The 60,948-nt window shown below is 38.2% G+C and overlaps 4 protein-coding genes across 9 annotated transcripts; 3 read left to right on the top strand and 1 right to left on the bottom strand.

The window, feature by feature from the left end:
* Positions 1–1,048: 1,048 nt before the first annotated feature.
* On the top strand, positions 1,049–6,436 carry LOC127449904 (28S ribosomal protein S7, mitochondrial). The gene is made up of 5 exons (XM_051713531.1): positions 1,049–1,156; positions 2,034–2,225; positions 4,474–4,537; positions 4,644–4,811; positions 5,950–6,436. Exons 1-5 carry the CDS (start codon positions 1,113–1,115, stop codon positions 6,169–6,171), a joined length of 690 nt encoding a protein of 229 aa, XP_051569491.1. The 5' UTR covers positions 1,049–1,112; the 3' UTR covers positions 6,172–6,436.
* A 101-nt stretch (positions 6,437–6,537) lies between these two features.
* On the bottom strand, positions 6,538–13,599 carry mif4gdb (MIF4G domain containing b). Its single transcript, XM_051713532.1, has 6 exons — positions 13,499–13,599; positions 11,597–11,679; positions 11,387–11,496; positions 10,940–11,095; positions 10,667–10,759; positions 6,538–8,822 (listed from the first exon to the last, which is right to left on the bottom strand). The coding sequence occupies exons 2-6, from the start codon at positions 11,676–11,678 to the stop codon at positions 8,595–8,597; spliced, it is 669 nt and encodes a 222-aa protein (XP_051569492.1). The 5' UTR covers position 11,679; positions 13,499–13,599; the 3' UTR covers positions 6,538–8,594.
* A 420-nt stretch (positions 13,600–14,019) lies between these two features.
* Positions 14,020–40,517, top strand: si:ch211-108d22.2 (uncharacterized). Of its 5 annotated transcripts, none has more exons than XM_051713410.1 (8): positions 14,020–14,577; positions 21,399–23,388; positions 23,586–25,620; positions 25,727–25,815; positions 28,976–29,024; positions 30,883–31,227; positions 31,328–32,987; positions 33,148–40,517. In XM_051713410.1, exons 6-8 carry the CDS (start codon positions 30,897–30,899, stop codon positions 33,560–33,562), a joined length of 2,406 nt encoding a protein of 801 aa, XP_051569370.1. In that variant the 5' UTR covers positions 14,020–14,577; positions 21,399–23,388; positions 23,586–25,620; positions 25,727–25,815; positions 28,976–29,024; positions 30,883–30,896; the 3' UTR covers positions 33,563–40,517. The 5 variants fall into 5 exon arrangements, with proteins under 5 accessions (XP_051569370.1, XP_051569369.1, XP_051569371.1 ...); XM_051713409.1 differs by having other exon boundaries at positions 21,057–23,388; XM_051713411.1 differs by lacking the exon at positions 14,020–14,577 and having other exon boundaries at positions 19,177–21,536; positions 21,639–23,388.
* A 5,152-nt stretch (positions 40,518–45,669) lies between these two features.
* LOC127450883 (somatostatin receptor type 5-like) lies at positions 45,670–53,665 on the top strand. Of its 2 annotated transcripts, XM_051715327.1 has the most exons (4): positions 45,670–46,054; positions 49,790–49,875; positions 50,013–50,935; positions 52,188–53,665. In XM_051715327.1, the coding sequence occupies exons 3-4, from the start codon at positions 50,054–50,056 to the stop codon at positions 52,266–52,268; spliced, it is 963 nt and encodes a 320-aa protein (XP_051571287.1). In that variant the 5' UTR covers positions 45,670–46,054; positions 49,790–49,875; positions 50,013–50,053; the 3' UTR covers positions 52,269–53,665. The 2 variants fall into 2 exon arrangements, with proteins under 2 accessions (XP_051571287.1, XP_051571286.1); XM_051715326.1 differs by having other exon boundaries at positions 49,790–50,935.
* The last annotated feature ends 7,283 nt before the right edge of the window (positions 53,666–60,948 follow it).

Raw genomic sequence — 60,948 nt, 5'->3', positions numbered from 1 at the left:
GTCAATTTTAAAAAGTTACACAGTGGTCCTTAGAGGACGAAAATGCCCGTGTCAAAAAACTGCCATAAAAATATTATATATTAATATTATTTTCCACTTTCACTGACTTAGATTTTCTAACCAACATCAGTCCTGATCATAACTACCAAATATTCTTTCATTTTCAGGATTTTAACCCTTTAAATTCCAGTTTGTTTATATAATGCCACTATTGTTTTTTAGACACACACACAAATTTCTCAGTACACACATACAAAACACACTCTGACATCTACACCAACACACCCATACAATTTTAGCTGCATCATTTATTCAATAGGCCTGCAGTGCTCTATAATACAGCAAACAGAATATAGGAGAAAAGCATGTATTTGCTCCATAGGCCAAACATGGGAAAAATGGCGCCATCTGGTGGAAAATATTAAAAATGTAAATTTTGAAGCCAGGGCTCCGGAATGAAAGCATAATATCATAGAATTCATGATTTTATGCTTTAATGGCACTGGGATCAAATATTGCAGTTTTAATGGGTTTCAATGGGGACATTTTTGTCCTGAAGGTCCTGAGTGTAACTATTTTGTGTACACAGTGAATTATAGATGTATTACAGGAACTGAGGTTGAAATATCAAAAATCCCCCAAAAATACACACCTTTGGCAAAATGTATGCCTTTGGCATTAACACAGTCAAAATGATCGAAAAAACTAAAATGAAAAAGACAAAAAATGCCCCTAAGGTCGCACAAGGGTTAATGTCGTGTGAAGTGACACTCGCAACCGCTAGAGGGCAGCACGACGTTTGAGAGAACTGGTAACCAACAACGCATACGTGATATTAAATCACTGACTGTCTACTTTTCAGTCTTTTGAGTTGATATATATTTGACATAAAAAAAATTGTTTATTTCCTTTTTTGTTAAAAATAATATATTAAATTACGTTATTTTACTCAGGCAGTAACGGAGCCTTCTTCAGATGAGGTCCTTTAACTGTCGCGTCAGAGTGTTTAAGCGCTGATCTGAGATCAGTGTTTCCTTTCTCCTCTAACAGAAAATGTAAGAAGTGCGTGTCACCTAAACTGATCTGAGACCAGACATTATCCCATTCTAAAGATGGCAGCCTCCATCAGATATTTATTGAAACCTTGGACACCGAGGTAAATGCTGTTTTTTTTTTTTTTTTGGTCGTTTTCTTTATTTGTTTGTGCGTCGTATCCAATCTGAGATCTAAATCATGCCATGTTTCCGATTGTTTCTGTATTTTTTTTATAAATGTGTGTTTAACTGGCGTTCTTCGCAATAGCAGGTCAAGACGTGAACCATGTGTTTAAAGGGATATTCCGGGTTTAATTAAGCTCAATCGACAACATTTGTGGCATAATGTGGATTAGCACAAAAAATTATTTCAATTCGTCCCAACCTTTCTTTAAAAAATAAAAATAAAAAAAATGCAAAAATCGAGGTTACAGTGAGGCACTTATAATGGAAGTGAATGGGGCCAATTTTTGGAGGGTTTAAAGTCAGAAATGTGAAGCTTATAATTTTATAAAAGCACTTACATTAATTCTTCTGTCAAAACTCGTATTATTTAAGCTGTAAAGTTGTTTAAATTGAAATTTTTACAGTCATTTTGAGGTTTTGGGGTTTATTGACATTACATTATCATGGCAACGAAGCTGTTAAATTGGCTATAACTTATTATTACTGGTTATTAAGTGACTGGTTATCACACTAAATTCATGTTTACACACATATTGTTTACATCTTGTGGCTATACTTTTAAAAAAGTGAGTATTTTAACTTTCAAAAATTCACCCCCATTCACTTCCATTGTAAGTGCCTCACTGTAAGCTCGATTTTTGCTTCATTTTAAAGAAAATGAGCGGCAAGTCTAAACAGATTTTTGTGGTAATCAACATTATGCCACACTTGTTGTTGATTGAGTTTAACTTGTATTGAACCAGAATATTCCTTTAATTTTGTACACATCTATTTGCTCTGTATTGTCTTCTCTTCTGTATCTTTTATTTTTAGTGTGTGTTTCGTGAGATGGAGTCGCTATAATCCGTACTATCTGGATCCTGATCCCAGTAAAGATGCTCTCACAGATTCAGAATCAGATCTCAGTCCTGAAGAGAAAGAGCTGAAAGAACTTAAAACAGTGAGACCAATAAAAGCAGCACTGTCAAGTGCCACAAGCTCCCCTTTCAATGACCCTGTGATAAGGTAAAAAAAAAACACAATTGTAGCATATTGTCACACTATAGTGGTCAAGCCATTAAACTGGTATATACTTTAAACATTAAAAACTATTTTAAAACAAAATTCATTAAACAGCACAAATGTAAATCATACAAAAATATATCAAACCATTCTTTTGTCCAACAAATATTCATATCAGTATTTTAAAATATGTGATAACCAGCCTCAAATGGAAATTTTATGAAAAATATTGACCTGAGAACACATTAAAAATGTTTAGTTAGGTAGTTTATTATAGCTGACCCTTGCCTGAATGTATGCCAATGTCATTTTATTGTATTCACTTGTTTACTGAACAACTAAAGCAAAAACACAATGATAGTGCCATTTTAATTAAAATATAATTTAAGAGAGTTTTGAACTAGGTGTTTGAAACCAACATACAAAACCACTGGTTTAGAAAATACACATTTGTGTACTGTTAATTGGACTTATGACTCAAAACTAGTGGTCAGGTCGACCAATATTGATTTTTTAATGGCCGATTCTGATACTGATATTTAGAGAGCAGTATGGCCGATATACACTGGTGGCCAAAAGTTTGAAATAATGTGCAGATTTTGCTCTTGTGGAAAGAAATTGGTACTTTTATTCACCAAAGTGGCATTCAACTGATCACAATGTATAGTCAGGACATTAATAACATGATAAATTACAATTACAATTTGAAATAAATGTTCAGAACTTCTTAAACGACTTCAAAGAGTTCTCATAAAAAAATCCTCCATGTGCAGCAATGACAGCTTTGCAGATCCTTGACATTCTAGCTGTCAGTTTGTCCAGATACTCAGGTGACATTTCACCCCACACTTCCTGTAGCACTTGCCATAGATGTGTCTGTCTTGTCGGGCACTTCTCACGCACCTTACAGTCTAGCTGATCCCACAAAAGCTCAATGGGGTTAAGATCCATAACACTCTTTTCCAATTATCTGTTGTCCAATGTCTGTGTTTCTTTGCCCACTCTAACCTTTTCTTTTTGTTTTTCTGTTTCAAAAGTGGCTTTTTCTTTGCAATTCTTCCCATAAGGCCTGCACCCCTGAGCCTTCTCTTTACTGTTGTACATGAAACTGGTGTTGAGCGGGTAGAATTCAATGAAGCTGTCAGCTGAGGACATGTGAGGCGTCTATTTCTCAAACTAGAGACTCTGATGTACTTATCCTCTTGTTTAGTTGTTCATCTGGCCTTCCACATCTCTTTCTACGAGTTTCTAGAGAAAGCTGTTTCTTTTTTGCCATTTCTGACCTAATATTGACCTTAAGACATGCCAGTCTATTGCATACTGTGGCAACTCAAAAACAAACACAAAGACAATGTTAAGCTTCATTTAACGAACCAAATAGCTTTCAACTGTGTTTGATATAATGGCAAGTGATTTTCTAGTAACAAATGATCAATTTAGCATGATTACTCAAGGATAAGGTGTTGGAGTGATGGCTGCTGTCTAGATTTGATCAAAAATGACTTTTTTCAAATAGTGATGGTGCTGTTTTTTTACATCAGTAATGTCCTGACTATACTTTGTGATCAGATGAATGCCACTTTGGTGAATAAAAGTACCAATTTCTTTCCAAAACAGCAAAATCTGTATATTATTCCAAACTTTTGGCCGCCAATGTAAATGTTTATAAACATAATAATAATATGTGGAGTGGTGGTGGCATAGTGGGCAAAAGCACATAACTGGCAAGGTTGCTGGTTCGATCCCCACAGCCACCACCATTGTGTCCTTGAACAAGTCACTTAACTCCAGGTTGCTCCGGGGGTATTGTACCTGTAATAACTGTACACTGTAAGTCGCTTTGGATAAAAGCGTCTGCCAAATGCATACATGTAAATGTAAATAATACAATTTCACAACACAGCAACATTTCTAAAGTGAATTGAACTTCTTTTATGCAAGATATACTCAAATGTGCATAAACCTGGAAAGAAAAAACCTTGGAAACAAAAAGTGTTGACTATCCATTGACAAGTCTATTGGTAGATTTTGGATTTGACACAAGGGAAAGTAAACACTTCTGTTAATCTGTCAAGCGAACGTGGTTATCGGCCAATGCAAGATCATCGCAAATTGGCCAAATATTGTCCGATATACTGGTTTATCACTACCCAAAACCTTATAGTTACTGAGATCTGGCCACAACTAGCCCCAGTGTCCTCGATGCATGGTCTTTTAATACGTGGAATATCTTTTTCTTTCCTCCCGACAGTAAGTTCATCAACACCATGATGCAAGATGGCAAAAAAATACTTGCTAGAGGAATCATGACACAGGTTTGAATGAAATCACAGTGCTTCATAGTGTACACTATCTGACATGACTCTTTTTAGTCTTGACATCATTTCTTGTATTCTGCCTTAATCTTTGGTGCCCGTTTAGACACTGGAGACCATTAAGAGAAAACAGGTGGAGAAATACCATAAATCTCCTCCAGCTAAAAGAGAAGAGATTGAGTGTAATCCGTACACCATCTTCCATCAGGCCCTGGAGAACTGCAAACCCATCATCGGCCTGGCCAGTATTCAGAAAGGAGGAAAATTTTACCAGGTCAGAGAAGAGCCCTGAATATTCATTGAGATGTTTTACAGATAAATTTGGATCCCTCAGCCCTTACTGAAACACAAATAGACAAAAGCCTTTGATGTACTCCTTATTGAGCTGCTCTGTCTATTTGTTGGGATGAAACTGCTTTATTTTTACAAATGGGTGCTTGAAAATGTTAATGTGAAATTTTTTTTACTGTATCCACAGGCGATTTAGGCCCGTCATTCCACATTCAAATGTAGAATTAGTGGTTGACTGATATAAGTACTGAAATGGCCGATGGTGATAGCAATATCTAGAAAGCAGTGGAGGTTCTAGCTTGTCTGGTGCCCTGGGCGAACCCCCCCCCGCCCCCCACCCACCCTTGAGGGGTGGGGCTGCTGAAGGGGGGGGGCTCCATGCCGTGCCGCCCCCGGCAAGATGCCGCCCTGTGCTACTGCCCATGTTGCCCATGCCTAAATCCGCCACTGCTAGAAAGCAAGACGGCCCGTTTAACACTGGTTTCTATATACAGTATAATGCAATTTAATAATGGCAAATGAGATATTCACAACATTTTGAGAATGAAATGCCTACTTTAGACAATATTAAAAAAGTTCACAAACATTCAGAAAAATTAGTGTACTATGCTGTCTGTAGAAATGAATCTGACAAAAGGAGATAACACTTCGGTTAATTGGACAAGTGTCAATAATCTCAAAATGACCAAGTTCAGCTAACATGTATTAGTTTGCCTAAATTCATCACGACACTAAAGCGGTATGCTGCTCAACCAATGAAGTTAATCGCTTGAGCATAAATGTCATTTTGCAGATGATTTTTAACCAAAGTAACTTGTGGTAAATATACTACATGTTCAGTCATGCTGGGGTTTAGTTTCTTGAAATCAAAAGGGTTTGTTGTCCTCACAGGCTGAGTCTTTAACTTTTTATGGAGCACGTTTATTTGGATGACATGAATACTTTTGAAGTAGTATTTCAACCAAAAACAAAATTAATTTACACACCCGTTCCATGTCATTCCAAACCTGTTGGACTTTCTTCTGTGGGACACAAAACAATTGGTTTAGCAGAATATCAGTAGTTCATATGACATCACAAAGTAAAACCTTAAAACACTAGGTCTTGGTTTGATCTGGCAGGTGCCTGTTCCTCTCACGGATAACCGCCGGCGTTTTCTGGCCATGAAATGGTTGATCACAGAATGCAGAGACAACAAACATCGTCGCACGCACATGTACGAAAAACTCTCCCAGGAGCTCCTGGCTGCCTTCGCCAACGAGGGAAACGTAGTGAAACGCAAACATGACCTACACAAGATGGCCGAAGCCAATAGGGCATATGCCCACTACCGCTGGTGGTAGAGAAAGGGGAGATCTGGACAATTCCTACATCAACGTGGGACCCTCTTGTTTAGACTGGCTGCATTAAGGGTCTTGGTGGACATTGCTTCAGACATAAAAAGGACATGGGTGTGTTTTTCCCGACTCATAAATAGAGATTGTCTTTGTATAAAAATAAAGAAAGATAATAAAGCTATAAATATTGTCACATTTCCAAACTTGAGTTAGAAAAGGTGTCACAACGTCATCTGTTGTACATTCAAATAAAAAGACAACTAATCTAAGACATTTCATTGCACGTGTTTTGGGGGACTAAAGTTGCTTCAAATGTTACTTTCTGTTCCAAATGGGGAAAACAAACAAATAAACAACACAACAACAAAAACCTTCTGTTTGTGTTCAGTTCTTTATTTAAAAAGGTTTAAGTGGCATCAAGATAATTACACAAGTCATTGTCTAATCCGGAGCCTGAGGAATAGACCATCTTATTTTACACTTTCAAATACAAAATCTGCACCACCAGTATCACTGTGAAGAAATGTTTGTTAGTATTAAAAAATATAAAAAATATCATCCCTGAAAGAAGTACTGTATGTAAATGTTGAACCACAAACAGGCCTGTTGTGCCTCTTAAAAACGAACTTTGGTTTCTAGTATTCACCTTGAAAAAAAAAAAAAAAAAAATCCAACAAATATTTTGCTTTTCATTTATTTAAAATCTTCATTATGTATTCAATATTTTATATTCTCTATACTTATTCTCAATTACTGTTTCTACACAATAAAAATAATTATTCCTCCTACTAAGGGAAATATCATTTATGTAAGAATTTAAGAATAACAGCTAAAGAAAAAGTAATATTTTGGGTTCAATACAAGTTAAGCTCAATCGACAGCATTTGTTGCATAATGATGATTACCATAAGAATTAATTTCAACCCGTCCCTCAATTTCTTTAAAAAAAGCAAAAATCAAGGTTACAGTGAGACACTTTCAATGGAAGTGAATGGGACCAATTTTTGGAGGGTTTAAAGGCAGAAATATGAAGCTTATACTTTTATAAAAGCACTTACATTAATTAATCTGTTTAAACTTATGTATTATTGGAGCTGTAAAGTTGTTTAAATCATCATTTTTACGGTCGTCATGGCAACAAAGTTGCAAAATTGGATATAAGTTTACACAGAAAAGGTTAATAAGCGATTTTATCACACTAAAATCATGTTTATGCATATATTGTTTACATCTTGTGGCTATATTTTTGAAACCGTGAGTATTTTAACATTCAAAAATTGGCCCCCATTCACTTCCATTGTAAGTGCCTCACTGATACCTCTATATTTGCTTTTTTTAAAGAAAATCTGGGACGAGTCGAATTTAATTTTTTGTGGTAATCACCTTATGCCACAAATGCTGTTGACTGAGCTCAACTTGTATTGAACCCAGATTCTTCCTTTAACAATAAGTATACATTCAAAACTTTATTTACCTGGCTTTTAAAAGCCCTTTGTGACAACATCTGTCACAAAAACAACTTCATTAAATACATGCCCATGGAACTCTTTAAGGTAATTGTTGTAAATCTGTATATTTCAATTATATTAACTTGATGTACTCCAGCACAGCATGTATAACTAGAAACCAATGTATTCACTTTCGTATTCAGGCCTCGACCAATCAAATTTTACATTTTAGGAGATTCATGAACACTAAAGGAATCATACTGACCACAAACTGCTGCATAACTTTGGCTAAAATAAATTTTTTTTTTCAGCCAGACATTGTATAGGAAGACATTATCCAACTGTCTTCATATGAATTGTGTTGCTTAACCATAAATGGACCGTTTAACTGCACACACACATAAGGAATGCTGGGATACAAAATGCCTCTGTAACATTTTAACATGGACAACGGGGATGTTTACACACAGGGTGTGCTCTCTTGCTCCTTATTGTAATGGTTTCAAAAGCCACCAGAAACACACCCCTAACAAAGTTCAATAACACACCCTTTGAAATCAAGCAAGCACTTCATCTAACCTTGATTAAATCATCTACTTCATATTAAATCTCATACCTAGTGAATCACAAAGGCTATGTTCAGAATAGCATACCTTTCTTACTATTACAGTATATAGTGTGCAGATTTTCTGGGGCATGGAATACCCAGAGACAAAGCACACTCAAAGACTTTTTAGCTCTGAACACTGCAATGTAGCGTGCTGTACCTCTGACGCATTCTGTTTCACATCCTATGATAATAAAAACAGAAGGGCAGGGAGTGCACATACTGCCCAGTATTTAGTAGTAACCTAGTATTCCAAACACAGCCAAAGCTTTTCTCTGAGGATAATTATAAAAATAAAGCCTCCACTATTGGTTCCGTTCACCTATTGCAATTTTTCCTGCCTTCATTTGTCTCTCTCCTGATTGGTGGATTCCTCAGTCCGTCACTTCACTGTAGTAGTACTTCTGAGCCGTGTCGCTGAGAGTCCAACCACCTGCGCGGAACTCGAGGATCTCGAGCAGAAGCAGGCGACCCATGGAGCTCAGATCCTCCTGCAGGAGAAAACCATCCCTCAGCAGATAAAACAGCTCATCCATCAACTGCATATTCATATTCTCCAGCTGATCTCCGATGCGATGTAACTGTAGCACCAGACAGTCCATCTGAGAGAGAGAGTGAGTGATCATAGGGTGTGATCATAACTAGTGAAATTAGTGATTAAATTCAGGGGTGTAAAACTATCTGAAAAGTTGCAGGGACATATTATATACTTCATCACGTTGACTCATGAATATTAATTAGGTGATGTAACAATCGTATGGTAGGTGCTTGCCCACTGACTGCATGCACATTCGTTCAGTCCACTGCTAATGCAATCTGTTTTTTGCTTGGTCTAAATGTTTTTGTATTATGCAACTGAATACAATTATTTCTTTGCACTGTGGCCAAGCACAGTACAACTCCTAAAATATGATTATGATGGTTGCAAAGCCCTTGAATGAATTCATGAAAATTCAAACTCTGCTAATTAATCACCATCAGATAAATGATGAAGAGCTGGGTAATTCAGTATGAAAAATGCATACATTAATTAATAAAACACACACACGTCTAACCCATCTTTTGAGTACCTTACGCAGCATTAATTTTCACACAGTATTTTTGTATTTTAATAATTTTTCTGAAAATGATCTTCAAATTGTCAATATTTCATCATATAATATGTCATTTAAATGGTTAGTTCACCCACAAATGAAAATTCTCTCATTATTTTCTCACCCTCATGCCATCCCAGATGTGTATGACTTTCTTTCTTCTGCAGAACACAAATGAAGATTTTTAGAAGAATATTTAAGCTCTGTAGGTCCATACAATGCAAGTGAATGGTGACCAGAAATCTGAAGCTCCAAAAATTACATAAAGGCAGCATAAAAATAATCCATAAGACTCCAGTGGTTTAATCCATGTCTTCAGAAGTGATATGATAGGTGTGGGTGAGAAACAGATCAATATTTAAGTCCTTTTTTACTCTAAATCTCCACTTTAACTATTACTTTCAGATGTGAAAGTGAAACTAAACAGGCACCACATGTGACTTTTAGATGTAAAAGTGAAAATGGAGATTTAGAGTAAAAAAAAGGACTTAAATATTGATCTGTTTCTCACCCACACCTATCATATCACTTCTGAAGATATGAATTTAACCACTGGAGTCTTATGGATTACTTTTATGTTGCCTTTATGTGCTTTTTGGAGCTTTAAATGTCTGACCATTCACTTGCATTATATGGACCAACAGAGCTGAACTATTCTTCTAAATACCTTAATTTGTGTTCATCAGATGAAAGAAAGTCACACACATCTGGGATGGCATGAGGGTGAGTAAATGATGAGAGAATTTACGTTTTTGTGTGAACTATCCCTTTAATTTTAGTCAATGTTTCATTTTATCATAGTAATTTGAGTCATTTTAGACTAAAATGGCATATAATTTTAGTCAACAAAAATAACATTGTGTTATAGATTGCGATATTTTGTGTTCACAACACAAGTTACGCATTCTGTCTAGTGCGTAACTTTGTTCAAGTTCACCTGTTCATTGGCTTCATTGCCTGTGCAGCTGTACAGTATGTTGTAATATTATGTTTATGTTGTGGATATAGCTGATTAATATGGGTTAGAGTGAGGCAATTAACCCGTTAGTAAAGTTCATGTTACAGGCGTTCAGCTCTTTCAGAGGGGAAATCCCCAACATACAGTGACCGGATTATTTCAATAAATTCTTTATAGATTTTTCTTTCTTTAAAATAAATAAACAGTGTCCATATATTTATGTTAATATTTTGCAGTATAATTTTTTTCTTCTCATATTCTTTCAACAATTTTTTCATAAGAAAAAAAATTTAAAAAAATGATTTACATGAGCTGAAATGAATGAGCAATCTCTCAAAACACCGCCTGCCCAGAATCTGCTAATGCTTAAAATGCTCTTAAGAAGAGAAATCACCTCCTCCTCGTTCTTCAGGGCATCAGGCTGTGCCAGTCTGAACAAACATTCGTACACAGGGTGCACCAGGGCCATCATGGGCATGTTGTTCACCTGTAGCCGACAGAATAAAGTTAAATGTTAGTTCACATTTCCAATGAAATCTTACATGCATTCCTTTGATTTCAATTATATCTATCCAAATACCCATTAACTTTTCAATTTCCAGCATGCTTTCCTAGTTATCCAATTCTGAAACACGAGAAGGCAACCGTTCCTGCGCCATCTGTTCACCTTGAGGTAGTCAAAGATGTTGCAGATGAAGGACACGACGCAAACCCACTCCTGAGTGGATCTCTTCCTCGTCTCTTCTCTGGCTTTAAACTCCTGCTGCAGTCGGTTCAGCAGGTTACGCCGAAACACACTCCCATTGGTCTGTTTGGCCTCTGCCTACATGGGGATTGAGCAGATAAGAGAGGTGTTATATTCCAATTAAAAGCATTTGTCCAAGCTTACTTTGTTGCGAGAGACTTTAATATCAGACAGAAGAATGGCTGGTAATACTTGCTGAGCAAGTTTATGTAACACAGTAAATGTTTTCTTAATTTTATGATAAAACTACAAGACAAAAGCTTGAATACACTGCAATTTAGTAAGTGCTGCATTCCTCTTTAGAATTCCTTACTCTTCTCAGCTTTAATCATGGCTTGCTATATTCGTGTATGTAGCGCATTATTTTACCTGGACTATAGTATAACAGATGCGTCCGGCCTCCCTGCTGAAGACCTGGTCCTTCAGAGACTGCTCCACTATAACATTGGACACTTTCTCCAGATCAACTGAACCTGGGTCTAATAAGGCAAAATTATTCTTTTAAAATAATTCACCAACATTTGTGAGCCTCACGTCGTCATTATCATGCAAAACTGCTGCGAATAAAAGAGAACTGACCTTTCAAGGCAGTTTTGAGGAGTTTCTGCGTCTCCACATCAAATGACTGGATCTTGTACTCCTCTTTGGATGAGTTCTCCATTCTGTCCATTAGAAGGGAAAGACGGAAAATCAAAACAGCGAATAAATATATTCAAAGCTCTTTGGTTCATTTGCACTGCGGAAGCCATGCCTGTCAACTGATGTCGCAATAATCAACATTTGGAGAAAATGTTTTCTTCAAAACTACAGACATTTACATCCAGACAATATTAGACAAGAGTGAATAATTAGGCCTATATTACACCCACTGATATGCTTTACAATAAGGTTCCATTTGTTAACATTAGTTAATGCATTAGGTATCATTAAATATCAATGAACAATATATATTCTTACAGCATTTATTCATCTTTGTTCATGTTAGTTTATGAACATACAATTGTTCATTGTTAGTTCATGGTGCATTAAAGGTATAGTTCACCCAAAAATGAAAATTATCTCATCATTTACTCAACCTCATGCCATCCCAGATGTGTATGACTTTCTTTCTTCAGCAGAACACAAATTAAGATTTTTAGAATAATTTCTCAGCTCTGTAGGTCCATAAAGTGCAAGTGAATGGGTGCCAACATTTTGAAGCTAAAAAAATCACATAAAGGCAGCATAAAAGTAATCCATAAGACTCCAGTGGTTTAATCTATGCCTTCTGAAGTTATATGATATGTGTGGGTGAGAAACAGATAAATATTTTTACTATAAATTATCCTCCCTACTCAGCTCTGTAGGTCCATAAAGTGCAAGTGAATGGGTGCCAACATTTTGAAGCTAAAAAAATCACATAAAGGCAGCATAAAAGTAATCCATAAGACTCCAGTGGTTTAATCTATGCCTTCTGAAGTGATATGATATGTGTGGGTGAAAAACAGATCAATATTTGTACCATAAATTCTCCTCCCTACTCAGTCAATCTCCACTTTCACATTCTTCTTCTTGTGTTTTTGGTGATTCACATTCTTCATGCATATCGCCCCCTACTGGACAGGGAAAATAATTTCTACCAAAAAAGGACTTAAATATTGATATTCTCACCCACACCTATCATATCACTTCAGAAGACATGGATTAAGATTTTATGCTGCCTTTGTGTGCTTTTTGGAGCTTCAAAGTTCTGGTCACCATTCACTTGCATTGTATGGACCTACAGAGCTGAAATATTCTTATAAAAATCTTCATTTGTGTTCAGCAGAAGATAGAAAGTCATACACATCTGGGATATCATGAGGGTGAATAAATGAGAGAATTTTCATTTTTGGGTGAACTATCCCTTTAAAAGCCACTAAGTCCAAATTTACTCTTTAAAACAAGATTACTCCGCTATTAAATGCACCATAAAGCAGTTCTAGCTGGCATTGAAATGTCATTACAAAAACACACACCAAGAACACATTATTGCCATAGTGGCATTCTGCTCTGTTGAAATATGTGCAGTCATCAGTCTGCCTATTCAAAGGGGACAGCAGCTCGTGTGTTAAAGGGATAAACGGATTAGACCAGCCAAACAACAGCGGGTCGATGCACAACTAGTTCATGATAAATAACTAATAACTACTGACAGTTAACTATCAAAAGAAGCTGGTAAAATCCCTCGCTACAGTCACTTTATAGTAAGGTCGGCTTTAATTTACACACTTGGACTTTCTTTCATTAGTAAACATACACAAACACAGATGGATTAGATATATACGTACCATTTAGCAATCAAGTAAATTCTGAACAACTCAAACTGATAAAAACAGCTCAATAAGACAGATAAAACTTCATTTAAAGACTGCAAGCAACAGCTAAAATCATTAAACAGCTTTTGTAACGCACATAACTTTTATTATTATTATTATAAGAATGCAAAAGAAAAACACTTACCTTAAAGTCAGGTGAACTGAACATAAGGAAGTATTCACATTTCTCACTCCTTCTCCTTTTCCTGCTGTCCGTCCCGTTTGGACAACTTCACAATCCTGCTGCGGCGAAGGGCTTATGAATATTAATCACATAACGTGACGTTCTCCCCATAGGCCTCACTCATTGGCTGTGAGACAGAAGCTGGGAGGCGGACTCTAGTCAACTGGCAAATTAGCGAACGGACGTCTATTGAATATTAATTACGTAAAGTGAATTGACTTGGCGTAATAAACTAATATTCATGAGCCATTTATATCATATTATTAATATTAAATGAGTTATTGACATAAATCGATATGCTTTGCTTTGTCATACGGTTGTGGACTTATAAAGTCATTCTACTGCTGTATTAATGTGAGAAGCTTAAAACAACTATGGGAATCAAATTTCCACACAACTACAGCAGCTGAGACCAACTGGTTTGGTTTCGTTTTGGTGAGCATGCGCAGTAGATCGACCAATTCCGGTGGGAAGTTGTTAAATAATATTGCTCCGTTCACGCCATGTCGTAATTATCGTAATTACGAGATTCCGACTTGTAAAAAGCGTTCATGTCCTCGTACAACTCGTACTTACAACTTCTAAACTCGTAATTTTCTGAGAGCTCCGACTTGTACCACCTGACCGCTGCAACATGCGGAAACACTCAAAATGGCGGCAGCTTCAGCAGTAGTTAAGTAGTAATCTTGTAATATTTCTGTGTAAAAATTCGTATAATTGACAATTATTAATGTCTTAATAATGCAAGATTAATCTGAAAATAAACGAAAGACATGCAATTCATTTTAATGTAGCTAGCACAGAGTTGGATAACCATAGAAGTCTAATGTCCCACTAAATAAACTATACGTTTATTAATAAAGCATTTGCATAAGGACAGTTCCTTGTTGTGTTGCCATAGAAACACATAATTCCGAGTTCCCAGGGTGTTAACAGTTCCGAATAGCATTTCCGAGTTGCCAACTCGTAATTACGACATGGCGTGAACGCAGCTATATTCCTCAGGAAAGGGTATTCTCTAATATGAGCCGGACGTCACGGTAAGTTTTGAATAAAAAAGCCTTAAAACATTTTTTTCCAGATGTTGGAGCAGTGCAAACGGAACAACTTCCTAACTGTCAGTATGAGCCAGTTTACAGTGCCAATCTGTTCCGAGTTCATTTTAAAACATGAATAAAAAGCTTCGCATTTTAATGGGGGTTTTCACAAAAAAGACCCTCTGACGAAAACTGTGCACATTTGAACGGGTAACCATAGCAGCAGATCGAGGATTTACATGAGGATCAGTATTTGAGGGTACATGATTGACAAGCCTGCTGCCATTTGTTTCTTTATTATATCCATTTATATATTACATACTTGTAATATTAACTTTTAAGAACTTTTGTGTGTGTGTGTGTGTGTGTGTGTGTGTGTGTGTGTGTTGTCTTTCAGATTTATTTAAAAACTTGACCTTTGCCAGGGGCACCAAAAGACAATTTAAGCCTAGAGTTGAACATCAACAGATCCTACAGACATTTCTTTTAAAAAATTTACCATACTGATGAAACCATGGTGATGAGGAAGTACTGATCATGGTTTTACCGATGTTTATTCTGCTACCCTGAGAGCACACATACATCACAATTTGATGTGTGTGTTTATCTGGAAGATGTATTTTTAAGGTTGTTTGTTCATCTGTAATATGTCTGATGTTTCCTCTCTGGTGTCAATAGGACATCTAAGATCACATCTGATCTTTTTAAGATGTTTAGCAGGTGTTAATTAGATTGTGATGCTTTCCAGATGAAGAAATCTAAAACAGACATAACGGAGACGTATGTGCGCTATCTGGGTATAGTCTTACTATAGGTTTGAGATATTGAGTAGCATTAGGTCATACCAGACCTGCACCATGGCCTGTGCACAGCGATCCGCTGTCGAGTACCTCAGAAACGCCAGGAAGAACTTAGTGACTCATCTGCAATGCTTTTCTGTGATCATTGATAATCTGTATCAGCAGAAGGTTTTCAATGAACATGATGTTGATGCTCTCAAAGCAGAGAGGACAGAGTTTGATAAAGCCAGATGTATTTTGGACTGGGTCACTAACAAAGGGGAAATGGCCAGTTATGAGTTACTCAAGATTATGGATGTCACTCGAAAGTGGAAGCTACATTCTGATTTACACTACTGGATCAGCTGTTTTTCCTTCAGGGAAGATGTAGACGCTAGTTACTTATTCTGTGAGTATTTAAATGAAAAACAAAGAAACAAAAAGTCAATAAATGAAGAAGTTCTACAATTGTTTTTGTAATTAACATTTTTATTGATTCATGTGCATATGACAGTGGAAAAAACTCAACATATATATAATGAATCAACATTTTACATTTAAACCCTACTAATACAATCCCACCCTGACCCCTAACGAACACCGCTGTGGTCCCACATAACACACACACAATCCAAAAAAATAATATATATATATATATATATATATATATATATATATATATATATATATATATATATACACACACACAAATAAAATAATAAACATACATGATTAAACTACATTCTCCACATCCCCTCCCCGAGATTCCCCCCCCCAAAAATAAATATTTGCCCCATTTCTTCAATGCAAATGCAAGTCCCTCAACCCCAGCCTTCTACTTCCCGCCTCTTCAAATGCAGCTACCCTCCCCATTTCCACACACCACTCCGAAAAAAAGGGTGCTCCATTTGACTTCCAACCCCTTAAAATTACTTGCCTGCCGATCATGAGACCGGTCATAACCCAATTTTTTATATGATTATCCCCTAAAAGCATGACTGCCCCATCACCCAAAATACAGTGTCTGGGACAAAGCAAAACCTGAGTGTTCAAAACGTCGCACAAATACCTCTGAACCCTCAACCAAAACTCCTGGATCTTAACACATGCCCAAAAGACATGGGTATTGTCTCCAGCTTCTGACTGGCATCGCCAGCAAGTGGGTGTGTCTTTAAGACAAAGTCTATATAATCTAGAGGGGGTCCAATAAAATCTATGTAAAACCTTAAATTGCATAAGGCAAACCCTTGCATCTCTAGATACAGACTTGACATTTTTAAGAATCTTTTTATATCACACTCCATCCTCCAATACCAAATTCAAATCTTGTTCCCATACTCTCTTGAGAGAAGTCAAGGCTCCATCCCCCAGACTCTGAATTACTAGGGAGTAATACATTGATGCTTCATGGCCTTTTCCAAAAGCAGCAATCACCTCTCCCAAAGCACCTGCAGCTTTAGGGGGGTGCGTGCCACTCCCAAAAATAGTGCAGAGTAGGTGGCGAAGCTGTAAATACTTATAAAACTGAGATCTGGGAATGCCAAAATGTTGAACCAAATTTTCAAAAGGTCTCAATACTCCACCCTCATATAGGTCACCAAGTGCATTAACCCCCCTCACAATCCAATATGACCAACAAAAAGGGGACTTATTAATACATAGTTTAGGGTTCTCTCATATGCTGGAGGCTGCGTTTAAATAAATATCAGAATTAAACACACTGGACACTTTTGTCCATATCGAGTGCAAATGCAAAATAACGGGGTGCGACTTAACCTCTCCGGCTAGTTTGATCGAAAGGCTTTGCACTGGCGAGATAGGGGCAAGAACTTCCTTTTCAATACAAAACCAGGGAGGGGCTCTCTCAGGTGGAAGCGACCAATGAGCCAAATGTCTAAGACCGAACGCATAATAATAAAACAAAATCTTGGGTAGGCCTTGCCCTCCTTTGTCAACTGGCATATGTAACTTATTGAAATTTAACCTGGGGCGCTTACCATTCCAAATAAAGGACTTCGCTATGCTATCAAATTGCTTGAAATAAGAGAGGGGGACATCTACAGGGAGAGACTGAAGCAGGTAGTTGAATTTTGGAATACAATTCATTTTAATAACATTAACCTTCCCAGTCATCGATAAATGTAATGAAGCCCACCTGTCCACATCGCTCGAAAACCTTTTAATTATAGGGTCAAAATTAACTAACTAAATCAGACAAATTTGCTGGGAATAAAATCCCCAAATACTTAACGCCCTGTTTGGGCCACTGGAAGGAGCCCGGCTGGAAAGCCGTTTCTGGGCAGTACGCTGTCAGCGCCAAAGCTTCGGATTTAGACCAATTGACTTTGTATCCTGAGAACTTGGAAAAGGAATTAATAATTCTGTGGAGGCAAGGCATAGATCTAGTAGGTTCAGAGACAAATAATAAAATATCATCTGTGTAAAGCAGAAGTTTATGCGCCACACCTCCTGCTGTCTCCCCTGGAAATTCATCCTCTTTTCTTATCGTGGCTGCTAATGGTTCCAGGGCAAGACAGAACAATAATGGGGAAAGTAGGCAACCCTGTCGAGTGCCCCTATCCAGAGTAAAATAATCTGAAATTAATCCATTTGTTTGTACCGCTGCTACAGTGTGTTTATAAAGTAACTTAATCCAACCAATAAATGTACTCCCGAAGCCATACATTTCCAAAATCTTAAAAAGATAATCCCATTCTACCATATCAAATGCCTTTTCGGCGTCAAGTGAGATGGCAGCGACCGAAGATTGTTCATTTGCCACTGACCACATGATATTGATGAGACTCCTGATGTTATTAGAAGAGCTACAGCCCCGAATAAATCCCACCTGATCTATATGTATAAGAGATGTCATAACCTTACTTAATCGGTTAGCCAAAATTTTGGACAATATTTTTACATCTAGTTGGATCAGGGAAATTGGATGGTAACTTTTACACTCGCTTGGATCATTGTCCTTTTTAAGAATCAGACTGATCCGGGCTTGTGTCATGGTTGGAGGAAGTTTTCCCTTCTTTAATGATTCAGTATAAACTTCTAACAAAAGTGGGGCCAGTTCTGTGGCATAGGATCTAAAAAATTCTGCGGCAAAACCATCTGGCCCCGGAGCCTTGCCAGTAGGTAGGGACTTAATTACCTTGTTAAGCTCCTCTAAGGTTATCTCAGAATCAAGTGAGTTTTTTTGCTCAGTCGTCAGTTTAGGAAGATCTAATGGTTCAATATAGAATTCTTTAAAGGCATTATTAATATCAATGACCGAGGTAAATATTTCACCACCAGCAGATTTCACTGAGGGAATAGTAGAAAAAAACTCTCTCTGCTTTATATATCTAGCCAAAAGCTAACCTGCTTTGTCACCCGACTCAAAGTAGGACTGTCTTGCCCTGAATAACCAAAACTCCACTTTCCACGACAAAATAGTATTATATCTATATTTCAGTTGGATCAATTCTCTGAGGCCATCAGCTGACATACGGTGCTTCAGCTCAGCCTCTGCACTTTTAATATTTCCTTCCAACTCCACAAGTTCTCGTGCTTTGGATTTTTTGATGAATGAGGCATACTGTATGATCCGGCCCCTAAGAACCACTTTAAGTGCCTCCCAAGCCATGCTCACAGAGGATACTGAGGACCAGTTGGTCTCCATATAAACATTGATTTCAGTCTTTAACATTTGTTGGAAATCAGGATTTTGCAAAAGGGATACATTAAGGCACCAACTATATGATTTCTTTTTCTCTATATGTGGCATCACCTCTAAACTCACCAGGGCATGATCCGAGACTAAAATGTTTCCAATTGAGCAATCAACAACAGATGAAATTAGGGATTTGGATATATAAAAAAAAAATCTATTCTAGAATAAATCTTATGGACTGATGAAAAAAATGTATAGTCCCTACCGGATGGGTTCAAAAGTCTCCAAATATCCGAAAGACCAAGATCTTTACACATCCTGTGAAGTGTCAGTGTTGCTCTAGGGGGTTTACACACTTTTGCTTCACTATGATCAAGGACTGAATCCATCAAAAGATTAAAGTCTCCTCCCAATATTATATCATGAGGGGTACCAGCAGTTTGCAACATCCCTTCAAGATCTATAAAAAAGCCTTGATCATCAACGTTAGGTGCGTAAATATTAGCCAAAATCAGACTTTGCCCTTGAATTTCAGCTAAAACAATAATTAATCTTCCTAATTTATCATTAATCTGTTTGAGAAATTTGAATTGTAAATGTTTATTAGTCAATATAATGACTCCCTTGCTCTTACTTGAGCCAACACTAAAGAAAACATGTCCACCCCATATCTTCCCAAATTTTTCAGCTTCCTGCGGGGAAAGATGTGTTTCTTGAAGAAACACTGTATCATATTTCTTATATTTAAGAAAAGTAATAACCTTCCTTCTTTTTATGGGGTGCCCCAACCCATTCACATTCCATGTGGAAAGAGATAGTACACTCATATTAACAACTGACATATTGATATAAAAAAAACAAAATTGTGTGTGAAAAAACAATTATGAAGACCACATTCCCCATTAGTGAAACAATCAACCCCCGAACATCACCCGGAACAAAACAAACAGAAAAAAGAAAAACGTGCACATTAACCCCGCGTATGACAGCGCCAACCGGCGACAATCCCTCTAAACTCAAAAGGTCCATGAATGCCCACGAGTCCCCACGACAACTTTGCCAACGGATTGCTCAATTTTGCCTCACAAATTTGTGAGGCAAAATTACATAACAGAAAATACTTTGTGAAATAAACCCAGTCAATAGGAAGAATGAACACAAAGAATGTGTAGATTCATTCACAGAACTGTCTCAAAGGTGTGATCTTCCACAAAACAAATTCCAGCTGATATAAAACAGTTCAGATTCCGTGGACAGACAAACGAATGTTCAGTGAGCCAGCTGTTATGAGTTCAGCGGATGACGTAATCCACAGCTGTTCCAAAGGAGTGTTATTCAACAGAACAAGCTCCAGCCGCTAGGCGGAACCAATACAAAAAGAAACAAAACCGGCATCCCGGTTCCCTGGATGGTCGAGTCAATTCACTCGGAGGCTGCATAAACGTATATACCATGACTTACACATTCCGTCAACTTTATAAAAGACATCCTTTGTGTGAGCATGTAGATATTTTGCGGTCATTCGTAGTGTCCACTCTCAAACTGGCCAGGAACTTCAATGCAAATGTAATCTTCCATCAATGCAAAAGTTTCTTTAAGGAAAAGTGTTATTCACAAAACAAGCTCCGGCCGCTCGGCGGAGCCAACGCAAAAAACCCAAAATGTCACCCAGCTTCCTCAAGAGTTAGGTACAGCGAGTCAGGCCCACTCACATGAGAAACATCCAATGGTTTACTCAGTGATTGATTCTATAAAAGACATTGCCAGATTTGGACATGTGAATACTTTGCGACCGTTTTTCGTTTCTATTCTCAGTTTGGCTGGAAACATCAGAGCGAACGAGATCTTTTTTTGATGTAAGAGTTTCTTACATTCCTTGAACCGATCGCGTTTCTCTCTTGTCGAACTCGCAAAGTCTGGTAACAAGAAAACATTATGGTTCTTCCAAGAAAGCTTCCCTTTGCTCCTCGCCTGGCGCAAAACAAGATCTTTATCGGATGATCTCAGAAATCTGGCCAGAATTGATCTGGGCTTATCTTCCTCAGCAGGTCTGTGAGCCGGCACTCTGTGAGCTCGCTCGATTTCCAGCTTGTGGCCTGTTATGTCGAGCAGACTCGGGAAGAGCTCGTCCAGGAATTTCACCATATCTCTGCCCTCCTCATGCTCAGGAATTCCAACAATTCGAACGTTATTCCTGCGGCTTCTATTTTCAAGATCTTCAAGCTTTTCAAGGAGATGTTCCAAACCAACTTTGGTCGCGGGCAGATTAGCGGTTAATTCCCTCTCCAAAGATTCCAGAAAATCGATTCGTTTTTCAACATCAGACACTCTTGTACCTAACTCAGAGAATTTTATTTCCATCGCCGTAATCGATTGATGTATTACAGCGAGATCCTCCAAGTCAGCAAGAATCTTCGTCAACATCACCGATATGTTGGACAACTGATGCTGGATCTCCTCTCCCACCGCGCCATCCAAATCAAGTCCCCGGTCTGTAGGCCTGTCGGGGCTTTCATCCTGAACACGTAAGTGTCTTTTAATATCTCCAGAGCCCGAGGATTTTTACTTCTTTGCCATGTTTTGCAACAAAGGACAAATGTGTAACTGGGTGTATCAAATTTCACCAGATTATAACATGAGAATAATCGAAAATTCAGCAAAGTGCGCAGAGCTCGTCGCTCACACGTTTGCTCCTTGCATGGCATCACCCCCGAAGTTCTACAATTGTTGATGTTATTGTTGCCATTTTAGGCACAAAGCCCTGTCAAGACTACCAGACACAGCTCAAGATTAAAGCAAAAAGCATCTTGAGGAAACAAAGGGAACAGACCAGTAAATATCTACAAAACAAGACACAAGCAAACTTCCATTTTATACCTCTTGTTTTAGAGTCAGAATCTGTGGTCCAAACTCCACAATGCAAGATGAAACTGAAAAGCAAAAAGTTGCGGCCCAAAAAGCTGAGAGCTTACATTCCAAATGAGGAACAGGCTCTATCACCAGCAGATCTCCTGAAATCGAAGGACAAGAACATCCTGCTGATCGGCAAACCTGGAATTGGGAAAACTACAGTTGTCCAGCAAATCTTGCATATGTTGACAGAGAAGGATGAGCGAGAACCGGACTACATGTTTTATTTTGATGAAAGTACTTTGTCCCATAGTTCCAATGTTGTGAATTTGGAATCTCTTTTGTTTGACATGTATTTAAAACCAAAGGAAAAAGACAGAAATGAGGTGTTTCAAGATATAGAAGAAAACTCTGAGAATGTTCTTATTGTATTTGATGGTGCCACTTGTGTGCAAGAACAATCTGTCATAAAGAAGATTATGGACCACGATCTTCTGCCTGAAGCGAAGGTCATAATGACATACAGATCAGAGGTGGAAGATGATCCCCTTTTCTCAGACTGGCCCACACAAAAAGTGTACGTTCAAGGTTTCAGTGAAGAGTCTATCCGAACTTACTACCAGAAGATGCTGGGTCATGATCCTGATCTTTTAGATGTTGTGTTGAACAATCAAGAGCTCTTCAGTCTTAGCCACGTACCAATGTATGCATTCATAGTTGTAGCTTCCTTCCATTTAAAAACGACACAGATCTCAACCATCCACACAAAGTCACGGAAATGTACATCCACATTTTTTGTCATGCTTTGAAGAAACATGGGAAGACAACAATTAGGCAATTAGATCAGTACCTGAGAAGGATCAAAGATCAGCTTTATCCCCTGATGAAAAATGCTTTCAATGCAACTCTTCAGAATACTCTCAACCTTCCAGATACAAACAGTGATGAAACTGACATATGTCCAGTTTTTCTGAAAAACATCACGATAAGAGACTCCCTAACATCTGCAAAGACTTATTGTGCATTTCTCCACAATGCAATGCAGGAATTCTTCTCAGCTTTGTGGCTTCTTGGCAATCCAGGCGAAATTGAGAAAGTCCTGCAACTCTGTCAGACTGAGGAGAATAAACACATAAAACATGTTCTTCCTTTTCTAAGCGGACTTCTGGGAGAACACAACATCAAACTCCTCAAGTGTCTCTTCCCCGAGGATCAGATAAAGAAGACATCTGATTGGTTCATTGAGAAGCTTGTTGACACATTCCTCCAATCTCAGAGCGAGAGTGACAAGGTTTTCTTTGAGTGTCAGTGCTTGTTTGATCTTCAGTCATCTAAAGCTTGCTTGATGTTCCTGGAGAAGATGGACCATCAGCTTGACCCTCAAGTGGATCTGGACCCTCATCAGTGTTGTGCTTTGACTTATGTGATCAGTCAATCCCAGTATAAAGAGGTTTATCTGAATTTGGAGGACTGTATCATGTCTGACTTGGGGATGAACATGATTCTCACCTGCTCATCACAGATTAGGTAGAATATGATGTACATTTATTATATTCATGATACATTATTGCATTTCTTTTCAACTGTATGGTAATGACTGGTGCTAATATTGCTTGCTAAATGTATGTGTTTTGGTTTGGGTTTTACAAATATAATCTAAAAATAATTTTGAAATGGAAAACTGTCAGTCGTAAGAAACTTTAATTAATACACGTTTGTTGCAGATTAAACCTTTGGTTTGATCCATTCAAGCAAATCAAAGTCTTAAAGGAATTTTTCCATGAAGCATCACAGTGCATGCAGAAGAAATGTGGAATTATGACATCAGAATGCTATTGCAACTCTTGTGAGCCAATATACAATAACACCATAGCTATGAGTGAATACCTGCTGGATCTTTACTCGCATGTGATGGATTATGAGACTCAAACAGGCAGGAGTTTCCTTCCAGCATTACAGCCAGTTTTCCAGTCAGCACCTGATGTCTGGATCATAGATCTCTCACACAGAAAGACCTCCCTCCTCCTAGAAGTTCTGAAACTCCAAACAGTGAAGAAACCAGTAGAGCTGAGAGGCTTTTCAGAGAAAGAGAGTAAAGTGATGAGCCCTACATCTCTAAACTGAGGTTTGGAATACACTGTAAAATGTCACTTTCAACTCAAAGGTCGACTCATGTGCTCTTCAGGACTCGTATCCCAGTTGAGCTACCACGCAATTTGATCACACTCGAACAAGCTTGTAAATGTAGTTGATAATGTAATGCAACCATTAAAATGTATTGCCTTTCAAGTCATGCACTATTATAAAAGTGTTTACATGTCATAAGAAGCATTGCGTAAAGAACAGGGCGAAACTAAGTGTTTATGAACTGATATATGCTGTTTTACTCGTGATTTGTTTGAAAGTGAATAAAAATCGTTGTTGTAGCGCCTGTAGTGTTAATTTCACCAGGAAACTGCCGCAATATGTACAACGAGCCGCAAAAAAATTATTTAGCAAAAATATAGGTTTAGTCATGTGATTCTGTGGGACCAGGTTGATTAAAAAATTGGTTAAATCCAAAGTTTTATGGTTTTGGAAAATCTACAACAACAAATTTTTATGACCAGGGACTAAAAACGAAATGTTTTTCATTTCGGTTCGTTCTGAGCAAAAACTGTATTTTTTCGTTTCGGTTCAGAAGTTCCGCAGACTCCTTTCCAAATGGTAACCAGTTAGAACAAAATAAAAGAACGGTTAATAACGTTCTTTTTAAAATGACAGTACTCTGTGCTATAGGGTGGGTAAAATACCAATTGCAGTATTGCCAGATATCAGAAGAGAAACAAGCAAGCATACAGTTAATTAACAGTTAAGTATAATTTTCATTACAGATCTGCTTCTCAGTCAAAACCTGGCAGCATCAAGTCTGTATTAATGCATCATACCTAACAGAAAAGTACTTTTTACCTCTAATAATGTTTTCCTTGTATCTGGATTAGCCATGCATGTATATGTACTGTAGTAATTATACTTAGTTGTTAAGAAGGTCTTCATTCACTGAATGTGACATCCACAGCGGGCGATTAGGCAAAGAAATGTATGATGCAGCAGTTTCTTTCAGGATATTTAATTTTTTTGGGGAACATCAAGTGGTGTAGTTCCAAAAATGTACTGTGATAAACCCTTTGGCCTTTGGTTTCATGAAAACAATTATCAGAATGAAATTAACCGGTTATAACCAATTACCAGCATTTAAAAATAACGTTTTCACTCCGGAACAATTGAAAATAACTTTGTTCCAGTTTTCGGTTACGTTCTGCAAAAATATTCCGTTCGTTTCCAGTTTCGTTCCTTCAACCGTTTTTAGTCCGTGATTATGATAAAAATTAATACGAAATATTTAGGATTCTGCACTGTTTCTAGGTCAATAAACAAAGAAGCAAATTAAAAAAGTAAAATGCACTAGTTCTCACTAGTGGTCTTAGACTTTTGGACCCCACTGTAACATATAACTCTGTCTTTTTCTCAGCTGTAATAAATCTACATTGCTTCAGTTTCTTACTCATCTGGAGCCCAACAAGCTGAATCTATTTCCCAGGCCCTAGGTGAAAAAGTGGATCTCAGTCAGACTCAGCTGGACCTGCAGGCTTGTAGAGGTCTGGCGCTGGTTCTGGAATATTCTGAAGGGTTGACAGAACTGAATCTCAGCCAGTGTTGACTCACCAATCAGTGCCTGGATGTACTGCTGCCACACCTCTACAAAACACAAAACACTGAGTGAGTGACAGAGAGACAGAAACAGAAAAATAGAGTTAGCATTCTTTTTTATTATTATTTGCATTCATTTTTGCTTTCTCTGTTTTTTTGTTTTTTGTTTTTGTAGTATAAGTAACAATGACATCACAATGATGAGGCTCTGAAAATGACAATACAGTGTTGTTTCCTCACAGCAGTAATATGATGACATATAAGGTGAGTGTGCAACATGGATTCACTGTGTTCTGGTGGATTTGGACCTTTTTTGTCTTTTTTGTTTTTGCAAAGTACACAACAAACCTTAGCTATGAAATTCAAACAGCAGCCTTTGTCTTGTCCATATGTGACGACTGGTGCTGAAATTATAGTGTTTTATATATACTCTGGTGGCCGAAAGTTTGGAATAATGTACAGATTTTGTTCTTATGGAAAGAAATTGGTACTTTTGTTCACCAAAGTGGCATTCAACTGATCACAATGTATAGTCAGGACATTAATAACGTGAAGAATCACTATTACAATTTGAACAAAATGTTCAGAACTTCTTAAACTACTTCAAAGAGTTCTCATCAAAAAATCCTCCACGTGCAGCAATGACAGCTTTGCAGATCCTTGGCATTCTAGCTGTCAGTTTGTCTAGATACTCAGGTGACATTTCACCCCACACTTCCTGTAGCACTTGCCATAGATGTGACTGTCTTGTCGGGCACTTCTCACGCACCTTACAGTCTAGCTGATCCCACAAAAGGTCAATGGGGTTAAGATCCATAACACTCTTTTTCAATTATCTGTTGTCCAATGTCTGTGTTTCTTTGCCCACTCTAACCTTTTCTTTTTGTTTTCTGTTTCAAAAGTGGCTTTTTCTTTGCAGTTCTTCCCATAGGGCCTGCACCCCTGAGTCTTCTCTTTACTGTTGTACATGAAACTGGTGTTGAGTGGGTAGAATTCAATGAAGCTGTCAGCTGAGGACATGTGAGGCGTCTATTTCTCAAACTAGAGACTCTGATGTACTTATCCTCTTGTTTAGTTGTTCATCTGGTCTTCCACATCTCTTTCTGTCCTTGTTAGAGCCAGTTGTCCTTTGTCTTTGAAGACTGTAGTGTACACCTTTGTATGAAATCTTCATTTTTTTTGCAATTTCAAGCATTGTATAGCCTTCATTCCTCAAAACAATGATTGACTGACGAGTTTCTAGAGAAAGCTGTTTCTTTTTTGCCATTTTTGGCCTAATATTGACCTTAAGACATGCCAGTCTATTGCATACTGTGGCAACTCACAAACGAACACAAAGACAATGTTAAGCTTCATTTAATGAACCAAATAGCTTTCAACTGTGTTTGATATAATGGTAAGTGATTTTCTAGTACCAAATTAGCAATTTAGCATGATTACTCAAGGATAAGGTGTTGGAGTGATGACTGCTGTCTAGATTTGATCAAAAATGACTTTTTTCAAATAGTGATGGTGCTGTTTTTTTACATCAGTAATGTCCTGACTATACTTTGTGATCAGTTGAATGCCACTTTGGTGAATTAAAGTACCAACTTCCTTCCGAAACAGCAAAATCTGTACATTATTCCAAACTTTTGGCCGCCAGTGTACATAAAGTTCTTGCAGATGTTGTCTGTACAGCTGTGATGTTATTGCATAATTTTAAATGGTATGTTATATAGATTAAAAACTGATGATGCTTTTGTTCATGATTGTAAGTGTGTTTGATTAAGCTGGGTTGTAATATCCGAGTCTCTGCACGCTCTTCAACAACAGAATCAGATACAAACAGTTCTACGTCACAGACCCACGTATTTGAGATCTGGTGATGCCTGTGAGTGGATTAAGAGAGAAAGGCTGTCAACCTGGAATTAACAAGAAATTGAAATAACAATGACTGATCTCAATAACTGATAAATATAAATGTCAGTACAAGAAATCAAAACTGAAATAAAAAAAAAAATAAAAAATAAAACAAATCAGTATTTCTGTAATTCTTTATGAGCTTATTCCGCTGTTTCCCCTCATTCTTACTGGAAGAATGCTACTGTGTTTACCTCTATGGATGAGAAACTACAGAAGAAAAGAGGTAAATAGGCTGGGTGAAATGTGAAAATCTCTTTTGATCTATGTAAAGAGATAAAAGACATTTTCCCTCTCTCAAATGAAATCCCCTCAAGCAATGTTTTATGTTCCAAAACAGCAAAATAGTTGAGAGATAATATATATTTCTTTGTCAACTTCTTAATATGCAAATTATTATCTGTATAAACCTATGAAAGATGATTTATACACTTATGTTTTCAACACTTTCAAATCAGCCAATTTGCTGGATCAATAAAACAAAACCCTTAAAAAATATTAACTCGGGGTTTAAATTGAAACAAACTAGTGCAGTAATTCTAATGTTTCAAATCATTTTTATCTGCCCAGTCCAATGCTACATAAAACTCATGAATCACGACAAAAATGGGTTTGCCTGTTTTGCACCCTCACTCTGTTTTTGGTTTGTAAGAAGGGGTTGCTATTGCTATTGTGGCTGGGTCATTTCCTGTAAAAAAGAAAAGGAAAAAAAAAGCCAGATGAACCGTGGGAAGTTGTGCCCAGTTTCTGAAGAATACACTGTTCACCAATGCAAAATGTGATGACAATCAACAAATACATCATTTGAAGTAAAAGACTGAACAGCAAACAACACAACAGAGCAAACTGTCAACCATGTGACTGATGAAACTGCACCGAAACACTGCAGAGTTTCTTTGAATGCACAGCCTAAGATATACAGTAGGAAGTGTTGCTATCCTACCTATGCGTGATGATATGGTTAGATTTATCAGTTCTATTTTATTATTTGCATTAAGCTTTGTTTTTCCTGCTTCCCGTGATGCGATTAGATCTATTTTTGGGTCAGAACCCACCAGCTACAAACCACTCTTTAGGAAACTGATTGAAGAAAAGTATATTTCATGTAATCAGTGAAAACTTGACTTTGTTTACCAAAGCAAGTTATTTTGTCATTGCAAATAGTTGTTTTCAACATGTAGAGCTAATGCTTGAGGTTATTTCCATTTCTGTGAACATGCAGAACATGTACACCTGTCAAACCCACACATCCTGACCTGGTTCACTGCAGCTGAAAAGAAAAAAATCTGTCAAGCTGATCAGCACACTGTTTGTGCTTGAATTAGTTTGAATTTGTCATTTAAGCAACAAGCAGCCTTCACTTTAATCCAGTCATGTGTTTGACTTTCAGGCATATCTGTGATGTTTTTTTTGTCTAAATCTTCAATTTAAAAAAGACTGGAGAAAAAGCTCAGTTTTTTAATTAAAAAAAGAGTTTTACCTCTCACCTCTGTCTCCATTTGTTGCATCGTATTCTCAACAGTTGCAATTATTCGGCTGGAATGAAGAAACCAGATGACGTGGATATATTGGTGAGTTTTAAATGGAAACTTTATTTATTTATTTATGGATTGAAATGCATATCGGCATATCTCAATAAGAAAACCATTCCACTTTTAGAAGACATATATTACAATACAATATATTATTGAACACAAGCCTAACCCTAACCTGTAATTTACAGCAATCCATTTTTCAAATAAGTTTGTCAATTATTTTTGTATCCTGTTTGCACTGTTTTTAATGATTAAATATTGAATGCTTCAGACGGATGCATTTGGACTGTCTATTGTCGAGTACTCTAAAAAAAATAAAAAATAAAAAACAAGCAATCAATTACTTGAAATCTAGAATTTAAGTTTAAACTTCATCCTTTGAACCTTTTTTAAAAAAGAGCACTATGCATAAACTACATCTAGATTAAAAAAAAAAAAACGTTTGTATTCACACATAGAAATATACATTCCAAGTCCTCTGAAGAAATACAATCACTTTAAATAATGACAGAATGTTCTTTTTGGGTGAACTACATCTTTAACTTCATATATAGTTTTTTTACTAATCGAATATTTAAAGCTGAACGACTACTCGATTAATTGATACTTGTGCACATCCCTAGTCATAAATAGCTATGTTTCCATCCAAGTTGCAAAATTCATCTATGTGAAAAATCAGAATATCGCAAAACCAATGTGCGGATAAAGCCGCGTTTCCATCCCTTGCGTTCAAAAGAACAAAATCGTCACTTCTGGGGAAATTGTAGTGACTGTGTGACTTTTTTATTAATAAAATACTTGTGGTTTAGGACGTGCAGACAAAATACTTTAATAACTTGTCTCATGATTGGAAATGACAGCGCGTCACACAGTTCTGGGAGCACTACGTGTGTGTGTGGTCCTCCATCATGACTTTGTGGTGTGGATCTATAAGATATTTTTCAAAACTATCAATAAACCTGCTTTTCGGGAAAAAGTGCAAGTTTTTTTTCAGCTTATTTGCTCTGCGAACTCTATGCAGGCTTTGGATTTTTAGGACATCTGTATGTCAGAATGACCAGGCCAACAATTCGGATGCAATGATTGGTCCACAGGTTCATCCAGTTATGAATGCATTATGAATCACCTGACTTTTTCGATGCACATCTTGTATTTCTATTAAATTCAATAGGAGTTTATTTGGTAATTGTGTTTCCATCATAGTTTATGTTCATTTCTTCTTATCGAATAAAAAAAACGTAACCACCTCAAGTGAACGTATAAGTATTCTATGCACTGGAGATTTTATTTGCATCTTAGTGTTTCCATCCAGTAGATTTTATGCAATATGCTAAAATGTGTATAAAAAAGTGTTGATGGAAACAGCTACAGTTGCATATTTAGGATGCTGTGTCAAGTTAAAAGTAGCAGAGACTTTGCAAATTGCAAATTGCTTGTATGGTGTTGTGCTTTAGTCCTGAGGTTGAAAACCCATCCTGTTTGACTGGCTTGTAATGCTAACCACAGAGAGCTTGTAAGGCCTAAGTATATTTAAGTTTTCCGCTTACAACTCAGTTTTTCTAGACTCGTCTGCACATGCGACTGCTGTTGACTGTACTAAAGAATAAGTATACTGCCCTCTGCTGACATGGCTCATAAGGCACATGTTCTTTCATTATAAATTGCTGTAGTGCTAGGGAGATACATACTTTTATCATACATTTTTCGTACAGGTCAGGGGGAATGATTAATTGTGTATTTTTTTTAACAAGTTATTTTTTGGTATAATAACTAGCACTAAAGTAATAGGTTAAACTGACGTTGGATAATTATTCCTGTTTTATTCCTTTTTTGAATGGTTAAATTTGTTTCCTAAATCACAGGTTTAATGTTCTGAATGGTGTTGTTCCCATAGTGTTGACAGGCAGCATGGCCTGTGCCCAAAAATCTGCTGTTGAGTATCTCAGAAATACCAGGAGGAAGCTGGTGGCTCAACTGCAAAACTTTCCTCTGATCATTGAGAATCTTTATCAGCAGAATGTTTTCAATGAACATGAGGTTGATGCTCTCAAAGCAGAGAGGACAGAGTTTGATAAAGCCAGATGTATACTGGACTGGGTCACTAACAAAGGGGAAATGGCCAGTTATGAGTTACTCAAGATTCTGGATGTTACTCGGAAGAGGACGCTACATTCTGATTTACACTACTGGATCAGCTGTTTTCCCTTTAGGGAAGATGCAAATTTTAACTATTTATTTGGTGAGCATATGAATGAAATAATAATAATAATAATAATAATAATAAAAGGATAGAAACTTCATTTTCAATGTAATGTGATTTTTTGCTGTTGTCATTTTAGGCACAAAGCCTTGTGGGAATTACAAAATACAGCTCAAGATGAAAGCAAAGAGTATCCTGAAGAGCCAAAGGGTACAGATAAATATCAGTAAATATCTACAAAATAGGCTCCAATGTAAAAAAGAGGAACATTTCCATTTCATTCCTCTTGTTTTAGAGACCGACTCTATGGTGGAAACTCCACAATGCAAGATGCAAATGAAAAGCAAAAAGTGCAAAAAGTTGCGGCCCAAAAAGCTGAGAGCTTACATTCCAAATGAGGAACAGGCACTATCACCAGCAGATCTCCTGAAATCACAGGACAAGAACATCCTGCTGATCGGCAAACCTGGAATAGGAAAGACTACAGTTGTCCAGCAAACCTTGCACCTGTGGACAGAGAAGGATGAGCGAGAACCGGACTACATGTTTTACTTTGATGAAAGTACTTTGTGCCATAGTTCCAATATTGTGAATTTGGAATCTCTTTTGTTTGACATGTATTTAAAACCAAAGGAAAAAGACAGAAATGAGGTGTTTCAAGATATAGAAGAAAACTCTGAGAATGTCGTCATAATATTTGATGGTATGAAGGATGTGGAGGAGAATTCAGTGTTGAAGAAGATTATGGACCACGGCGTTCTACCTGAGGCAAAAGTCATAATAACATGCAGATCAGAGGTGGAAGATGATCCCCTTTTCTCAGACTGGCCCACGTGGAAAGTGTGCGTTCTAGGGTTTAGCGAAGAGTCTATCCGGAATTACTACCAGAAGATGTTGGGTGATGATGCTGATCTTCTAGATGTTGTGTTGAACAATCAAGAGCTCTTCAGTCTTAGCCACGTACCAATGTATGCATTCATGGTTGTAATATCGATTGCTTCAACAAAAGACAAAGCTCTCAGCCATTCAAATACAATCACAGAAATGTACATCCACATTTTTCGTCATGCTTTGAGGAAACATGGGAAGAAAACAATTAGGCAATTAGATAAGTACCTGAAAAGTATAAAAAATCAGCTTTATTCCCTGATGAAAAACGCTTTCAATGCAACAGTACAAAAAACTCTCAGCCTTCCAGATACAAACAATGATGAATCTGACATATTTTCAGTTTTTCTGAAAAACATCACGATAAGAGACTCCCTAACATCTGCAAAGACTTACTGTGCATTTCTCCACAACACAATGCAGGAATTCTTCTCAGCTTTGTGGCTTCTTGGCAATCCAGGCGAAATTGAGAAAGTCCTGCAACTCTGTCAGACTGAGGAGAATAAACACATAAAACATGTTCTTCCTTTTCTAAGCGGACTTCTGGGAGAACACAACATCAGACTCCTCAAGTGTCTCTTCCCCGAGGATCAGATAAAGAAGACGTCTGATTGGTTCATTGAGAAGCTTGTAGACACATTCCTCCAATCTCAGAACGAGAGTGACGAGGTTGATGTTCTCTTTGTGTGTCAGTGCTTGTTTGAACTTCAGTCATCTAAAGCTTGCTTGATGTTCTTGGAGAAGATTAACCATCAGCTTGACCCTCAAGTGGATCTGGAACCTCATCAGTGTTGTGCTTTGGCTTATGTGATCAGTCAATCCCAATATAAAGAGGTTTATTTGAATTTGGAGGACTGTACTATCTCTGACTTCGGGATCAACATGATTCTCACCTGCTCACCACTGATTAGGTAAAATACTGTGGAAAAATATTGCTTGTTCATAATAAACATGTATAGGTTACCTGTCTTGAGCATTGTATTCTTGGTAATTAATTTGTCTGAGACACAGGAGTTAAATTATTTTTTGGCAGATAAAATATATTTTTCTAATTTGATTTCTGTGTTACAGATTACAGCTTTGGATTGAGCCTTTAAAGCAAATCACATTCTTACTGGAATTCTCCCATAAAGCATCACAGTGCAGGCAGCAGAATGATGGGATTCTGACATCACAATGCTGTAGCACCTATTTTACTCCTAGTTGCAGTAACAAACTAGATCTGACTGATGCACTGCTGAATCTTTACTCACATGTGAAGGACTTTGAGACTCAAACAGGCAGGAGTTTCCTTCCAGCATTACAGGCAGTTTTCCAGTCAGCACCTGATGCACCTTTCTCACAGAGAAAGAACTCTGTCCTTCTGGAAATGCTAAAACTCCACACAGAGAAGAAAGCAGTAGAGTTGACTGAGGATGGGTCTGAATGGTTGCCTAGTTGCCCAGCAACTAGTCGATTTGTGAGGTCTCCCTTAGAGTTTATCTAGATTTTTTCTTTGTTATTTTTAGGTTTCATGTTTTTAGTGGCGTTGCTTTAAAGGGGATGAATGTAGAGATGCAACTTCTCTGAGAGGGTTTTAGTTTTCCGACCGCTAAAATACATAAAAGCTAAAAACAGCTTTAAAAAAATCTAGATAAACTCATTCAGGCAACACACCAACAAGTCGATTTTTTAAATTTGTTTTATTATCTGTCACTTGAGAGGCTGTTCCAAGAGTCAGAAATGATCTAAACGATCAACTATGTTTAAAAACATACAAGTGCCCCACCAAAGATCACATCCTAGTACCGTCCCTACAGAGAGTGAAGTGATGAGTTGAGCCTGATCTCATTAAAATGATGTGACTGTGGCAACATTTTTGCTAAATATTATATTACGTGGTTCACTACACATATCACGGAGGTTCCGAGGTGAAATGTACACTGTGTGCTGATAGTGAGTTAATTTAAGTTAATGCTCTGTTGAGTTTTTAATAAACAAAACCAACCTCCCTACCCTATAGTGATGGGAAGATCAGATCATTTTACTGACTTGGATCTTTGAGTCTTGTTCAGCAAAATGATCGAATCTTTATTCAAGTCATTTCATTCATTTGAGCAGAATTAAATAAAAAAATTACATTTTTAAATAGCCAAATCACCCCCCCCCCAACATGTCTACTTAAGCAAACTTTGATTATAGTCCCAATAAGGAAAAAATTATAATGCAGCCAAGGACAAATTATGAGAAACTGAAAGATTAGTTCACCTCTGGAATCTTCTTGTCCGAGTCGTTTGTTCTTTTGTCATGTGACAGCCGAACGAACGACTCGGACCAGATGACTCAGGAGGTGAACTAATCATTTATGTTTCTTGTGTGTGTGCATAGCATATACGACTGTCACGTGACAAAAGAACGGATGACTCGGACCACAAGAGTTGAAAGGTGAACTAATCATTTCTGTTTCCTGTACAGCGCCTATGCGGTTTTCACGTAACAAACGAACGGAGGTTGCGCAATGCACATGCGCGGCCAACACAAAATAAACGAATCACTCTCTGAGACTACTCGTTTTTCTGAGTCACATAAAAGATTCGTTCAAAATGAAAGAATCGATCATGAACGACCTATCACTATTATCCTAAACTTTAAACCTAAACCTAACTGATAGTGTCAGAAAAAGCCAATATACAGGAAAAACTTCATTTTGTGGTACTTCTACAACACGGCTCACGTCTCGACTCGCATGCTCTTCAGGACTCGTATTCCAGTCCTATGCATCACAAGTACAACGCTCTATAAGTTGAGCTACCGTGCAATTTGAACACACATAAACAAGCTTGTAAATGTAGTTGGTTATAATGAAAATGTTAAAATGTATGTTTCGCCTTATAAGTCATGCGCTATAGTAAAAGTGTTTAGATGTCATAAGATAGCCTATTTGGCAGGATTGGCATTCCAGCAGCGGTCTTCCACCCCTGAGCGCCCAGCTGTGGCACAAACCCACCCCCGATGTGACAGTCTCCACGGGTCACGAGGACAGGCCTCTTCCTCCCTCGTCCCAGGGGTGGTCACAAGGAGCCAGTTAAGTACTTCGATGTCCCTGAACTCAGCACGGCCACGACATGGTGTGGCACCTCGAGCTCCGCCCTGCCGTGAGGCCCCACCCGCCGGAACGTCCGACGAGACTGTCCCTTTGGTCACCCTCGCGCGGAGCTTGGATGCATGGCTTGCACTTTCCAATCCATCATGGCTGGTCCGGATTGTCCGACTCGGTTACGCGATTCAGTTCGCTAGGCATCCCCCCAGGTTCAGTGGTATCCACTTCACCTTGGTGAAGGACGAAAACACTGCTGCCTCGCGTGCGGAGATCGCCACCCTCCTACGGAAGGATGCGATAGAGCCTGTCCCTCCGGCTGAGATGAAGAAGGGGTTTTACAGCCCCTACTTCATCGTACCAAAAAAAGGCGGTGGGTTGCGGCCAATATTGAACCTGTGAGTACTGAACCGGGCTTTACTCAGACTCCCGTTCAAGATGCTGACGCAAAAATGCATTCTGGCGAGCGTCCGGCATCAAGATTGATTTGCGGCGGTAGACCTGAAGGACGCGTATTTTCACGTCTCGATTCTACCTCGACACAGACCTTTCCTGCTGTTTGCATTCGAGGGTCAGGCGTATCAGTACAAGGTCCTCCCTTTCGGCCTGTCCTTGTTTCCTTGCGTCTTTCATGAAGGTCGCAGAGGCAGCCTTTGCCCCGTTAAGGGAAGTGGGCATACGCATTCTCAACTATCTCGACGACTGGCTAATCCTAGCTCACTCTTGGGGCATGTTGTGTGCACAATGGGACTTGGTGCTCTCACAGCTCAGCCGACTAGGGCTTTGGGTCAACTGGGAAAAGAGCAAGCTCCTCCTGATTCAGAGCATCTCTTTCCTCGGTTTGGAGTTGGACTCAGTCTCTTTGACAGTGCACCTCACAAACGAGTGCGCCCAGTTTGAAGGTGTTCAAACAGAAAACAGCGGTTCCGTTGAAACTCTTTCAGAGGCTCCCGGGGCATATGGCAACCTCAGCGGTGGCCACCCCGCTCGGGTTAATGCATATGAGACCACTTCAGCACTGGCTGAGATGGGCATGGTGCCGCGGGACACATCGCGTGGTCATCACGCCGGTCTGTCACCGTCTTTTTAGCCCTTGGACCGACCGGTTTTGGCCGTTGATCCAGGGCTGCTTGCCTGCTTGTGTTTTAGTTCGGACAGACAACACGGCAACGGTAGCATATGTCAACCGCCAAGGTGGTCTGCACTCTCGTTGTATGTCACAACTCGCCCACCGTCTCCTCCTCTGGAGTCAGCAGCACCTCAAGTCGCTGCGAGCCACTCACATCCCGGGCAACCTCAACACTACAGCGGACGCGCTTTCACGGCAGGTTACCTTCAGGGGAGAGTGGAGACTCCACCCTCAGGTGGTCCAGCTGATTTGGAGTCAATTCGGACAGGCACAGGTGCACCTGTTCACCTCCCAAGAATCCTCCCACTGCCCCTCTGGTATGCCCACACCGAGGCCCCCCTCAGCATAGACACACTGGCACACAGCTGGCCCCCTGGCCTGCGCAAATATGCATTTCCCCCAGTGAGCCTACTTGTACAGACCCTGTGCAAGGTCAGGGAGGACGAGGAGCAGGTCGTCCTGGTAGCACCCTACTGGCCCACCCAGACGTGTTTCTCAGACCTTACACTCCCCTGAGGAAGGACCTTCTTTCTCAGGGACAGGGCACCATCTGGCACCCACGATCAGACCTCTGGAATCTCCATGTCTGGCCCCTGGACGGGATGCGGAAGACCTAAGCGGTCTACCACCCACGGTGGTAGACACGATCACTCAGGCTAGAGCCCCCTCTATGAGGCGCCTGTATGCCTTTAAGTGGCGTCTGTTCACAAAGTGGTGTTCTTCCTGACGGGAAGACCCCCAGAGATGCGTAGTCGGATCAGTGCTTTTCTTCCTGCAGGAGAGGTTGGAAAGGAGGCTGTCCCCTTCCACCTTGAAGGTGTACGTTGCCGCCATAGCAGTACACCACGACACAGTCGATGGTAAGCACGACCTGATCATCAGTTTCCTGAGAGGCGCCATGAGGCTGAATCCCTCCAGACCACACCTCGTCCCCTCATGGGACCTCTCTGTAGTTCTTCAGGGTCTACAGAGAGTCCCCTTTGAGCCTTTGCAGTCAGCTGAGCTTAAGGCACTCTCCTTGAAGACCGCCCTCCTAAATGCACTCACTTCCATCAAGAGGGTAGGAGACCTGCAAGCGTTTTCTGTCAGCGAAACGTGCCTGGATTTCGGTCCGGGCTACTCTCAAGTGATCCTGAGACCCCAACCGGGCTATATGCCCAAGGCTCCCGCGACCCCTTTTAGGGATCAGGTGGTGAGCCTGCGAGCGCTGCCCCAGGAGGAGGCAGACCCAGCTCTATCGTTGCTGTGTCCGGTGCGCGCTTTATGCATCTATTTGGATCGCACGCAGAGCTTTAGAATCTCTGAGCAGCTCTTTGTCTGATTTGGTACACAGCGGAAAGGAAGCGCTGTCTCCAAACAGAGGATCACTCACTGGCTCATTGACGCCATAGCTATGACATATCACACCCAGGACATGCTACCCCCGGTAGGGCTATGAGCCCATTCTACCAGGGGTGCAGCGGCCTCCTGGGTCCTGGCCAGGGGTGCCTCTCTAACAGACATTTGCAGAGCAGTGGGCTGGGCAACACCCAACACATTTGCAAAGTTCTACAACCTCTGGGTGGAACCGGTTTCATAAACTTTGTTCCCTGGTTGACTTCCTCCGAGCCCTGTGGCAGTCGAGTTTTTGGAGAGAATCGCTGCTGGCCCAGTACACGTGCTAACTAAGAGTCCTGTTCTGGGGTAGGTGCTCCGCATGTGGCGGTTCCCTGTAAGGCTAACCCCATGCGATGTATATCTTCTGCTAATTCGTTTCCCTGTTGGCAAACTGCATCTTCCTTGGGCAGAGCCCCTCTGCCCCAGTCTCCATGTTTGTAGTAACTCCTCCCCCGTTGGGTAGGATCTACCTTGAAGACTCTCCACATGGTCGGAAAGACCATGTGATGTATTTTTCCACTTAAATATCACCCCCTCACTTTGGATGAGGTGTGGTCTCCACGGTGTCCTCCCCTTGGGAGGGACACCCCCTGACTAGACCTGGAGGCCCAGTCGGATAATTCCCATTCTTTTTTAAGGAGTGGAAAAAAGGGGAAAAGAGGCCACGACTGGGTTAGCCTGTCTCTCTATCTTTTGGGAGTCGACACTCATAACTATGTTGGGGGAGGTAACGTGTCGACCTGGTGTGCTGGCTACGAGGCACACAGTGGTCTGCCCGCCACACACTGCCAGTTCACGTAACACAGTTCAGCCAGTTGTGGCGTTTCGTATAGGGACCCCTAGTGTCACTACATCGACACAACGTTGAGTGAGTGACAGATAGGGAATGTCATGGTTACTTGTGTAACCTCCATTCCCTGATGGAGGGAACGAGACGTTGTGTCCCTCCTGCCACAACGCTGAACTACCCGCTGAAATGGCCGGACCTTGTCTTGGCTCCTCAGCATAAAACCTGAATGAGTGGTTGCATACCAGCTCCTTTTATACCTGTATGTCCAGTGGAGTGGCATGCAAATACCACTCGCCAATTTTCATTGGCCTTTTATCAAAGACCAGAGGTGTCTCGGGCTCCCAAGAGTGACCCCTAGTGTCACTACATTGACACAATGTCTCGTTCCCTCCATCAGGGAACGGAGGTTACACAAGTAACCATGACGGTTCTTCTGGAATAAATTTGGAAAAAATTGTACAGTGAACAAAGATGTGAATATTAAACTGATATTCTCTGTCCATGTGCTCTTTTCATTGTAAACAATAAACCTTGTTATTTAAACCTTTTATATAATCTGAAAATGTGTATCCATTTATATCTCCCATTTTCTCCTTGAAATGGGTTTGATCATAGGCATAATTTATGGGTGGGACATGTCCCCACCACTTTTTACCATGGCCAATTATGTCCCCACCACTTTTTGAAATAGCTTTTGTCAGGTATAAACTCCTTTCCAGTGTAAACAACAACAAAAAATGCAAACAAACGTGTCCCCGCTAATGAAGTACATACACTAACGTGCAGATGCAATCTTGGTTTATTCAAATAAAAAAATATATTAGGTATATAAGATACCTAACAATGAACAATATAAGATATTGTTTGCAGAACAAAAAAATTACCTCCAGACCACTTCAAACCAATTCAAAATCTGTGTTGATCTATAAATGTATCTACCAGGAGTGGCAAATGTAGGAATGACATTTTCAAATTAAATAGTAAAATGTTCATTTGAACACTTGATTTGGTCAGCAAAAAGTTTAAATGTTTTTTTTCTTCTTACATTTCTAATTGTAATGTCATTGTTTACAGTTCAGTTTTGACTTTTTGAAAAATTAGCAAATTATCTCCTACAGAAATAATCTGTAGATCAGCGTTTCCCAACCGGGGTGCTGTGGCTGTCTAGCGAGATCAGGGTTGCTGTGTGAAAAATCCTTCAAGCATTCCTAAAATCCAAAAATGCATGTACATTTTTTTTTTCAAAACAGAATATCATACATTACTCAATAGTAACAAATAATAATAATAATAATGTTTCTCTCTCTTTATCTCTCACTCATGCGAAGAATTCCACAGCCCATTGGATGCTCAACGAGTGCGCAGTGAGGCAAGGAAACGCAAGTGAGCGACGTGATATAACAATAGCTCCTGTTTATAATAAATTAAGCTGTCTACATTGCAAGCACACAACAGCGAAGTGATCTAGTTTTGCCTCGTCACATCGTGGCACTCACTCATATTACAGCAACTTTGACAAGACAGACAGAAATAGCAAAATTATTTGTGTTGTGCTATCGGAGCAGCTGCAGGGTGAAGAGAAACATTTAAAACAATCTGATTATCGTGTTAAACACCTGATACATCTCTCATCTCCATCTGACATATACAAGTATTTCCTTTGCCTTGTGAATCAGTCATTTAATAATAAGTAGTCACCCTTTACATAATTTAAATACTATATTAATAATATAATATTCAAAATATCATGTTATAATCTATCTTTAATATACATATTATAATCTATTTTCAGTAAACATCATAACTAATGTAGCAGCAAGGTCTCCTCTTTCAGGATTTCATCTGTTAATTTCCAGTACATTTTGTCATCTTTAAACTGAAGAGCATTGACTAATTAAAGGGATACCATTGAACTTTTTAAGGGATAGTTTGAATGAAAAATGAAAATTCTGTCATCACTTATTACTCACCTTCATGTTTTTGCGAACCCATATGACTTTCTTTTATCCGTGGAGTTAAAAAAGGAGATGTTAGGCAAAATGTTAGTCTCAGTCACTATTTACTTTCATTGTATGGGAAAAAAAAAAAAAAAGAAAGAAAGAAAGAAAGATGAATGAAAGTGAATGGTGACTGAGACTAACATTCAGCCTAACTTCTTTTGTGTTCCACAGAAGAGAGAAATACCTATAGGCTTGGAATAACATATGGTTGGGTAATCATGACATGTTTTTACGATTTTTGGGTGAAATAACTTTTTAACTACTCTTAAAATATTTATACATATTTTAATACATGCATGCACATAAATATACAGCACAACTGTATGTTTAAGCTGAGCATTTTTAAACCACAAGAAATTACGTTCTCTCTAAGCAATGATTGCATATGCAAAAAAATATGCTCTTTTTGAAGGATGTTTTATTTGTGTTTTTAACTGATTTCAAGCATTTGACTGGTCCCTGTTTCATATCAAGCAAGTAGACTAATGACTCCAGATAGCTCAAATAAAACAGGAGATGCCGTGATTAAAGATGAGATAACAACTTTAACTGAAGTACTTTATTAGACGCATACAAAGAACACTCTCACATCTGTAACAGCTTGTAACAGAACCCATAATTTTAATGGGTTTTTTTGTAGGTTTTTTCAGACAAGTAGTCTGCATTTTTACACTAGTTACACTTACTAAACATGAATACCAAGCATCATCTCTTATCAGTGGAAGTAAAAGAGTAACCTAAGTGTGACCATGATGTCCTCTCCTTCCTGCCATTCTGATGTTACTTCAACCAGAAGGTTTGCTGTGGTGGGACTTCTGTAGCCCATCTGTAGGCCAGAGTCCAGAGTTTGTAATGAGCTCATACGACAAAAGCAGTCCAGTAGCCAATGGGGATTGGGAATAAGGTTATAAAGACTGATAAGCACAGAACAGCTCTAATGATGATGGTTTTTATGCTTGTGTCAACATGGTCAAAAAACTTGTTTGCTGTCACATTTGAAAGAACCAGAGACACCTTAGAGAGAAGAACTGTGTGTTGGACATTAGTTGCATCATCAATGAGTAATTTTCATTATACGTTAGGTGGATGCTTTTTTCCGAAGCAGCTTACAATGTACTCGAGGTGTAGGTCTACATTTTATCTCGCATAGTGTGTTCCCCAGGAATCAAATGACCTTGGTTTTTGTTAGCGCCATGATCTACCAGTTCAGAAATGGCAGTAAATACCAGTTGAGCTGCAGGTATGTGTCCTTTTCTGTTGAGTTGGAATACAAAAACAGAGTAAGTGATGGGAGAATTTAGAGACAGACTGTCAACACTGCAGAAGAGCTCAGAAGAATGTAATGCTGAGACCAGAAGAAGTCAAAAGAGTTGAAAAAGTCTTGAGATTCAAATTCAAACAGGATGTTCTGCAAGTTCTACTGACCCTCATCTTCCTCATTCAGTGCCAAGGTGCCCATTTTCATGGAAAAACCTCCCCACCACCACCACCACCATACTGGCAACAACCTCAATGATCTGCCTAACCATCTCTTGGCATCTAAGTCTTGCTCTTGGCAGACTGGGGCCTCAGTGGTGTCCTAGCTTTGATTTGGATAGTTTGCTCGTTTTTTAACTATTTCAATGTGCAGTTCATGTGTTTTGAATCTGAAACCCCAAGAAATTATTTAATATTTTCAAGATGTTTTTGTATGTTCTTCTGCCTTTTTGCACACTTACTAAAAAGGGGTAACATAGTTGTAAAATAGGGCTAATAAGGTAGTGTGACAGGATTGTTTCTATAAAATATTCACCTTTTTACCCCATTGAGATAACGTATGGCTAGATATTTCAAAATAAGTATTCACCAACTACAAGAGGCCTTAAAGTATTAAGACCCTTTTTGTGCTCAATAACTGATGTTGTCACACAATATTACTGGAAATGTTTCAATGGAATGATCCATTTGTGAATCTGTCAGGAATGCTTCATTGTTTACTTAAATCTGGAATCGATTTCTGCCTCTTAGAAAGACATATCAAAAACCCTCTGCAGTGGCTTTTTTGCATCAGCTTAATTTAATCTGAGACAGTTCCAAAATGTATAGGCTGAAATATATATATGTATGCTATATTTTTATATGATTTTATTTAACATAGTTTATGAATTATTACATAAAAAATACACAAATAAATAAATAAATCTGTATTGTGTATAGCAGGGATTTTTAAACTGGGGCTGCAAGCGGATGATAGGAGGTATGCAGACAAATTCAGAGAAGTGCCTTTATATTTTAGGATGGGGGTCCCTCACGAGGGGATCATCATACTTGGGGCAAGGACCCAGCATCAGCATCAGAAAGTTCAAAAACCCCTGGTGTTAAGCACAACAGGACTAAATGCCCCCTCTGTATAATGGGTTACATCTCTATGACAGAAGACATTCAATTCTACTGTATATACTGTACATTCTGAAATAAATGTATAATGTGAGAAAGTGTATAATACTGTAAGTGAAGTGGTCTGAGTACACTCTCTGGGCTAAAGATAAATGGATGACAGAATGTATAAAGTTTGTCTTAAATTGTCTATTTTACATCGCATGTGAAGTCACCAGCATTGCAGAGCCATAAGGATTTAGGAATGAAGGATTCTGTTGCTGAATGTTCCTTTTCAATGTTTCAAGCTAAGTGGGAAGGTCCAGGAAGCTGCTCTTCCTCTTCCTGTGTCTGTATCCCTTTTTCCTCCCCTTATCATACTGTTCATATTTTACTGTCTTGTATACTTCCCTGTAAATCCACAGATGCCTTTGTCTGTAATTTCTCATAAACAAAGCATGCATAATGATCGAAGAACATCTATAGATCTCCTGTCCAAGACCGTAACAGATGGGCCATTTTAATTATGATAAGTGACAGTGCTTCTACTAACCAAGTTCCCCAAGTCATGCACTGACTGATTAAAAACCACAGTGTCATATTTCCTCCAGAACAGCCAAACTCGCCCAAATTTTCTGTTTCTTTCACTTTGCCTGAGGGAGCTGCCTTTCTCAAAGTCAAAATAGGCAGGTATTAAAAAGTGAAAAAAATCTTGCACTTAGACAAATAAGCATGTGTTTAACAGGTTGTCAAAGAAAGAATAGTAGCTAAATGTCTGAAAATGCATTCTCAAAAAATGAGCACTTTACTGAATCAGCAGACTCTGACATATCATCATTATGCTGTAAAATGTTCTCTGCCTCATGGGTGCTTCTTGTCTTCTGAGGTTTAAGCTCAGAATGTGACTTTTATTACTAGCTACCTGCCCTAATAGCTGTTTCTTATGTAATTTGTGCACTTTTGTATAAGTCCCTTTGATAAGAAAGCATCTGGACCACGGATGTAACTGTACTTTTATAATCTCAAATCCATTTGTATAGAGAGACCATGGAGTTCTTGAATAAAAGTTTTCAATGAAAGTTTTCCACATTAGAACACAAAAGAACTCAATTAAAAACAGTTTTAAAGCTTAATGCAAGTCTAGAAAAACACAACACGTATGAAAGGCCAAATTATCTTTTAATGTTCCCAGCTTTACTCGTCATTGTAGTAATTGCATTTTTACTAGTAAGATTTCCAATTAAAGAGCTTTATAATGGAATTTCTACTAGTGAAAATTCCTATTACACAGCTCTACAATTGAATATGTTTGATTACTAGTAAAAAATCAATTGTAGAGCTCTCTAATCTGAATTCTAACAAGTAATAATTCAACCGTAGAGCTCTGTAATTAAACTTAATGGGAGTCAATGGAAACATATCACAAGTAAATATTCAGTTGTAGAGCTCTGTAACTGGAAGTTTTACTAGTAAAAATGCAATGGTAGAGCTCTCTAATTGGAATTCTTACAAGTAAAAATTAAATTGTAGAGCTCTGTAATTTAAAAATAATGGGAGTCAATGTAAACATATGACAAGTAAATGTCCAATGAGCTCTCTAATTGGAATTCTTCAATAAAAAATAAAGGAGAGACCCCTGTAACTGATTTTTACTGGTAAGAATAGAATTGCAGAATTCTTAATTGGAATTTGGAACTTTTATTGGAATTTTTACTAGTAAAAAAAATGCAATTGGAGAGCTCTATAGTTCAACTGTAGAGCTCTGCAATTGCATTTTTACTAGTAAAAATGCAAATGAAGAGCTCTGTAATTGGAATTCTTACTTGTAGAAAATCTGTTGTAGAGTAAATTACCAGTAAAATTTCCAGTAAATTACAATTATTAACGCTGGGAGCATTAAAAGCTAAATCGGCTTGCCATGAACACAGTCATGGGTACTGATCTTAACTTACATTAGTGCTTTGCAAAACACTGAAAAACATAAGACCCAATCAACTTTAATGAACTGCAGAGATCTTACAAACTGAGCACTGATTGTTTCGCTGTAGAGTAAAATTCACAGACCTTAGATTTATTAGAGAACTGCAGGTCTATATTGTAAAAACTGGAATGCAGGCAAACATGAAGAGACAAACATACACACCCTTGTCATTTCATTACACCAGTAAAACATGCCTTTTAAATACTTTCAGAATGGAGATTTCCACCATTTTTGCACACTGGGCCATTCATTATGACAGGAATTATATACTGTTGAGGCATTTACCAATACTGGCAATTAACATAAAATGTTTTTAATGGAGTATTTCCAGTGCATTTCAAGAGGACATGCGTTTTTCAGCATTACAAATAGTGATCATGTCTGAGGCACAAACGTATACTACAAAAAGATGCATTTAACAGAATGTTACAAAAGCATGTTTTTTTTTTTTTTTTTTTTTTGTGGAAGTCAGTTTTAGGGTCAGTCACATATCATCATTTATTTTAAATGAGTAAATTCACAACAAGGATCTCATGAAATAGAGGAAAAAATAGTTGCATAATAGTTTTTGCATTCATTTTGAACATTATATCTGTTGTTTTATTATTTCGAATGTAACGAAATTCTTGTAAAGAAATGTTTTGCTTGAAAAGTGCGCTGTCTCTCTTTAAAATACATGGAACTTTGTGTGATCCTATTTCTAATGCAATGCCATACATACATTGTGCGTGAATTAGGCGTCCAAGTACTTTCCTGGGCTATTGTAGGTCTATCAATGTAGCAAAATATAAACGTGTATGTGCAGCCTGTGACGTATGAAGGGATCTGCGTTGCTCCTGTTGCGCGCTGATCAGTCAAACCCATCACATCGCGCGCGCATGGAGAGAGCAGCACCTCTCCACCAGAGCACAGCTGGATAATTCTTCCTTTTTCGAGAGGAAAACACGAAAAATATATTTGCATATTTCTTGCATGCTTTGCATGAAAACATACATCTAAGTTTAAATGGTTGGCTAATTGCAGATGTTTTAAACACAATCAAAAATCAAGTTTTTTATCCAAAGGATAATGTGCGCAAAGATAACGCCTCACTAGGGCACTCGTTTAAGACCGGGGATGAAGGTAAAGTGTTGGCTCTTGAAGTTGGATTTCAGACAACGAGACATCGGATCTAATCAATATTGATTTAGGTGTCCATTGCTGAAACCGAGGAGATTTTGATCAATCACTGGAAGCGCTCCTGGCCAAAGGACGATGCACTGCGCTTGAGGTAGGGTTGTGCAAACTGCAAATCAACTTAAACCATTTGAATAGCTTAAAAGTGCTGTAAGTTAATAATAATAAATATTCCACAGTCCAAATAAACAATGTTCTTCATTGGTATCTAAATTACTTAATGTGATTGAATCAACCTAGCTGGGCTACACCTACAAAAGTACTTTTAATGGGTCAGGTTTTATAGTAAAAAAGTAAAACAATACAGTAAAAATGTAAATAACTTTACAGAACAACCTGTATATTTTACAGTTTAAAACTGTAGCTGTTTTTACAGTATATTTTATGGTGCAGTACCATTGTTTATATTATTAAATGATAAACTTAATACATTAACCTTCTGAAATTGTATAAATCTGCATTTCACTACTGCAGTAATTACAGAAGAGCACATGATGACATGAAATTCATCAATAGAGGCTCTTCCTGGAGCAATGACCAATAAACATAGAGACAGTGCTCAGTGTGACACACACAAACAATAAACACCAACAGGGTAACATTGTGAAATTAAAATAATGCAGTAAACATTAACTAAACTACGTCAAATATAACACAGAACACCCCAATGTACATGACTGATATTAAAAATAAGAAACATAACTATTCCCATAAAATATAATGCAGTGTAATGGGTCACGCAGGGAATTCTGGGAATGCCCGATTACTGTTTTTTACCATAACTTTAACAATAATTTACTGTAAAAAGTACATGTACTCTTGTCAAACATAATGTAACTTTTTACCATTAATTATATGGGGAAATCATATTTTTTTACATCTAAAACTACAGTATTGTCTTTTTAAATATATTTAAAAATGTTAACGTATATTTTACTCGCTCACCAATTTAAGTTTTATTTTACTGTAACATTTTTACAGTCTTTTAACATTAAAATTACAGACATTTTTACAGTGTATACATTGCTCTTTCTATAATTTATTTATTTGTATTTTATTTGTATTTTTTTACATTTTATTGCAAATAACTGGTTTTAGTAACAAATGAGTACTTTTAGTCTAAAAGTGTCAATTCTGCTCACTTTATAGCCTACAAAGGGAGAGCAAAGGGTTATTAAATAAACTGTCCCTACTACCCTATATGTTACAGCTGACGGTCATTTGAGCAATGGAAATAAACAATGGAAAATTGAATTGAATGTGTCGCAACATCAACACGGTCTTTTGTCACGGTCACGCACTCCCTAAACGAGAGCTCGTGGCACCGGAGTGAAGTTAAATATTCACTGGTACAGTGAAAACGCAGTCGGTTCATATAAATAGTGTCCACTGGACTGTTTGCACTCATAACAGTGGCATCGTTACCCTTTGTTTCTAGTTATGGTTCAGCGCATTTCTGAGGCTGTGCTTGTATTTGTGCAACACACTTTGTCGCTCTGTTTTCTTTGCACGCCTCATATCCAGTGAGAGTGCCACTTATGTCAATGTCATTCAAGACCATGCGCAGTTTGCATGCAGAGTTTCACGTGACAGAATTTAAACAACTAAAATAATCTTTTACAACATTGAACTGTTCATATGCTTTATGCAATATGAATAGTAATGTTTTTTTTTTGACAAAATAATAATAATGCAAAAAAATAATAATATTGGGAAACCAACAGCATGTGAATTTTACAATACAGGGTGCTAAAATAAAGGCTTCAAATGGAGTACTGCAAAATGCAACTTTTTTAAACAATGAAAACAGTGTTTTGCCATTGTGAACAGTTTAAATGCATCAGTGTGAATATGAATATGAATATGAATGTTTTTGAAATAATCAAGTACAAAATTACACTATATGGCCAAAAGTTTGTGGACACCATATGTGCTTGATGAACATTTGATTTCAAAACCTTAGGCATCAATTTCCCCCTTTGCTGTAATAACAGCTTCCACTCTTTTGAGAAGGCTTCCACTATACTGTATGTAGTAACATGGCTGCAGGGATTTGCTCTCATTCAGACACAAGGCTATCATTGATGCTGGTCGATGGGGCCTGACTTACAGTTGCTGTTCCAGTTCACCCCAAAAGTGATCAGTGGGGGTTCAGGTCTGGGCTTTGTGCAGGCCAGTCAATTTCTTCCATGCCAGACACAGTAAACCATTTCTTTATGGACCTCACTTTGTTCACAGGGGCATTGTCATGCTGGAACAGAAAAGGGCTATCCCCAAACAGTTGCCACATATTTGGAAGCACACAAAGCCCAAGCCATTACATAAAGAAACATTAAGATTTTTCTTTACTGGATTTAATGGAGTAACCAAATTCATTAATTAGAAGGGGGTGTCCACAATCTTTTGGCCATATAGTGTAAATGCCTTTTAAATTACAGCTCATTTGGAAATTAATAGGTTGCTTATTCAAAGGTAATCCACTCCTAGAATATAGGCAACTTAAAACTGACTACACCAGCTACTTTGGCCATGGTGAAAATGCTTTAAAGAAATGTTCCAAAAGTTAAGCTCAGTTAACAGTATTTGTGCAATAATACAGTTTCAAAAGGATAGCCACAAGAAGTAAACATTATACATGTTAACGTGATTTTAGTTCGATAAAATCATGTTAAAATCATGTTAACATGTATATGTCTTGAGACTATACACTTGAAACGGTGGGTATTTTAATGTTTTTGGACTGGCCCCATTCACTTCCATTGTAAATTACACTTATGAACAAGGGACAAGTCAAAATTATTATTGTTGTTTTTTTCATAATTAACATTATGCCACAAATGCTGTCAATTGAACTTAATTTTTATTTTTTTTAACCTGGAATATTTATTTAAAGAATCCAACATGCAACATCAAGAACTTTATTAAAGAACTGATTAAGTGGAAAAATGGTTCTTGATAAGAATTGAGTTCTTTTTTTGAACCCGAGGAGCTGTAATGAGGAGCGTTTCTTGTTAAGACTGTAAAGGGACCTATAAAGGGAAAGTACACCCCAAAATGAACTATCATTGTTTACTCACCCCTGTGTTGTTATAACCACATATGACTTTCTTTTTCTTAACACAAAGGGAGAAACTGTGAAAAATGTTGTGCTCAGTGATCAGTTTATGGTGACCACCTCTTCAAGTTTAAAAAAGATGCAAAAGTATAATTCAGAAGTCTAATAAATTATTCCATTTGGCTCATGTCTTGTTCTGAAGGCATATGATAAGGTTTAGTGAGAAACAAACTGCAATCTAATATCTTATTTAGTGAAAAATATGCTGACCATTGTTGTCCTGTGCATATTCAAGAGAGTGCACGAGATGGGGGGAGATGGGGCGTTCAAGCAAGAAAGCGATTTGTTTCGCAACAACAGAAAACTCAGAAGACTTCTGAATTATACTTTTGCATTTAATGTATGACATCACAGAGCACAACATTTTTCACAATTTCTCCCTTTGTGTTAAGAAAAAGTCATATGGGGTTATAACAACACAGGGGTGAGTAAACAACTAAACAACTCCCTTTAAGTCTGCATCCTATGCTTTGGAGATATTAGCTATTCTGTATTCTCCCTTGGCTGGGTACTTTCAAGCCTAATGTATTTAGTTCATGCAGTACTATCAGAATTGTTCTGTTCAGTTTGTCATGCCAATAATGTTTTTAAATACCTGCTTTTTTTGTGCATAATATGCAAGGTTCAGTTCACATTTAAAATGCAATGAAACTGCCGGTGATTATTTTGCACTGCTGAGAAAACCCTTTTGCATTCTTATTCTGTTGTTTCTAGCCTCTTTGTGACTCAGAAGTCAGACATTCCTTGTCGAAGCTGTGCCCGTGTCCAAAGATGGCAACCCAGGTGGCCATGTGGAACAGGTCATCCTCAGACTACTACAACCAATCCAATGAAACAAGCAATACATCACTTAGCTTTAATGAAATCTTGTCTGATGGAGACAGCACAAAAGTCATGGCTGTAATATACCTTGTCGTGTTTGTCCTCGGTTTGACAGGGAACTCTCTGGCCATTTTCGTGGTTCTGCGCTACACCAAAATGAAGACCGTCACAAACATGTACATTTTAAACTTGGCCATAGCCGATGAGTTGTACATTCTGGGACTGCCATTTCTCACCACCCATAATGTGCTCTCCTACTGGCCGTTTGGCAACTTCCTGTGTCGAATTGTGATGTGGGCAGACTCCATCAGTCAATTTACGAGCACATTCTGTCTGACAGTAATGAGCATTGATCGCTATATGGCTGTGGTACATCCGATCCGGAGTGCGAGGTTGCGGCGACCCAGAGTTGCCAAGGTGATAAATAGCATGGTATGGGCACTATCCTTTGTGCTGACACTGCCAGTCATCATTTACTCTGACGTCCAGCCAGATCTGAACACCTGCAACATGAGCTGGCCTGAACCACGTGATGTGTGGTCCACTGCCTTCATCCTCTACACTGCTATACTAGGTTTCTTCTGTCCCTTGCTGGTCATCTGCCTTTGTTACCTACTCATTGTGATCAAAGTGAAGTCCGCCGGGGCGCGGGCAGGACTCTCCAAGCGACGCAGGTCTGAGAAGAAGGTGACAAGAATGGTGGTGATCATCGTGGTGGTGTTTGTCCTGTGCTGGCTGCCATTCTTCATCCTCAACATCATCAACCTGATCGACACCCTTCCGGAGAACAGCCTTGTTACCGGCGTGTACTTTCTCTCAGTCATCTTGACCTACGTCAACAGCTGCGCCAATCCGCTCCTCTACGGCTTCCTGTCGGAAAACTTTAAGCAGAGCTTCCAGAAAGTGCTCTGCATCCACCGGGTCAACGGGATCAGCGCCGGTCACCCTGGTCGGCCGCGGCTCAGCAGGACCCAACAGAATAACGCCTTCCCTTCTCCAAGGAGCTTTGATGTCAACGACCATGTCCAGAGCTATCAGGTAAATAAAAGCATAGTGAATTTTTTGTAACTTGTTCGTGCAGCCTGATGTATATGTGGCTACAATTTTGCAAAATGATATTATGTGGTTACTTACACATACAGTATTGCAGCAGTTCTGAGGATGAAATGTCCAATATGTGGTGCTAAAATAAACAGAAATTTTGTTCCAAACAGATTTTTTAATCAACAAATCCGACCACCCTGTCCTAAACCTTAAACCTCAACCTAACTGATAGTGTCGTGCAAAGCCTATTTGACATGAAAAACGCAATTCCTGAAGCAACCACGTCACTATTCTGGTGCTTCTATGTCACTTTAGGCTTGCGTGTCGACTCGCGTGCTCTTCTGGACACATACCCCGGTCCTTTACATTGCAAGTGCAATGCTCTATCAGTTGAGTTAGTGCACAATATGATTACATTTGATCAAGCTTGTAAATGTAGTTGGTTATGTAACACTAAAATGTATTGCTTTACATGTCATGCACTATAGCAAATGTCTTTAGATGTCATAATAGATAGCATTATATGAGAAACAGGTAAAAAGTATGGTTTACAAATGAATAATCTGCCGTTTTACTTGTGATTTGTAAGAATGGGAATAAAAGTCATTGTTTTAGCGCCTCTAGTGTTCGTTTCACCAGGAAACTGCCACAATACATACAACAAGCAAAAAATTTAGGTATACCAATGTCATTCTATGAGACCAGGTTGTGTTTGTAATGACTGCCAAAGCCAGCATTCAATTGCTGCAATTATTCACCTAAATTGTTTCCGTAAGACTTTCATTTAATTAGTGATGGCATTATGACTAAAGAGGGAAGGATGCTCATTGATTACAGTCATAAACGTCAAGCTTATCAGAGCAAAGAAAAGAACATAAAAAGAACATCACTAAATCTTCCCAAATCAGCCAGGTTAGCTCACCTCAGTCATCTATAAATGCAAAAAACAACCTGGTTCTATCAACAAACCTTCAAAATTTCACTTTGGACCCTGCATCCCTACTGAAGGCATTAAGCACATTTTTAATTCCTGTATGCTTACACAAAGTAGGTTTTACCTGGTTGTAGTGTATGTAAATCCCCTTTAGGAGTAGATCTGAAACAAAGAAAATACTCAGATTACATCTGAAATTACTTAAAGAATAGAATTCATAGAATTGAGTTGCCATGTAAAAACTCAAGCTGGAGCCAAACACTTGATCTGTTTTTGCTACCTGAAATACTACACCTACCTTTTTATTTTCAGTCCATTGGTTTGGAGACCGGACACTGTGCAAAAATGGAAATCCACCGACCTGGACCACAAGTGAGCAGCCAGTCCATATAAGAGCTGCCCCAATCTACGGTACAATCTGCAGAATTAAATTGAGGGATGTATGTTTTTTATTTCTATTTATTTGTTCATTTTATTTTTTGTTTGAGCCTACATCATTGCTGTGGTAAGCTGTCCAATTGGACATTCCTCCATGCAAACAATTTTGCATATATGGCATTTAACAAATGTATTGCTGCCTTTACGTAGATCAAACATTCTCTGTACTTACAGATGGTGCAAATAGACATTTTCATATGGAGATCAATCTTCCATGAGAATGTTAGTAATATTACTGTATGTATTATTATGGTATATGGCCCATCATGTTCTTCGGCATGACTGAATGAAACCAGGAAACTGCTGAAGTTCATTCACAACCTTTGGACCCATTGAGACTGTAAAAAGAGGAAGTGCCTTTTGCTGTTACATAATACATTTTGATGGATTATTGACAATTGGGTGTGGTTCTGAAAGATTTCTGACTCTCAAAAACACTTGAGTGTCTTGATGGATTTCTGAACTTCCCCCCGAATCAGAGGGATATGCACAGAGACAATGCGCAGACTTGTGTTATTTGGCATTGGAAGAAATGCCAAATAACGTATTTTTTAAAGGCAGAATGTCTGTACACATAAATTTATTTAAAAGTATGTTGGTTATGTGGAAGGAAGCTCCCAGAACTTTGCTGGTTTGGGTCAGAAGTGACTTCACACCTAAAACATTCTCAGGAGCCGGCAGGAACTGCACAGGTAGCACATGTATTTATTGAGTTACGGTGGACAATTGTATACCTGCATTTTGCCAACTTGCTTTTGATATTGTTAGTTTCATTCCTATAACAAACCTGAGCTATAATATAACAGTCGGTTCCAAATCCAATCATGGGTATCTCTTAAAATATTTGTAATAACAACAATACTGATTGTAGCCCTATGATGTTATTTCATTATGATGTGCTGTATTTTGTAACTCTGCACACTTGTATATGGTACACAATGTTGTGAAGTGCTTTAAAGAGAAGTCCAAGCAAAGGGTGGGAGAGGCCTATTTTTGTAATCCTGCCAATCACAATGCTCACAGTTTTAATGGTACATAAACAGCTGCTTACCTTACAAGGAGTATAAATAAGTGTTCTTCCATTCTAGTTATGTCTCTTTTTTTTTTTTTTTTTTTTTTTTTTGAGCTATATAATTATTCTTTATTGACAGCTGGTCATTTCTATGTTTTTTACATCCTGTGATGCATTATGCAATTCACTCGTAAATATGTGAGTTTTGAACAGCTGCTATAGCACCCCAACTGTTTTAGTATTTTGGCTTGACAAAGCCAACATATTGTTATTCTACAGACATGTTATATTTTTTTTTCTTCAATATCCCTAAACCAAGACTAAAATAAAATCTGACTTGTGTTGCTATGACTTTTCTAACTGATCGGACTTGGAGATCTCACACATCGAGCGATCAAAAAAAAAAAAAAAAAAAAAAAAAAAAAATTCCAGAGACTTACATTGACGGAATGTTCAAACAGGCCAAGACTATTAAAACCCCAACTGTCAAAAAATACATAAATAAAATAAATAAATTGTAAAGGTGAACAAGGCCTTTAATCTTTAATCTACCCATCTGTAACCTGCAAACTTATTTTTAAAACCTTTTAAAATTAATTAAAAGTTTATTGTTTTAAACTTTCAGACATGGCATTTTGTCAAGTCTTGATAAACTTTACCTATCAAGTTTTATTTTACTACCCATGTTTGTGATTTGCTTCTATAGGGCCCACTAGTCAGCAGACTTTACCCAACTTCATTCGCTTTAGATTTACAGGGACAGTACACATTAACAGACATTACTGTAAATGTGGCAGTTTAGCCAGTTTGGCTAATATTCAACTATAGCCCCTAGGCAGGTAAAACTAAAAACAGAAGCACACAGAGATTAGAATACTTAAAACAAGGCATGTATCATACAAACAAAGTTACATGGACGACACAGTCAACAAGGGTCTGCATTTCGTACTACAACACCTCAACAGCCTAATGCCAAAGTCTTTCTAGCAAGTCAGTCCACTGTCAACCATCTTTGGAATGCTCTTGGAAGGCTATTTCAAGTCATGCTAGTGCAGCTCCTATCTACTTGAATGGGGAAAGACCAAAATCTCAAAAAAAGTTGGTCAAGATTACAATCAAAGAACATATTTCAGATCATCAATAAAATTTGACAATACTGGAATCATAAACTGTGCTTCTTTGCCTCATATTATGCTAAAAAAAAAAAACTTTTCCCGGCTTGTATAGCTAACGCGCATGCGCATTCTCGAGTTTATTGACAGGCGATGTCTGTATCTAAAAAGTAATTGGCTCTTTTACCTGTAAGGTGGGACTTTCTTTCTATATCCGTTGACCGTTGGACACTAGAGCTTCTTGGCTGGGCATTCTGATTTCTCTCATTCATTTTAATAGAAGTGGCCCGTCTCTGCTAAATAATTTTTACTTACGCAGGAGTGCTGCGGTTTGAAGACACTGTGTCAAGTTAAAAATCACTCCAGCTGTTCTTCAACCTAAATACCAGTGTTGTGTACTGTTCGTTGCGCTGCTTCTAGCACAGTAAACTTTGGAATGTTCATGTGCAGCCTTGTTTTCCTAGACAAGTTTTTGCGCATCGCCAGTGGCAGTGCTCGAAGTGAGCCGTGCACAGAGGTACTGCCTACCGGCAATGATGCGAAAATGCCCTAGCCTTTAGACGGCAGCTGTTTATGTAGACAGTAGACAGCAAGGTAGCTCACTAGGCTTCTTAACAGGCCCACTTGTACCATACCTGAAACGATTTTCCTGTGGATAACAGACTACCTAACTAACAGAAAGCACTACGCAGTGCTAAGACTGTGGGCTTTAGTAGGGCCTTCCAAACCAAAGCCTTGCTTAACATGATTAAGAAAGGCTCAAAAGGGAGTGTAGTTTCTTCAACAACTAAATAAACTGTGTGTGCTGCAAGGTGTTCTGGTCACTGCATCATCCAATCAGCAGAAAGATGTACTGTATACCGCTAGAAGGCAGCCAAACAGGATTCCTTTCATGTGCTTTCTGAAACACTACCCTCAAGTGATTCAAGACCATAAATACAAAAACAACCCTGTCAGAGGGTTCAACAAATTAACAACATTTCAACGACATTTAAATGCCCAGTGTTGCAAATTCTTGCATGTGATCAGTTTACAGTCTTTTTAAGAACACATTGTATTCTTTCATATTCTATCTCTCTACTTCTTAAAATGTTTTAGTATGCTAAATTAAACGATGAATATTTTAAGTACACTTTCCCTTTACGGTGTATTTCACCATCAGATTCTGACCATTAATGCCTCTGGTCAAATTCAGATACATTCTAATATTTGTTTGGAGTCCTGTCACATATTTCCAGATGGAACTACTAGCTTTGGTGAACTTGTCAATGTTAGGCATTTTTTACAGTCACAGCATTGACAAACCAGTTTGTACGGGTCAACAGTGTCATTCCACTCTCTGCATTTTCCACTATCTTTTTGTCAACATGGCCTCTTTCTCTCTCCCTCGATTTTGCCTTCTTTACCCCTATGTTCAGGTTGTTTACTGACAACCTCTCTCTCTGGGTGCAGGAGGTTGCAGGTGTCTTGTTAAAAACATCACCTGGCTTTTTCAGCAAGTCCAAGCCAAGTGTATACAAAATTTTAATGTCAAATTAGAGGGCAATACGCAACATGCACTGAAATCTATTGGTGCAAAATGTTAATGCTGCCATCATGTGCAAACATAATCATCCTACTTCCTACTTCTGAAGTGGTAAATATGAGTATGTCGCATTCAAGTGCTTTGCTGTCGGAAAGAACTGGAAACATGGACGGTGGCAGATTTGTTCTTGCACATTTCTTGGGGAACTCTTATTTTGGCACTGTAAAATATGTTCCTCAGCTTGTTGACGGTAATGTAATTTTGGTCAAATGCATTTCTCAGTGTAAAAATGCACAAAATGAAAAAAAGGTTGCTGATATATATAAATGTATATGAACGAAATGGCTAGCGGCTAGAGCACAATTAGCTGTATTTAGAAAAATTAATAAATCCTTTCATGCACTACAGAGACCATACTCTCCTCCACAATGTTGAAAGTTTATATCTCCTCCCAACACAAGTTTTCCAGTCATAATTACTACTTAAGGGCAATGTTCTCTCTAAGCTGAGCGTGTGCGCGGCTGCGATCTTTTGATATTTCTGCCGCGTAGACATAAAACTCCTGCGCATTGCGTGAAGAATCAAAGGTGAGCGTGAAAACCTGGGGTGTTTCTCAATGCTAAGAATGCATTCTTGTTATTGCATTCTTGTGAAAATCAGTCTTGCCTAACTACACTGAAAGAGCGAACTCATACATAAAACACATCTATGAGAGTTTTGAGATGTGCTGTGATATGTAGATTCAGGGTGATGACATCAAACAAGTCCACAAGAACGCAAGAGCATAAAGAACGGACATTGAGAAACAGCCCTAGAGATTTCATCTATTAAAGCTAAATGCATGCTCAGTGTTTCAACTGTCCATATGAAAGTTCATTTTTTTTTCCAGTATGGAGCTGAAGCTTTGAGTGAAATCTTGTGTGAAAACAAGGTGGAGCACTACTGGTGAAAGCTTGCATAAGAGTTTGCAGGGTAAATGCACTAATGCAGCCTAATAGATCTGCTGCTGTCTCTATTGTTAATATTAATCAAACAACGGGGGCCTGGGTAGCTCAGCAAGTAAAGACGCTGTCTACCACCCCTGGAGTCACGAGTTCGAATCCAGGGCGTGCTGAGTGACTCCAGCCAGGTCTCCTAAGCAACCAAATTGGCCCGGTTGCTAGGGAGGGTAGAGTCACATGGGGTAACCTTCTCATGGCCGCTATAATGTGGTTCTCGCTCTCGGTGGGGCACGTGGTGAGTTGTGCGTGACTGCATTCTACCGAATGCAGTCCCACAGTAAAAATAAATATTAAAAGAAAAATTAAGATTTCATATATTGGATATTTCATAAGAATATGTTATTAAGATCCATAACACTCTTTTCCAATTATCTGTTGTCCAATGTCTGTGTTTCTTTGCCCACTCGAACCATTTATTTTATTTTTTCTGTCTCAAAAGTGGCTTTTTCTTTGCAATTCTTCCCATAAGGCCTGCACCCCTGAGTCTTCTCTTTACTGTTGTACATGAAACTGGTGTTGAGCGGGTAGAATTCAATGAAGCTGTCAGCTGAGGACATGTGAGGCGTCTATTTCTCAAACTAGAGACTCTCATGTACTTATCCTCTTGTTTAGTTGTACATCTGGTCTTCCACATCTCTTTCTGTCCTTGTTAGAGCCAGTTGTCCTTTGTCTTTGAAGACTGTAGTGTACACCTTTGTATGAAATTTTCAGTTTTTTGGCAATTTCAAGCAATTTCAAGCATTGTATAGCCTTCATTCCTCAAAACAATGATTGACTGACGAGTTTCTAGAGAAAGCTGTTTCTTTTTTTTAATATTTTTGACCTAATATTGACCTTAAGACATGCCAGTCTATTGCATAGAGTGGCAACTCATAAACAAACACAAACACAATGTTAAGATTCATTTAACGATCCAAATATCTTTCAACTGTTTGATATAATGGCAAGTGATTTTCTAGTACCAAATGTGCAATTTAGCATGATTACTCAAGGATAAGGTGTTGGAGTGATGGCTGCTGGATATGGGGCCTGTCTAGATTTGATCAAAAATGACTTTTTTCAAATAGTGATGGTGCTGTTTTTTTACATCGGTAATGTCCTGACTATACTTTGTGATCAGTTGAATGCCACTTTGGTGAATTAAAGTACCAATTTCCTTCCGAAACAGCAAAATCTGTACATTATTCCAAACTTTTGGCCACCAGTGTATGTAGAATTGTTCAAAGCTACATTTGCCAGCCATGTGCTTGCTAGCATTTTTGAATTATGCTAACAATTAATTAAAATTGTCACTACCGAAACGTGACTAACTGTTATGTTCAACCATTAATTTTAAGGAAATAAACATAATTAATGGATATGACCACCAAAAGTCAGTATGACAGTCTGAAATGTGTTTCCATGTTCTCTGAACACTAACCTAAATATAAAGACACATGTCATTCTTGAGCTCAAACAGTAGAGCATCACGCTAGCTAGCTCAGTTCCGAGGGAAAGCTTGAACTGATGAAATGTATACTTTGAATGCAGTGTAAGTCACTTTGGATAAAAGCATCTGCCAAATTCATTTAAAAAAAAAAAATTAAAGAAGAAGAAAAAAAACACAAAAGACAGTCTGCAATTTGAATCTAATTATATAACTTTGTACACTTTTGACTAGTTCTGTTTATTCCACTGTTTTTATAATTATGGTTATTTACTTCCATGTGCCTGTAGAGTTATGCAAGGAGAAAGACACATAAAACCAAAATGAAAAGAAATAAATTGGAGCAGAGAGGTTGAGAGAATACAGACAAAGACTGAGAAATGACCCAGTGAAGTATCAAGAACATTTATGAAAGGAAAGAGAAAGAGAAACGTAAATGGAATAAAAAAACGTAGGGAAGAAGGAAAGTTGAAATGTATCAGCGGACTATCTGACAGGGAGCAAAGGTCAGAAAAGCATGGAGGAAAAGACACAGGGAGTTAGTGAAAAAACAGAAAGAGATGGAGACATTTTGCAAGACTGCCACACCACCTAGCAGTTCTAGCGATGTTGATCAAACACCAGAGCATAGGGCTTCAGGACAAAAAAGGATGAAAAGTGCACAAATGGGCAACTACAGAAAACTACAGAGGCTTGAGCAAAAGAGTACCAAAATGAAGAGGGAAACAAATTATAGGAAGAGATGTCAGAGGTTAAAGTTGAAGTTGTCAGACCTATCAAAAGGTTTCCCAAAAACAAAGACTCGGATGGAAGTACGGAAGCACAGATTCCCTGCTCATATCAAAAAGACCCTTCTTTCACACACTTATTCATCATTTGTAGGAAAAGTACAAGTCTGCCAGCTATAAAGAGAAACGTATTCAGAAGAGTTCTCAAAGTCAGGAAAGTTCTGTTTCTCTGGTCAGGAAAGCAGTTGGTATAACCCACAAAGAGTTCAACAAGACTGCAGACAACTCACATCCTGGGTTCACCTATCGGAGAACTGGTTATCAAAAGACCATGGACATAGTCAAAGCATTCTTAAGTCAAGATGACAATAGTCATGCATCAGCAGGGAAGAACGAAACAATTACAAGAGGTTCCTCTCTGACACGATGCTGAATTTGCATTAAAAATGTATGCTTGAGATGCCTCATCTGAAGTTGTCCTATTCGCTTTTCGCTTTTTGGATTGTTGCCCCAAATATCAGAAATAGGAGACATCTGTCTGCAAAGTCCATGACAATGCCCAAATGAAAGCAGACAGGCTCAAACAGCTTGGCATTATTAACACACAGAGCTTAAGCAAAGAAGCCAAGGAGCTGTGCTGTGACACACAGGCTAAAGCTTGCATGTTTAGGGAATGTCTCTCATGTAAGAACAAGTCACTCTTACACACCAGAAGTACAACAGGAACAGGAGTCACATGGTGGGTCCAGTGGCTCACGAAAAAAGAAGACTATGACAAAGAAAAGGACGGAGAAAGAGAGAGGATCACTGTGACAAAAACTGTTAAACAGAGATTTGAGGGCAGCCCAGAGCACCTTTTGGAAGATTTTGAAAAATAAATTATCTTTAATAATTAATTACTACATCTTATTTATCATAAAATATTTGTGTTTGTAATATTTTCAACATAAACATTTCACGAGATGTGAAGGTCACTACCTAAACAGTGCAGTCACTACTGAAACACCTGGTGTTTAGTCAGAAATTAATTAAAACCGAGTTATTAACTAATTTTATGATTAGGATTGATTAAATATATGTTCAATTTAATCAGTCATAAAGTCTGAAATCACTATGATCAAATGTATGTATTTTACAGAGAAAATTAGCATTTAGATTGATGAATCTTAAAAATTGAACTTTGAAATTTGTTAAAATCATCATTTTAATAGATTTGGCTGTGAAAAATTTCTAGAAACATTTATAAAAAACATCTTTAGAGAAGGTGCTGAAAACGAACTCTTAACAGATAAATATCATCCTTTGTAATATAGTGTATTTCTATGTTTTGGTAGTGACAAATTTTGGGAGAGGAAAAACATTTCAGAACAGTCTGAAAAACAATATGAAAACTGACTGCTCTTTTACTTGATATGTGTACCTAAGATGTGGTACAATATATAGACAAAGTTTACATAAAGCCAGCATTAGTTCAGTTTGTTTGCATGGAGTTCTTAAATGTTCTTAAATGTAAAAAATGTTGGGTTGTATACTCTTCATTTTTGCTCTATTGCTGCCAACAGCTGTGGTCAATTTGTATATAATGCCATTTTTATGGACACTAACTGACCCTTAAGAAACACTGAAGGTCACACAAGGCAATCAAGACAATGTACTTAATACACTGCCATGTAAACTAGCAGCGGGCGATATAAACAACAACAGGAACAATTTGCAATAAGGTTATTTTTGTTAACATTAGTAAATGCCTTAGGTATCATGCAACAATGAACAATATTGTTTACAGCATTTATTAATCTTAGTTAATGTTTGCTTATGAAAATACAACTGT

The sequence above is a fragment of the Myxocyprinus asiaticus genome, chromosome 13 (assembly GCF_019703515.2).
Source record: "Myxocyprinus asiaticus isolate MX2 ecotype Aquarium Trade chromosome 13, UBuf_Myxa_2, whole genome shotgun sequence".
Lineage (NCBI taxonomy): Eukaryota > Metazoa > Chordata > Actinopteri > Cypriniformes > Catostomidae > Myxocyprinus > Myxocyprinus asiaticus.
Note: the sequence above shows the minus strand (reverse complement) of the source record. Positions and strands in the feature narration are given on the sequence as shown.

What these genes read in the sequence shown, in the direction of transcription:
- LOC127449904 (XM_051713531.1), top strand. Translation starts at nt 1,113, where the DNA reads ATGGCAGCCTCCATCAGATATTTATTGAAACCTTGGACACCGAG. An exon ending in TTCAATGACCCTGTGATAAG is followed by an intron (nt 2,226 to 4,473) that starts GTAAAAAAAAAA and finishes TCCTCCCGACAG; the next exon opens with TAAGTTCATCAACACCATGA. An exon ending in AAGGAGGAAAATTTTACCAG is followed by an intron (nt 4,812 to 5,949) that starts GTCAGAGAAGAG and finishes TTGATCTGGCAG; the next exon opens with GTGCCTGTTCCTCTCACGGA.
- mif4gdb (XM_051713532.1), bottom strand. Translation starts at nt 11,678, where the DNA reads ATGGAGAACTCATCCAAAGAGGAGTACAAGATCCAGTCATTTGATGTG. An exon ending in CCTCAAAACTGCCTTGAAAG is followed by an intron (nt 11,497 to 11,596) that starts GTCAGTTCTCTT and finishes TTGCCTTATTAG; the next exon opens with ACCCAGGTTCAGTTGATCTG. An exon ending in CCCTGAAGAACGAGGAGGAG is followed by an intron (nt 8,823 to 10,666) that starts GTGATTTCTCTT and finishes TCTCTCTCTCAG; the next exon opens with ATGGACTGTCTGGTGCTACA.
- si:ch211-108d22.2 (XM_051713410.1), top strand. Translation starts at nt 30,897, where the DNA reads ATGGCCTGTGCCCAAAAATCTGCTGTTGAGTATCTCAGAAATACCAGG. An exon ending in AAATTTTAACTATTTATTTG is followed by an intron (nt 31,228 to 31,327) that starts GTGAGCATATGA and finishes TTGTCATTTTAG; the next exon opens with GCACAAAGCCTTGTGGGAAT. An exon ending in ACCTGCTCACCACTGATTAG is followed by an intron (nt 32,988 to 33,147) that starts GTAAAATACTGT and finishes TCTGTGTTACAG; the next exon opens with ATTACAGCTTTGGATTGAGC.
- LOC127450883 (XM_051715326.1), top strand. Translation starts at nt 49,847, where the DNA reads ATGGCAACCCAGGTGGCCATGTGGAACAGGTCATCCTCAGACTACTAC. An exon ending in ACCATGTCCAGAGCTATCAG is followed by an intron (nt 50,936 to 52,187) that starts GTAAATAAAAGC and finishes TTTTATTTTCAG; the next exon opens with TCCATTGGTTTGGAGACCGG.